The following is a 65,426-nucleotide window of genomic DNA, read 5'->3' as shown; positions in this document are numbered from 1 at the left end:
AAAAAAAAAAAAAATACACATGATTATTTATATATCACTTTTAAGGATTACAAAGTATAACACTAAACCAAAAAAACAAATAAATAAAAAAGAGTATTGTTGTACTCGCAAAACACGTATAATGAGTCTAATTGAAATATAAATATACATCTGTAATTTTAAATGTTACTGAGCTATTTTCTCAATAGGTTATCCGAATTTAAAAGCAGAAGATTAACCTGATGTAGTTACAAGGGTTTTTAATATGAAGCTCAATCAGTTATTAAATGATTTAAATCATTGATAGGAGGTATTCTAATTACTTTTTTTTCCCTATATAAATAAAATTTATCCATACTAATATAATGAAGCTGTTTTTTTTTTTTACTTCCAGACGTCTTCATTATTAAATATCAAAAGAGAAGACTACCCCATGTACATATATTTCTTTATCTACATCCTAATGACAAACATCCAACACCAGCATCAATATATGGATACTCTCAACATTGTAGAAGATTCATCTTACAAGAGAAACAAGAACTTACTACCAAGATATTTATGATATCTCAGAGTTTGTATAATATCATGTTAACGATTAGACTATAATTGAAAGTGGTAGAATAAAATAGTAGCAGTCAATGATTTTTTTTATTTAATAAACAACAGTGAAAATTGTATTATCTTATTAATAGAATTTATTTACAATTTATAGATATTATACTATGGAATAATAATTTTACATATTTTACGATGAATAATAAATAAAAGCATCTTAATATTAAAATAAATAAATAAATAAAACTTTACAACACATTGTGTTTTTTTTTTTTTTTTTTTTTTTTTTTTTTTTTTGAGAAACAACACATTGTGGGGTTATATGCTTAGTTTTGGTTATTTGTCTATTATTGACAATTACATAGGCAAATGCATTACATTATAATACTTAAATTTACATTGCTCAATGTTGATGCCCATTTTTGGCAAAAGGGCCCAATGGCAGAAGAAGCCCAACAATATAAAAGAGATCAAGAAAGAAAGCAACAAAGTAAAGACTATTGGGTCAGAATGGCAAGAATAATGGTCCACAAGCCTACAAAATAGTAAAAAGGCTCCAAAGAAAGTAAATGGGCCCAAGGGAACCCCAAAGAATGAAGCAGTAAGCCCATGAGTATCATAAGAAGTTGAAAGAAAGCAAAAAGGGGTTGGAGGAGTCCAAAGAAAGAAATTAGTAAATGAGATTGGTTCAAAGGCAATAAACCCAAAAGCAAAGGATGATAATTAGGCCGGGAAAGCCCATGGAAATGTAAGAAGTAGGAAAGAATAAAATGGGCCAAGGATGCCCCGAGGAATGAAATGGGCCAAGGATGCCCAAGGAATAAAATGGGCGAGAAGCCCAAGATATTATAGGAACTAACCTAGCTGGAATATTGGGCAATGTAGGAAGGGATAACACATAAAATTGGCATGGCGGGCACTTCAGCCTGCAAGCTCGAAAGTGGTACAGTAAACATAGGTAAACAACATCATAGTAGGAACAATGCAATGGCATGGCAGGAGCACTAGCTAGCCCATGGACCAAAAGTGAAAGGAGATATGGGTCGAATTAAAGAAGAGAAAGCCCTCACCCAAGCAATGCCTAGCCCAAAGAAAAAATGAGATGCAAAGAATGAAGACCCAATGACGCAGGATTATCCTGAAAGGTTACCCACATTGGAGAGTGGTTCCTCCTTAAAACGCTACTATAGGGCTCCATATATATATATATATATTTTTTTTTTTTTAAATCGATTTATAGAAAATCGAGTTACAAAAAAGGGACATTTTCCTAATTAGTTTGAGAAAGGGGGCAAAACGCCACTTTGTTTGCACAAAAAGGGCATTTGCCCATTTTGGCCATTTATTTAGATACATCTAGGTTGTGGGTCAATGAATTTGAAGAATGACCCATTATTTGCGGACAGAATTGCCCTTTGCCCTTTTTGGGCAAATTATATAGATTTATGCCCCATTTCCCAAACTAATTAGAGAAATGCTGCTCTTTTAAAACTCAATTTGTGATAAGGCTATATAATTTGCTTGAAAAGGGCAAAGGGCAATTTTGTCCCATTATTTGGAGAAAGAAAAGTACATTTGATAGCTTGGCTAATAACTAAACTAATTGAATTTGTAAAATCGACCCCTTGAATGATATACCCATAAGTGGCAAACTAGGCCCAAGAAAAGTAGTATAAGAATTGATGTTGTATATATCTTAGCGACTAGTTAAGCCAATTTAATTTGTAAACCAGAAGCACTATTGTTGACAAAGAGAGAAAAAGAATTGCAAGCACTACTCGCACGAAACCGAAGTTGGCGTTAAAGCATACATTGTACCCTTTACAAGGCCAAAATGGGCATTTGTCCATTTCTCACAAACTTTCCAGCATTTTGCCCTCTTTCTCAAATTAATTATGGAAATGCCCCTGTTTTGAAACTCGACATTACCATAATCAAGTTTTATGAAGAACTCGATCATTTTATAATTGAGTTTGGATGAGATTTGTACTGAATTTTTTTTTTCTTTTATTGGTTGAATGAGTGTTATGTGAGTACATTGGTGTGATTTTGGTTGTTTGTTGTAGTAAATTTTAATCACAAGAGAATGAGAATCTTTACCATAGCAAGAAGTAATCAACTATATAACTTATTTTTCTTAGATTGTTATAAGATGGTTAGTGAAATGAAGGATAACACATAATTATAAGAATATGATAAGTAGCATTTTTGGTCATGTTGATAACTCTAGAAGGCTTTTATTAACAAATTAGCAATGCAAAAGTAATAAAAGTGGTTATTATAGATGAAATTGTATGCTGGTCTCCCTATCTATTATTTGTTAATATGCATCCATAGGTGGTGGGACTCACATATCATTAATGTATTTCATACTTTAGTTGAATGTACATAATCATCATTGTTAGACATTAACAACAACACTACATCTTACACATGGTGTTTAGACATTAACAACAATGTCTAATTTTAGTAGGTATGAATTTTTGGAAATCATCATTGCTTGAATCTAAGAAGTCTGAAATATCTTTATCATCGTCTAAATTAGTAATTTCATTAATAGACTTGATGGCTCTTTCTTACGCCTTCCCTGATAGATATTTCCTAGCCTTTTGGATTTCATGAAAACGGTCTAGTCGCCTTTGCATTTGATTGTTCTCCCGTTTGAGACAAGCAAGTATATTGGTAAGTTTGTCTCTAGGTAACTCAGCTAACTATGCCTTAGGAACTTATAACCCATGCCATTGACAGTACATCTCCAACCTCTTCTCGTATAGTTCTGACCATGGTTGTTTTGCTGTGGTGAACTCTTTTGTGGTGGTTTGCTGATCGTGATGTGTTCGACACTTCCTAGACTCTCATACCTGTATATTGGAATATTAACGAGATCTCTTTTCTTTCCAACCCATTTCCCTCCATAGTGGTCTGTGTATGTCTATAGTTTTTGGTTTGGTGGAACTTGTGATGATGCATTTGTTGAAGTAGATCCAAACTTGTTTCGCAATGTAGGTTTTGAGATTGAGGTGTTGTGACTCATAGCTTAGTCAATCGAAGAAGTTAGTGGGATAGAAATAATCCATTCAGTATTGTAGTGCATTTATAAGCTTATCTCATGGTCCAAATATCATAAAAATTTTATATATGAGTATCAAGGCTTGTCATGTCAGTACAAGCTAGAAAAACGATACATGAACGGGAGTACCCATGCTCCCATTGTTACAGTGTATTTCCACATGTGTACAGTAGTATAAGTCAATTATATTTGCATAGTTGCAGTGTGCTTGCCCAGATCCTCATCTCTGATTCACACAGTGCCATGCATTATTCATCATTGTACGATTATTCTTTTGTTAATGTTACGGGCCACATGATAGATCTAACATGTAAAACTACATCAATTTAGAATTGTCTTAGTCGTGTACCATGTTATACAGCTATTCATTATTTACTAACAGTTGATGCAGTTGGTGTTATTGAAGTCATCGTCAATGGGTGACCCTTATTGCTATAGGCCACACGATGCGTTCACTGGGATGGGTCATTGTTGTCAACTATCCAATCAATCCCAACCTGTGAAATAGTGCACAGGTCCATAATACCATGAGGGCGGAGTGGGACTGGTTACTCCGTGAACAAGAGATGTTTTATGATGAGATGGTCGGTTATAAGCTGCTAGTGCCTCGGCGACACGCATTGTAGATGCCAAGAGACACTATAAACAAAGTTTGTAGAGCATTGTGCCACATAAGAGAAGAAAATAATCGAATGAAGATACGTCTCAATCGATATCGGACCCAGGTGGAGATTCGAGAATTAGTGGAATGTAAGTTGTATGAGCATGCACGATACATGCAATCACTTCTTGCAGCAGACATTTATCAGTCAGATGTGGAGATGTCAGATGAAAAGTAATCGTGTTGTGGTCCACTCGCACTCTGATGTATAACTGTTGTCCTTAATTATGTTTTAGATACATGTGTGTCACTGTTGTTGCATTCGTACTGTGTAGGGAATAGTGTTTATGGTTAGGGGTTTATGTAAACCTTATCACCTCCACAGCATCCACACTCTCGAGACCCACCACTTTGCCTACCATGACTTGGGGCTTGTATACCAATGTCGGATGCTTTCGCTAGCGCTTCCGCCAATTTCAGTCGGCCCAGCTCCTCCATAACCTCTGCATCAGCTGAAGGTCATTGTGCATGTCGGAACCTTCATCACACCTTTGTAGAGACCTAAGCATCGTCCAAACTTGCAAAACAAGGGCATCATAAACTCACATATCCCCTTTTATGTTTGAAAATGTGGATATTTTCATATCACTTATAAATGTGTGCCAAAAATAATGAATGTGAGTGAATGTGAAACAATATTTTTCAAAAAAATAAAATCTTACAGCTGCAACCTTTTGTAACATATGGCAAGTGTCTTTATTGTAAATGCTACTTAGACGCAACTTTAAGCTATTATGGGTACCACAGATGATGTTTCAAATAACAAAACTACTTGTTTGAGCCAAAATAAATTAGAAGGTCCAAAATGAAAAAATTTTAAACTTAAAATGTCAAAAGTGTACTATAGTGAATAATCTAGTTCTTTCCTTAGACCCCTAAATACATCAAACTGCAGGTGAGCATAAGCATCATAGTTAACAACTTTCGAAACATAAAAGTGGAGCAACAAAAATGCTGAACCTTACAATTCATATGCTTTCTCAAGAGTCAAGTAATTCCAAGCTCTTTCCAATGTATTCCTCAAATCCCAAGAAAGGATGTATCCTTACAAACTTTTAAAATAAGGCAAGAAAAATATTTGATAGGAATTGCATCCAAGTTACATTTACGATAACTTTTAGAAAATTATAGTACTTGACAGCTTTTTCCCATAATGTAATTTTTGGATATTACAGATATTAAGGTGATTTGGAATTTGGATACTACAAATTCACTTATTTATAAAGAACCTAAATCATAGTATTTGTTTACTTTAAAATATAATGAAAGATAAACTCATAGAGATTTAACAACAATAATTATTGTGAAGTTTTGCATTCATGATAAACCTGTTGAAGATATTTAATCAAACAATGGTTTCAACAAAGGGGAAGGAATTGTTGCCTCACCATGATTTCCCAATACATGAACTCTAGTGTTATGTACTGCCTTGTGCTGCGATTGTACCACCTCATGTAGTCAACGAGGTACATCGTATCACCATCCAGGAGAGCGGCAATTCGAAAAAGTTGCCCTCAGTTGGCCCATTGCTAAATATGGGCAACATGTTCTACCGCCTAGTCCCTGTCTCATTTACCCTAGAAGGATATCTTGTGAAGGTCGGTCAACATATCCACGACCCCTGGAACCGGTTGCTTCATCCCAAACTGACGGAAGACCCACTCGGGATGATGCAACTCCACTATCTAAAAGTATATCAATGGCACCTCGGCCTTCCAAATATGCTGCCTGGCAATGCAATACGTAGGCAGGGAGCCCAACACATGCGTGTACGGCTCTCATAGCATAAGCAGATTGTCAGTTTAGTGATTATGTGAAGATGGATGGTTGTCATTTGTCATGGAAGTTAAGAGTATTTAAACACAAGCAGGTTTATGACAACTCCAACCTTCCTCCCAAAGTGCACACTAGAAAAATGCTACCATGCAACTAGTTAACCGAGTCATGTACAAGTTGCATATAAATTTCACACTCAAAACAAGCTTTTCAAGCATAGCAAGTAGACATATCAGAGATGAAGTTGTGCAAAACCAATCACTGAGGAGACCTCAATATTAGGAAATTATAAATGTGATATATAAGATACAAAAACTAATTAGTAATCCTTTTTCTTAGAGACCATTGACAAAAGTATAGAATTATTAGAATAAAAAACTTGCTCCTCCTATCCCATAGAAAAAAAAAGGGTATAACGAACTTCCATAATCAAATCATTAAACAACCTAATTTTAATCAATCTGTAGGTTTTATGTTAAAAAAGGTGGGAATAGGAACCAAGTCTTTCTAGGTAAAGGTTATTTAGCAATCCTATTCCTTCTAGAAGTGCTATTGGCAAATAGCCTATATAAGAGTATTTTATGTGTTCAATAATAGACAGATAGCGAGATTAACTATAATAAAATTACAACGGCTTAAGAGTGTGATTGCCTTCTCTTGCCTAGGAATGATTTTGTTTAGAAAACCTAGATGTTATTTTTAGGGTTTATCTTGCTTTGTTTCTTATTCTATTCATGGCTTTAACTTTTAAAATCTAAAGGTTATGAAGCTCATTCAATAATCACCTTGAATCTCCATATTCAATTCTCTAACTTCAGTCAATTCCTTCCCCCCCCCCCCCCCCCCCCTTTTTTTTAATTGTTAATAGGTAATTTAGGGTGCAAGAGTAGAACTTAAAGGCAACATTCACCAATACAAAACTTGATGAAAACTAGCACCATGATTCAAATTAATCTAAGGAAGCATCAATACAAAGCTTAGATCCTAAATGAACCAAAAAGCTTCAATAAAAGCATAACCAACCTAGAAAGGAAGCTCTCGGTGAGGATTATATAGGAGCACCCACATTGGCTTCTTTTCAAATATATGCATTTTTGCATCACTAAAACAACATACCCCACATTTCATTCTTTTTTCTTTTCCTTTTTTTTTCCAATTCATCCCACTAAAATAATATATTTTAAAAACAAAAACAAAGGACGGAGGAAGAGAAAGAATATGCAAATTTAGTACTACATGCATGATACTACAATTAAGGCTCAAAATAGCATGTGCTGACAAAGGTCACAAGTATCTTGGCTTAAGCATGGGGATCATAATACCAAATTTTTTCACTCAAAAGCTTCCCAAAGGCGTCAAAGAAATTTTATACATGGTATCCAGAATCAACAGGGTGATTGGGTTAAGAACATTACTGATGTGGCAGAGGTGGCTGTGGATTATTTTCAGAATATATTTCACTCAGGTACATGTGAAAGGATGGAGGATTGTCTCAACATTCTTCCTCAGAGGATGACTGCAGATATGAGGGAAGAGTTGTCTAGACCATATACTGTGGAGGAAGTAATAGCTGCATTATTTCAAATAGGACCTACAAAATCTCCGGGACCCGATGGTATGAACGCTCTCTTTTATCAAAAGTTTTGGCATATTGTTAGTAATGATGTTAGCTTAGCTGTGTTGGAATTTCTGAATTCTGGAATCATGATACCCGAGATTAATTATACCCATCTTGTGCTTATTCCCAAAATTAAGTCTCCTAAGAAGATGACTGATTTCAAACCTATTAGCTTATGCAATGTTATTTACAAAATAATTTCTAAAGTCCTAGCTAATAGACTGAAAACTATACTGCCTCAGTTGATTTCTCCTACTCAGAGTGCCTTTGTGCCAGGCCGCCTCATTACTGATAATGTACTGATAGCCTATGAAACGCTACATGCCATGCACAAGAGGAAAAAGGGGAAAAAAAAGGAGCCCTAGCTTTGAAGTTAGATGTAAGTAAGGCTTATGATCGAGTAGAATGGGCCTTTTTGAGGGGTATGATGGTTAGGCTGGGGTTTCTTGAGGATTGGATAAATAGAGTGATGAGTTGTGTCACCACACCTTCCTTTTCTGTTCGAATTAATGGTAAAGCTTATGGAGATATTATTCCATTGAGAGGGCTTCGTCAAGGGGACCCTTTATCACCTTATTTGTTTTTGTTGTGTGCAGAATGGTTCACATCCTTGCTTTCCAAAGATGAAGATGAGGGGCGATTACATGGTGTTCAGATATGTAGAAGGACGCCTTCTATTTCTAACTTGATGTTTGCAGATGATTCATTAATTTTCTGCCGAGCAAATCGGGAGGAGGTGCAGGTGATTTCTAATACGTTGCAATTGTATGCTAAAGCTTCTGGACAATGTATTAATTTGGAGAAGTTGTCAATTTATTTTAGTGGAAATACACCTGGCAGTCAGAAGCAATGGATTAAAGAAGCTTTGGGAGTGGTGGAAGTGGATAGATTTGATACTTATTTGGGTTTACCGACTTTGGTTGGTAGAGCCAAGTACCAAACTTTTGCGTACTTGAAGGAGCGGGTTTGGAAAAAACTTCAGGGGTGGAAGGGTAGAATGCTCTCTCGTGCAGGTAAAGAGGTTCTGATTAAGGTTGTGGCCCAATCTATTCCAACATATACTATGGGAGTGTTTTTGTTGCCAGCAAAGCTTTGTGATGAACTAGATTCTCTTTGTGCAAGATTTTGGTGGGGGCAGACTGGGGATGAATGGGAAATTCATTGGAAGAGTTGGAGTTTTTTGACACAACAAAAGAAGGTGGGTGGAATGGGATTCCGAGATCTCAGGAGCTTCAATCTACCTTTGTTGGCCAAGCAAGGGTGGCGGATGATAAAAGACCAAAATTCCCTGTTATCTAGATGTTTTAAGGCCAAGTATTTTATGAGATGTGGTTTTTTGGAGGCGGAAGATTGTCCTAACAGCTCCTATGTTTGGAAGAGTGTGTTGGCTGCTCAACAAATTTTGAAAAAGGGGTGCTACTGGAGGGTGGGAACCGGTTCCTCAATCCGAGTGATGGAAGATAAGTGGATACCGAATCATTCGGGTAATAAAATTTTATTTCCCACTGAATATGATGAATGGGAATGGAGAGTATCAGATTTAATTGATTGGAGGGTGAACCAATGGGATAGGGACAGAATTTATATGATTTTTCATCACTTTGATGCGGAGGCAATTATTTGAATTCCTTTGAGTGGAAGGCAAGTGGAAGATAGGATGGTGTGGATGCATTGTTGTAATGGAAAATATGCAGTTAAATCTGGATATCGGGTTGCTTGCATGTTGGCTGAAGACACTATTGGTAGAGAAGAAAGTTCTGAGCAAAGAACAGAGAGCCGGGTTTGGTCTCAGCTTTGGAAGCTCAAGGTGCCTAACAAAATCAAGATATTTGGATGGAGAGCTTGCCTTAATATATTGCCATCAAAAGTGAATTTAGCCCAAAGGAAGATTTTGACAGATGCTACGTGTGGGGTGTGCCAAAGATTTCCAGAAACGGTATCGCATGCAATATGGTCATGTAGTGCTGCTCAGGATGTTTGGGCTGGAGCTAATGCTCGGATACAGAAGTGTGGTGGAGAGTTTGATGAATTTTTGCACCTGTTTCAGTTCATGATGTCCAAACTGTCATTGGAGGAACTTGCGAATTTTCTGGTCATTTGCTAGCTGATTTGGCACTGTCGTAATACTCTGTTACATGGTGGAGCAATGCAACTTCCTGGGCACTTGATTCGGAGAGCCACAGAATATGTAAGGGAGTACAGCGATGCTCAAGATTCACTTGCACCTGGTTCGGCACCATCTGCTATTCTGCAGAACTGGAAGCCTCCAACGGGTCAGCTGTACAAGTTAAATTTTGACGCAGCTGTGTTTGCAAATGGACCAGGTATTGGTGCTGTGATCCGTAATGCAGCTGGAGACGTAATGGCTGCGTTATCAATTAGAGGAGCAGCTGTAAATGACAGTGAGGAGGCGGAGGCTGTAGCTTGTCGGACTGCATTGGAATTTGTAATAGATGCAGGGTTCTCGGAGCTGATTATCGAAGGGGATAATGTGATGGTCATGAGCGCGGTGTCTTCCTTGTCTCCAAACTGGTCTCGCCTGGGGGTCATTTATGATGATGTTCGTTGCCTTGCAGCAGGCCTTCGCCAAGTAGTTTTCAGCAGTATTAGACGCAGTGCCAACTCTATGGCCCATTCCTTAGCATGTTATGCCAATGTACTAGATGAAGAAGTTGTGTGGTTGGAAGAATCGCCACCACCAGCTCATGAAGCCTTGTTATTTGACTCTTCTTTTATAAATGAATGAAGTTTGGTTGGCCTTTCAAAAAAAAAAAAAATAGCATGTGTTGATGGAAGAGTGTTTTATGAGTTTGGGTGACCAATAACATGCAATGTTCTTTCTCTCTGTCTCTCTGTCTCTCTGTCTCTTTTTTTAAATTTAAACAGTTTTATTAGATTTTACCCAATGAGATGCTATAAAAGATGGAGGAAGAGAAAGAATATGCAAATTTAGTACTACATGCATGATACTACAACTAAGGGTCAAAATAGCAATTTTGTTTATTGGGCTAGAAGAAAAGCAGGTCAATGGGTAGTTGAAACTTGAAAGCGTGTAAATTTACTTTTATTCACCTGCCTTCCCGATGCCAAAAAGGCTTTGTAGTTTTAGGTCACTAAAAACCATCACTTAATGCTATCCCAATAGATAGGAGGATAATAACGAAAACTACCATATTTGGAGTAAAGTCTTCTTATAGTTCTACTCAATGCAGTTTGTTACTAAGTCTCTCTCACCTGCTCTATCACTAACCCCTTTTTTTTTTACGAAATATGCGGGCATTTATGCTCTCTGTGGTTGAAAAGCAAGTCATCCAATCAAGTCCAGTTTAGCTAAAGGAGATATTATATATCACAAGGGACCCATCAATTTGGTGGTGTCATTTTGTAAAATTATTATACACAGAGAGAGCAAATGGATGGGACAGTAGAATTGTTAAAGCAATGCAGGCTTGTTGAATAGAGGTACTTTAAAATTACTCGCTGATATTAACTTCATTTTTCTATAATCAGAATTCCTCCAATTATCCATTTTTATGTCATTTTGGGGCCAGATTACCCTACCTTATCATGAGACATTATAGAATTTGCTATTATATATGGCAAAATCTATTTACTATTTGGATGTCACTTCTAATGAATCAATGCATTTCTAGTTAAGTTGTTGTCAATTCATTGAGGGGGTCCATATGCCTCCCCCATTTGAAAATATGCTAGAGAGAGAAGTAGCTCATGTCCTAGTGCACACAGAGTTGAGTGAGTCAACTCAAGTCAATGGGCTTGAACTCTCATCAATTTTAAAGGCCCAGTTGCTTGCTCCAACTTCTAGAAAGTTGGAAGTCATCAGTGAATGGTTTATTTTTGGTTAAATTGCATATTTAGTCATCAATCTTCCAATATTTTTATTTGTTTTGAAACTCTTTTTATAATTTAGAATGTTTTCAAATTGTTTTGAAAAAGTTCATTATCATTATCTAATAAAAGGAAAATGTTGACAAAATGAACGAAATTCATGCCACTTCATATTTTACACCATTAAAGTGGCTCCAATTTTATAAACTTCATTTCCTACATTAACCTTTTCTATTTATTACATTTGAAAGTAGGATAAAAGCTGGGTACGATTCTTAGATACTGTAACTTAGACAATTACGTGATTGAATTTAATTGGAGAACATAAGTTATTGCATGTAAGTTTTATCCTTTATAAGTATAGAAAGAATGTTGAAACAAGACAAAGATTGAGGATACAAAATATACAATTTCCCCTTCATTTTTAGGACGATGAACTACTAGCAACCATTTTTACTATCCTCTTAAAAGTGTGCATGGATAGACCTGATTCAAATGCATAAAACACCATGCCCCACCTCTAATATTAATGTGGACGGTAGATAAGACCATATGTAGAAAACAAATGAATGAGTGGATGAAGAAACACCAAAATCAAGCACTTCAATGACTAGTAAGATAATTGAAAAGAGAAACTAACAAACAACTAATGGTGGGGCTGTCCTCTTAGCACTTAGTTTTGCTACAAGGATGTCATGCAAAATCAAAACCAGAATAGCGGTTATGAAAAAAAAAATTACAAATAAAAAGGCTAGCTAGGCTATGATTCAAACTTACTACCAAGTCCACCACATGATGAAACTAAAAGACAAATTTTGAGAAGGTAGAGGGCATTCTTGCTGCTATCTTAAAAGAGATACAATATACTAATACTAGCAAAAACACTAGACAAACTGGTATAAGCTGCTGCTAAACCTTTTGTTTATAATTATTTCATCTATTGCTCTATGTTCAGAAATTCTAAACATATTTCAAATCTCTGAACACTGCATATAGTTTGGTCTTTTTCATCCACTAAAGACTATATTTACATCCTCTGCTAAAAATTTAAACCTCTTGCCTTCATTCCTACAACAATCCAAGAATTGAAACAAAAACAAAAATAAAAATGTGATCATGAAATTGAGGGAAACAAAAATAAAAAGCTCAAATTGTGATGAAATAAATGTGGTCATGCAATAGAATGTGGTCATGCAATTGAGGATGTAAATTAACCAAATACCTGCTCTTAGTGTAGATAGCGATGTCTGGTACGCAGCAAGGACATGTTTGGCGTGCTTAGCAATGCTCTTTAGCCCGCTCCACCTAGCAAACATGGGGTTTCGACAAATGCTCGTTAGTGAACTTTTATGTGATGAACTGTCAACAATGTTGTTAGTGAACTCTCTCTTTACAATTAACAAATTTTGCTTTTGTTAGGATATATGTGAATCAATGTTAGGAACATATGTCAATATAGAATTGGTTAATCATTTGACAAAGCGCACTTTACCTGTAATTGGGTAGATCTAGGATGTGTTTAATGTTTCAAGGAACAAACTTTCAAGTTTAAGTGTTAAAGCCATGAAAGTCTGTCCAAGAAACAAGTGGAGAAGTACTGAATTTTAAAACTTAACAGCTAGCTCGACAACTAGTATCTATCGAGGCTTAAAAATTTGTTTCAGCCTGATGCTTGACAGCTGCTCAACAGATAGGGTTTCTATTAAGGTTTATGAAATTCAGTTTTTCAGAGCTAATTTCACTCCAATCTGTGAATAGATGTTTAGGCTTTCTTTTCTCACAACCCTAAACATATATAAAGATTGTTTTAAGGGCTGTCATAGTAGATGCAACTCAATGCAAAAGTTTTTCACAAGCGTATTGTGAATTGGAGACATATGCCCTAGTTCATCTTTCTATTCAAGAAGCTACTATGTTTGTATACGATAGGGTTTTGTAGCCAAGGAACTTTGTAATCTTCATCATGTTAATGAATTGTAGACCTTCGCAGCCAACATCTTTTTCAAGTTAGTGAGTAAGCCGCATATTGGGATCCACTAATTGAATTGGTTAGTCATGTACTGGGAGCCGTGCATTAAAAGGAGAGATTGTCACTATAGAACAAGTCCAATTAGGTATTGGGGTAAAGGTTCAACTGTAGGTTGGTATAAGGATTTCTTTACTTGTAACCGCTTGTTATGATAATAGTGAATTTTTAGGAGTGGTGACCTTAAAATCACCTAGTGGGGTTTTTGCTATATAGGTTTTCCCTATTTGTAAACAAATCACCGTGTCAATTTATTTTCCTTTGCATTTTAACTTAGATGGTGATTTGTTTATGCTACCACGCTTATTGCATGCAAATTGAATTAATTAATTAATTTGGCTAATTAATTGGTTAATTCATTACAAGGGTCAATATATTCTTAGCCTATCAAGTGGTATCAGAGCAGGCACACTCTAATTAGGTTTTAATCTTTGTTGTGTGATCCATTGACCCTTGTTTGTCATGGATTGAGGACAGTCTCTTATTATACCTTATTTATTTGATGGCACTAATTATGCGTACTGGAAAGTACACATGAGAGCTTTCTTGTAGTCATTAGATGAAGCTAAAGGAAGTGCGCGACCGATTGGGAAGATGCTAAGATCAAGGTGGCTAACTTCAACAGTAGGGCATTGAATGCTCTTTTCAGTGCAGTCACAAATGAGGAGTTCAAGAAGATATCCTCTACTGAAACTGCGAAGGAAGCATGGACCATCCTCTAAACAACCTATGAAGGAACCAAGGCTGTCAAGGATTCAAAGCTTCAGAGGTTTACCAGAAGCTTAGAAGAGATTTAGATGGAGGAGGATGAGTCATTTGATAAGTTCTATGTCAAGCTTAAGGACATAGTGAACTTAGCCTTTAATCTTGGGAAAACCATTCTCGAACCCAAGATTTTTAGGAAGGTGCTTAGATATCTACCCGAGAGATTTCATGCCAAGATCACCGCAATTGAGGAATCAAAGGATGTTGACAAAATTCCTTTGACAAAGTTAGTTGGCAATCTAAAGACCTATGAGTTGGGTTTGACAAGGATAGGGAAATCTAGTAAGGAAAAGAGCATGGCATTGAAGGATAAGAGCAGTGACACATATGAGTCTTCAAACGATGAAGATTCTCAGATGAAATCCTATATCACGAGGCAGTTCAAAAAGTTTATGAAGAATGCCAATGCTAAAGGATTTGATACAGATCGCAAGTAGTCTAGCTCGTCTCAGTTCAAGAACTAGGACAAAGGAAAGAAGGATGTTAGGGACGGTGGTCTATACACTGTTCCCTTAGGACCAAAATGCTTTGGATGTCAAGGTTTCGAACACATGAAATAAGAGTGCCCTACATATCTCAAGACCATTGGAAAGCCCTACATATCTCAAGACCATTGGGAAGAGAAAGGCACTTGCTGCTATTTTGAGCAACACCGTGCCTGAAGATGACTCCGACAATGACGATGATGAAATCCTAAATGCCTTCACTGCCACTGTAAATCCTACTGAAAGGATTGTTGAAGATGTGGATGAAGAAGAAGACTTGGTAGAGTCTAAATTTGAGAAGATGGATGAACAAGATGACATTCACACAGCCTATGTAAAATTATGCAAGGACTCCGAAAAACATGAGAAGTTGTATAGGTTAGCCACCAAGAAGCTCAGTGAAGTGGAGCTTGAACGATAAGAAATTTTCACAAAATTTGATGAAGCCAATCAGACCATTAGAGCACTGAGATTTAAGAATAAACTCTTGGCTGAGAAGACCAAGAAGTTTAAGACAGAATTGTTCCAAGTTAGAGCTCAGTTGGAAAGGACTTCAAGTGCAAAGCTTGATGAGATGCTTGGTTTTCAGAAATCTGCTTCTGATCGAATTGGTCTAGGGTATGATTTCTCTTCTCCTAGTACTACTTCTACTAGTATTACTGTTTTTGTTTCTCCTACTAATAATGTTAAATCTGAAAAACAATGATGTGAAAAATGTGTTACCTAGTGAGAACATAGACAAGGGTAAATCTATCTTAGGAGCACATCCTAAGCAGGATAAGAAAGAGATCAAAAACCCTAGGGCTAAGAAGGGAAGCACTTAAAAGCCTAAACAGAGCAACATCTCTGTCATCACTGTGGAGCAGCTGGACATACTCGACCTAATTAGTATAAATGGTTAGCCACTCAACAGAGCAATAGTATGATCTCATCAGGAAACTAGAATCATTTTACATCCTCCTTTGCACCTCTTCGAGCCCTCATGTTTCTTTCGAACTTGAACGGTTTTAATTCTTCCCCCTCACCACTGGATCAAGGGTTTGCTAAACGGAAAGGTTCTTCCAAGGTGTAGAAGGAAGCAGGCTCCAAGTGATTTAGTCACTTTTTCTCTCTCTCCCTTTCTTGTTTTTGATTTTGCATTACTTGTGTGTTTTGCTTTCTTGTTTTGAGTCAGTCTAGCTTTATGCATTACCTTGTTTAACATGTTTTTTTTTTTGTTTATTTGTTAGTTTTATTTATTTATTTTGGTTTTCATAAAAATAAAAATAAAAATTGAAAAATTAGAAAAAAAAATACAAAAACAAAGTGTGTTTGTGTACATTGGTACTTGTGTACCTTGGATGGCCATTAAAACAAAGTTTTCTAAACTTTGTATCTTTTGTAACTTAGATGAGCATCTCTATGTACAACTAAGCAAGTGAGCTTTGTGCCTCATGTTTGTAATGAGTAAGCTTAAGTAATCTCTTGTACTTAACACTCATATCACTCTTTTTGATGAAAATGACTAAAAAATCCTAAGAGAAAGGCATAAATAACCATTTCACAACTGTTGCCCACCAATCATGAAATGACATTTGTAAGCTTTGGCATAGCAAAAGTGAAATGCCAAATGCTTAACATCATTGGGTATTTCTTGTCTATCTTTTATATGCCCATGCATGGTTTGCTAAAAAGTAAAATATGCAAAGAAAAATAAAAAGCAAAAAGAATCAAAATGCTTTATATATGATTACAAGCGTGTATTCTAGGAGATGTGGGAGTCATATGATGTACCTCAAAGGTAATAGTCCTTATCAAAGAGTTATGATTTTGTGTGAGTTAAAGTGATTTTCTCATATCTCAAATCGTCATAACATGTAGACACTTATGCAGTCTTGCAATGTTTTTCACACAGAAGACGCAATATTCTTTGCTACTTTTGATACATGTGCAGGTACAATGTGATTTGGGCATCACAAGGAATACACGTGTTAATGTATGCTTACTAAATTGTCTTAACTTGTTTTTGAAATATAAAATTGGTTAGACTGGTTTAGTGTGTGTGTATGTTTGGATCTATATGCTTGACATTTTTCTTGTTGAGAGATGATTTTGAGAGCTTAAAATGTTGTTTGGATTTTTGGCTGTGTAGCATACTTGATTGCATTCATATCTATGTTTTTCTCTTCTTAAAAAATTGTTTTAAAGCAATCTCGACAGTTGCTAGACACTTCTTGACAGCTAGGCTATCTATCGAGCCCTTTCAACTTCTTTTTATTACATTCTTGATAGCTTCTTGACATCTACTCGATCCAACAAGGAACTTTTTGGACGCTCGATAGATGTTTGATAGGTTCTCGATCCATCGAGCCCCTTTTGCTGTGGACACCTCTCGACAGATCCTCGATAGCTCTTCGACAGCTAATTCACGTGTTTTAAAGCTCGACACCTCTCGACACCTCTTGATCCATTGAGCTTTATGATTTTCTATATATAGGTCAGCGCGAATTTTCTCTCATTTCTCCTTAATCTCTCTCGACAGATCTTGTCTCTTCACCTCCCAAAACCTTTCTCTCTCACTCTAAACCTTAAACCTAGAAGTTTTTTGACCTAAAGATCTCTTTTCTTCTCTGGTATGATGCTTTCTCACTCTTTTATCATGCATTTCATATCTTTTGACCTAACTTTTGGGGTTTTTGAAAATCTTTGGGATTTTTTCAAAATTGTTGAGGTTTTTGAAAATTTTTTGGGATGGGTTTTGTTTAAATGATCCAAATTGTTCATGCATTGCATCATAACTATATTTTCATGCATTATAGATGTGTGCTGAAAGTTCAAATAGAATTGAAAACACTATGAATGTTTAGACCTCCAACCAACAAATTACCAATTCAAGCTTTATATCAAATAATGTATGTGCGGAAAATGATAACAAGCTTATAACAGAATTGATAAATAATCTAAATCATAAATAATCACAATCACAGTAGTAATTAAATGGTAAAGATAAAGGGAAAAGAGATGCAAACACAAAGACAACACACGATGTGTTATCGAAGAGGAAGCTGAAGCCCTTGGCGTAAAACCTCTTCGTCACCCTTCAAGCGATAAATAATCCACTAGAAAATGTAGTTGGGATACATGAACAGCAATAGACCCTCCAAGCCTAACCTACCCAGGTACCTAAACTCTCTAAGCTTCCTGCTCTAACGAGGTTACACTGAACCTTTTTTTTTTCTAGCTTACCGGATTCCACTATAAATCATAGCATCAACCAATAGTCATTGGTCCCTTCCAAAATACTTCCCTTAGCACCAAAAGAACCTTTTCGTAGACGTGGGTGTGGTTAGAAAAGAATTTGGTCAAGAACCTCTTAAGGATGTATTAATGGAGAAGAAAAGAGTAGAGGAATTTGAAGAGTCTCTTAGGTGAAGATTGTGGATGAGGCAATCTTGTTTTCTCTAGGGTTTCTCTCTTAAAATTCTCTCTAGAAGCTCTCTACATTTCGTGGGAATGAGGGGTATTTATACTAGGGTGAGAATGGAATGTGAAATGTCAGTTTTTGCCAAATAGGGCAAGTTGGGAACTTCGCCTCGCAACTTAGTTGAGTCGTGAGTTCAAGCTGTGAGGTAACGGCCTAGCCAGCCTGGGATTTTTGTCTTGTAGTGCGACAGCTGGCGTGACTCTTCAGCGTCTGGCATGCTTAGAATGTGTGCAACTTCTAGCGACTTCCAAGCCGCGAGCCACCCGTGACATCCAGTCGCGAGTCCTTGTTTTTTTGCACAATATTGAGCATTTCTTCACACTCTCTCACTCACTACCCATACAAGATTCCCACCTAAATACAGGGTTACTAAATGCTAAAATACAAGCAAATTTGGCACGAAATAAAGCCAACAAGATGGTTGATTACATTCAACCTTACAATCTCCCCCTTTGGCTATTCTGTGACAAAACCCTAAAACAAACTCTAGACTTAACGCGTGAGTTGGGAACAGTTGAAAAACTCACTCACACCTAACTCTAGAATCTCTATAGCTCTTGAACCATAAATCAAAACATCTCCTGAAACACAATAACACAATAATATCATTGTATGCAGAAAACTTGTAATGCATATGGGACAAGTACAATGCGATCAAGTAAAAATGGAATAAAGTAATAAACCATGGCTTGACCAAACAAGCAATCACTTGTAAGAAAGTGATCACAATGTTCATTCTCACTTGGAATGAACATCAGGACATTCAAGTTGATAAGCACAGAGCAAATCACTTGAATGACCAACACTCAACCAATGCACAATACATGAAGTATATGCATCTAGGAATACAATCCTACAAGGGCACAAAAGTGAGAGTACTTAAGGAAAATGCATAACATTTAGCTTAAACTACAAAGCAACAAAGCATACAGGCTGCATAAGCATGGTACAAACCATAAAAGCCAACAAGTATGCATAGAAACAAACCCTAAAAGCTTACAAAAGCAACATGGGTACAAATATAAACTAAAACCTTAAAAACCTACAAAGGTAGCAGGTACAAATACCAACAAAAAAAAAAAAAAAAAAAAAACACATCATTATATACTGAAAAACTTCCACCACAGTTTCAAAACTATCCAAGAAATATGAGTTTTAGCCAAACATTAAAAAAAGCCACAGTGCATCAAAACTATAATAACAGCAGTTATCCAAAACATAGTATCAACGCTATAAACATAACAACATATGATAATGAAAGCTCCCCTCAAGAGTTGCCCCAAAACTTCTCCCCTTTTTTGACCGGAATGGACAGAGGGTCACTGCTCTTGGTTGGTGTGTATGTTGTCAAACTTAGCTGAAAGTACATCAAGCTGATCCTGCATTGCTGTCATCCTTTCAGTATGCTGATTTTGAACCTCTTTGAGTGTATCAAGCCTCTCCAGGATGATCTGAAATGCATCAGAAGGTACAGCTGATGAAGTTAAGGCTCTACTTCGCTGACTTCTACTCCTGGGTGTGATTGATTGTTCTGTAGCTTCTGCTTCAGTCTCCATTGGACCGCCTTCTCCTTGGTCACCCTTCTCTTCATCACCTGGAATACGAACTTGTATCCTTGTGAGGGTAAACTTGTTTTTGGCTGATAGAGGAGCCATGGGACTGATATCTTGAGGGATTGCAATGCCCTTTGCTTTGAAAATCCTCATGAGAAGACTAGGAAATATTAGCTTGGGTCTTGAGGTGGGTCTAGTCTCATCCACTATAGTGTCAAAGATGTGAGAGCTGATTTAGTGAAGGTTTTCTCCTTAAGTTCCATGAGAAAGATAGCTCTGGCATTTGTCAGTGTAGTCATCTTCCTTATAGGATACATGTTGTACATCATTATGGTGGTTAGACACCTCATGTCTTTAGGAAAATCAGTAGTGTTGAGACATCTGTTTTTTTAACCCCACCAATCCTAGCTTGGACAGTGTCTAGAGAAAGCATTCTGTCCTTGTAATTAGTGAATTCATAATCCTCTAAACCCTTAAGCCTAGAACCTCATCAATGTTATGAGTATCTAAGGTGAATTCCTTTCTTCTCACCCAACAACTCAACTCCTCCTCCCTTATCATAGCATTTGCATAAAATTCTCTGATTAGAGACTCGCAGACAGGAGGTAGGTCACTCAGCAATTTTTCCCAACCTCTACCCCCAAAACAACTTGGAATGAAGGTGTCCTTCAAATCCCTTAAATTAACAAATCTTTTCTGAATGATGGTTTCTTTTGAAAAAGAATCCCTATATCTCTCAAAGTGTTGAACCGAACTAAATAGGTTAGGGTCCATTTTTAGTCTTTTGTCAGATTTCTTAGTAGTAGTCTTCTTCTTTGTAGAAGATGCAGCCATTTGTAAACAAGCAGAAAAGGCCACAAGAACAAGGCACAATAGATAGATACTCAACATTAGCAACAGTTAAGAAAGAGGTTGTTTGAAATCACCATTTAGACCAAGCACAGTTGATAACCACAAGATGGATAGAACAAATGACAATGAAACATGACATAAAGGCAACAGCACACACATGATATGGTGATATAAAATCAAAACAATGCTAGCCATACACTTCAAAAACTCATACATTCTGATAACCCAAAACCACATTCAAAGTGAAACATAGAAAACCCAAACCCATATGCCCAAAGAGTAAAGACTATCAAAAACAATGCTCAGAAAAAGGACACTAACTTGATGCAAAACAAGACACTAAATAAACTCAACATCAAGAAAAAAAAAAAAAAAAAAAACAAACCCAACATTTTAGGCAAACTCATGTTCTAACACATTATTTCGCAGAACACAGTTGCAACTCACAAATCAAGAAAATAAAGGTCAAACCAGTAAGAATGAAGTAAGGGAAGGAAAACCCATACCTTTTTCTTGATGTTTAAAGTAAACATGATGGAAAAATGGAAGCTTTTTGCAGGAGAGACACGGAGTATTTGAAAGAGAGATTTGGGGAAGACAATGAACAGTCACTTAAGTTCGAGGGAAAATTGAAAAAGTTTTGAAAAACTGTCCTTAAAACGCAAAATACGCGTTTTTCGCGACTGGGTCAAGTCGCCAGGTAAGCCGCGAAACACTTAAAAGATAAGAAACTTGAAAAAAATTTCTAAGTGTTTTTCGTGACTGGAAGGTCTACCCGCGAGACAGTCGCTAAGGGAGCCGCAAAAATCTCTGTGTACCCCTCGCGATTGGACCTTCCACCAGCGAACAAGTCACTACACTAAGCCGCGAAAATCACAACAACTCAAATTTTGAAGAATTTTCTAAGTATTTTTCGTGACTGAAATCTTGACTCGCCAGTGAGCCGCGAAAAATCTCGGAGTGAGCTCACGATTGGGGCATGTGACTGGACCAACCCGCGACTGAGTCGCCAAACAGGGCAACACTATTTTTGAAAATTTTGACATTTTTATAAAACAAAATACTTTCCAAAAATAAGCTAAAACACTCAAAAAAAATTTTGTGCTTGATCAACAAAGATTGAGCTTATGAAAACATATTTAAACAAGTACAATCACACAAATAAGTATGGCATTCATTGAACATAGACTTGTGTGTTGTGTGTGAATATCAAAGGTGAGATAGTCCTTAGTCTAATGTGACGCTTCAATGATCAATTCAATCAAGGCATACACAACTAGTACTAAATAATGTGATCTATCTCAATTATAGAAGTATGCATATATGACCTCCCACATAAACTTGAGTACATTTCTTTGAAGCTTTTCATTTGGCTCCATATACATCATAACATATGATCATTTTGAAACAATACATCTCATTGTGAGATAGATGCCTGAAATTTTTAATATTTCAATTTGATGAGTCAGCCTTTGGCTTTTTGAGCATCAAACATTTTCTTTTGGTCACTTTCCCTTTTTCCTAGTCAAATACTAGTATGTGCGACAGGGTTTTGCAGCTCAATATCTCTTTTCATTTGGAGATTTACATTTGGTGAGCTCATTAATTACAAGCAATAAAATAAAAGTGGGAAGATATATAGGCACAAGTCTATGCATGTCTCAAGATCAACAAAACCATTCACTAATTATTCATGACAAGATTGAAGATCTATTTACAACAATCACATAGATTTCAAGATTTTTCCCACAAAGGTATGAGTGCATATAAGACAAGCTAAACTCGTAGATGCACAAAGTCATTAGTATAAAGGTACAAGGCAAAATATACTTTGAGACAAAGCTCAGCAAAGTCAATCAAACTTTTTAGATTTTCTACTTTTTATGTGTTTTTGGATTTTTGACATAAAAGAAGAAAAGATTGATCAAAAACAATGTAAAAACATTTTAGAATGAAACAAATAAACAAGCAACAATTCAAAACAAAAAGAAGCATAAAGCATACAACTAAACATATTCATAAAGCATAGAAAGAATTGATGCATGGAGATGTTATGATGCTTATGCATGAGTACCCTTCGTCACCCACACGTCACGTGCATTTGGGGTGATATCCTTGACAGATTGGGTACGAAAGTTAGGACTGTCAAACCTCTTTGTGAAGCTTTCCAAACAGTTTGTGAAGGCACCAGTCATCTTCATCATGTCCATCATTTCGAGATCACGATTTTGAATTCTTGGTTGCTCACCACCCCAAGACCTCTTGTCATTTCTTTTTCCTCGTGGTCGAGGAGTGCTTGCATTGGTCAACGCTCTCAGCTTATGATAGTTGGGTCTGGTATGTCCTTGCAACCCACAATAGTGACAAATATGATTCGTTTTAGGACCCTGTGGTAATCTTGGAAGTGATCTTATACTAGCTTCATGTCTGGTTTCTGATGGATTATGGACTATATTGAACATTTGTTGATCAGTCACATTCTTCTTCTTTTCAGCCTTAATCTTATCAGGAATAGACTCTTCCATAATTAGCTCTTTGGCCTTTACAAACCTCACTTCTTTGGTGACATTGGCTAATAAGCTACTCCCTCCGGTATATTCTACTCCGGACTTATTTGAGACTAATTTTTGATGAGCAAGCATTTCATTGAGTTTCTTGGAGGAGACACGATCAACCTTAGCATTTGCTTGAAGCACTTCATGCCCAAGAAATCGAATCTTTGAATAAGCTTCCAGTAGCTATCCATTCATTTTCTCCACTTCATATTTGGCCTTCTTGTATTGCACTAGAAGAGTTTTGTAATCTTCCTCAGCCCTTTTCATCTTCTTAATGGTTGCATTAGCCACCTTAGCATATTCACTGGTCTTCTCAAGGAGTGAGTTGTAAGTCTCTTGCGGTCTTACTATTTCTCCAGCTTCCTCATCTTCAGGCTTCTTAACTATTCCAATAGACTCCAAATCAGAATGCTCACCAAGCTCCTTCACAAGTGTACCTAAATCATTTGAGGACTCCACATATGCAATGGTCATGAATGCGGAGTAGTTTCCTTCTCCGTCACAACTTTTCTTTGAATCAGAATTCGACGAATCTGAGTCACTTAGAGTAATGGCATAGACCTTGCCCTTTGACTTCAAATAGTTGGGGCATTCCTTTTTTAAGTGTCCATGTCCATTACACTCGAAATATGTGATTCCTTGAGAAGATTGGGAATCTCTACCATCTTTCCTTTGAAATTCTTTCTTCTCCTTCCCAGAACTCTGAAATTTTCCTTTGTCACAAAATTTCCCACCATTCTTGAGTTTCAAGAAATTTCGGAAGTTCTTTACAAGATACGCCACATCTTTATCTACTGCATCTTTTTCCGAAGATTCATGAGACACCACCCTCTCATATTTTCTTAAGAGCAAGAGATTTGCTCTTCTTCTTCGTAGGCAATAACAATTCAAATGTATGTAGAGAGCCAGCCAGCTCTTGAACTTTAATGTCGTTAAGATCTTTTCTTTCTTCAATAGCTGTTACTTTGGCATGAAAACTTTCCGGCAGTGACCAAAGGATCTTCTTTACAATTTTAGAATCCTCCATCTTTTCTCCCAAATTAATTTGCCGACAACCACCTCGTTCAACTTACTATAAAAAGAGTCAAATGACTCATCCTTAATCATCTTGAGCTACTTAAAGCGAGTGGTCAACATCTGTAGTTTTGTATCTTTCACCTTCTTTGTTCCTTCATAGGTAGTCTCTAGAATTTTCCATGCTTCCTTAGCAACGGTGATGTGTAAAATCTTGTGAAATTCTTCTAGAGAGATATCATAGAAAATAGCATTCAAGACTTTACTATTAGCATTAGCCGCCGCAAAAGCTGCCTTATTTCAAGTGGATTTGGTAGCCTCTAGCTTAGTCTAACCAATTTCAACTGCATCCCACACAGCATCACCAATAGAACACAAAAATGCCCTTATTCGGACTTTCCAAAATGCATAATTATTTCCATTGAAAAATGGTGGCACATTTAAAGATTGAGACCTATCCATCTCAATGTGGGGTCAAGAATCACACTAGGGTGTTTAAACCACAACAAGTGCACTCGCTCCGATACCAATTGAAGGTTCAAATAGCGTTGAAAACACTATTAACGTTTAGACCCCTAACCAAGAAATTACCAATTCAAACTTTATATCAAACAATGTATGTGCGGAAAATGATAACAAGCTTATAACAGAATTGATAAATAATCTAAATCATAAATAATCACAATCATAGTAGTAATTAAATGGTAAAGATAAAGGGAAGAGAGATGCAAACACAAGGACAACACACGATGTGTTATCGAAGAGGAAACCGAAGCCTTTAGCGTAAAACCTCTCCGCCACCCTCCAAGCGGTAAATAATCCACTAGAAAATGTAGTTGGGATACATGAACAACAATAGACCCTCCAAGCCTAGCCTACCCAGGTACCTAAGCCCTCCAAGCTTCTTGCTCCAACGAGGTTGCGCCAAACCTTTTTCTTTTCTAGTTTACCGGATTCTGCTATAAACCATAACATCAACCAATAGTCATTGGTCCCTTTCAAACTACTTCCCTTAGCACCAAAAGAACCTTCTCACAGACGTGGGTGTGGTGAGAATAGAATTTGGTCAAGAACCTCTCAAGGATGTATCAATGGAGAGGAAGAGAGTAGAGGAATTTGAAGAGTCTTTTAGGTGAAGATTGTGGATGAGGTAATCTTGTTTTTTCTAGGGTTTCTCTCTCAAAATTCTCTTTGGAAGCTCTCTACATTTCATGGGAATGAGGGGTATTTATACTCGGGTGAGAATGGAATGTGAAACGTCAGTTTTTGCCAAACTGGGCAAGTCAATGACTTGGCCTCGCGACTTGGTTGAGTCGCGAGTTCAAGACGCGAGGTAACGACCTGGCCAGTTTAGGACTTTTGTCTTGTAGTGCGATAGCTGGCGCGACTCTTCAACTTCTGGCATGCTTGGCACGTGTGCAACTTCTGGCGACTTGTAAGCCGCGAGCTACTCACGAGATCTAGTCGCGAGTCCCTGTTTCTTTGCATAGTCTTAAGCATTTCTTCACACTCTCTCACTTACTATACTTACGAGATTCTCACCTAAATACAAGGTTACTAAATTCTAAAATACAAGCAAATTTGGCACGGAATAAAGCCAACAAAATGGTTGATTACAATCAACCTTACATGTGCTATATATGTTGAATTGTTGTATGCTGTTAGGTTTGGATTGGGCTGAGCCCATGATGAATTTTATGTTGCATATCACATGCTCAGCATTTTCATCATATATTCTAATATTGATTTTTTTGGTGATTTTCTACGTTTCTCTCTCTCTCTCTCTTGCGTTAGTCTGATCTATGGCACCTAAACACAAATCTACTTCATCCTAGAACCCTCTTCGTTCTGGGGCATTTTCTTCTTCTCCCTCTGACCCCACTCCATCTCACGTCTAGTTCCGTGATGATAAAGCTTGTAAGGAATTTTTGGATAACTTCTCATGACAAGGCATTCATTCGGAACGCTAAGTCATTCTATCGAACGTTTCCGATACTGATCTTCCTACTGTCATCTACAGTCGGGGTTGGGAGTCACTGTGTGGCATCCTAGTTACCTGTCCCTCTATGAACAAACAGGAGTTTTACTCCAACATGCACGAATTTGATACTTCAATACCTTATTTTGTCACTCGCGTTTGAGGTACGTGCATTGTAGTTACTTTAGATCTTATATCTGAGGTACTACACGCACCAAGGGTAGCGCATCCTGACTACCCCAGTTGTGATCGTCTAAGGACTGTGTCCAAAGATGAACTCTTGTCTTTTTTTTGTGAGACATCATCTTGGGGTAACCGTCAAAGCACCCTTTGCTCGGGCTTTGCAAAAGGTTCAAGATTCCTTAACATGGTGATAACATTCATTCTTCATCCTTTGTCTCACTATAGCTCTATCACAGAGCCTCGTGCTCGATTTTTGTTATTCCTCTTAGAGGATATTTCTATTGACTTCCCTTCTTACTTTATTCTATCCCTTATAGATGTTTATAGGGATACGACGACCCTTGATAAGTTCATTTTTCCTTCAGCTATCACGCAGATACTTCACCATTTTTCTGTCTCCTATCCAGAGTCTACACACTGTTTCGTTATGTGTGCCATAGAGGCTGTTACCATTCGATGGAGCAAGGCCCAACTTCGATCGAGGCAGCCCTGGACCGAGACGGTGACTCCTCCAGCTTCTTCTGCTCCTTCCACCTCCATTCCTTCGTCTTCTACGGGTGGAGTGACTCTCGAGGCCATCATGGCATAGCTTGTGCACATGGATGCTTGCCTTAACACATTTAGTGATGAGTTGTGTCAAGTGAACACTTGTGTTGGTCATATTACATGACGATAGGCTGCCATAGGTGGTTTCACTACTTATACCTCTCCCTCTCCACCGGCTTTAGAGGATGAGAGTGAGGATGCTGATGAGGACGATGGTGCTAGCTTGCCTGGTGATGATGAGATGTTTACTTGATTTACTTACCCTTTTTCACTCAGTACAAAAAAGGGAAGTAGTTTTGATATGAGAGTAGTCATATACATAGAGGGAGAGTTAGCATAGGAGATTTTTGTGATAGGGGGAGTGTTTATACAATGAGGGATGTGGTGAGGTTTTTATGTATTTTCTTTTCTTTCTTTTACATTTACCTCATATATATTGGTCATTTGACATATATTGTACTTATATTGCTTATATTTATTGATGTATGCTATTCACCTATCTTTACACGTGTTGTTTCTTTTCTCTCTTTATGCACATACTTCTTATATATTGTATGCAATCTTATATTTCTATTTCACACTAAGATGCCGTGATGAGTTTTGCTTAAAGTGTTTCAAAAATACAGGTTGTCAAAGTCTTCTTGCCATAATCTCTCTTCTTGCAAAGTTTTTCAAGAGTTTGTGTTAGGATAGATTTTATTGTATTCAACAAATGAATATGAGTTGAGTGATCTATGACTTCTCTCATATGTTCATTTTTTTGTTGTGGTTTTGTCATAGATTGCCAAAGGGGGAGATTGTTAGGACATATGTGAATCAATGTTAGGAACATATGTCTATATAAAATTGGCTAATCCTTTGACAAAATGCACTTTACTTGTAATTGAGTAGATCTAGGATGTATTTAATGCTTCAAGGAACAAGGTTTCAAGTTCAAGTATTAAAGTCATGCAAGTTTATCCAAGAAACAAGTGGAGAAGTGCTAAATTTTAAAACTCGACATCTAGTATGTATTGAGGCTTAAAAAGCTGTTTCAGCCCAATGCTCAACAGTTGCTCGACAGATAAGGTATTTATTGAGGTTTATGAAATTCAGTTTTTTAGAGCTGATTTCACTCCAATCTGTGAATAGATGTCTGGGCTTTCTTTTCTCACAACCCTAAATATATATAAGGACTGTTTTAAGGGTCATCATAGCAGATGTAACTCAATTCAAAAGTTTTTCACAAGCATATTGCGAACCAGAGACATATGCCCTAGTTCATCTTTCTATTCATGAAGCTGTTGTGTTTGTACACCATACAGTTTTGTAATTAAGGAGCTTCGTGATCTTCATCATGTTGATGAACTGAAGAACTTTGCAGCCAACATCTTTCTCAAGTTGGTGAGTAAGCCGCATACTAGGATTCGCGCATCGAATTGGTTAGTCACATATTAGGACCCGTGCATTAAAAGGAGAGATTGTCACTACAGAACAAGTTCAATTGAATATTTAGGTAAGGGTTTAACTATAGGCTGGTATAAGGTATTAGGATTCTTTTACTTGTAACCGCTTGTTGTGATAATAATGAATTCTCGGGAGTAGTGACCTTAAAATCACCCAGTGGGGGTTTTTGCCGTGTAGGTTTTCTTCATTCATAAACAAATCACCGTGTCAATTTATTTTCCACTGCATTCTAACTTAGTTGGTGATTTATTTGTGCTACCATGCTTATTGCATGCAAATTAAATTAATTAATTAATTTGGCTAATTAATTGGTTAATTCAGAACAAGGGGTTAATACATTCTTGGCCTATTAACCTTATATTTCACATCCATATACTTGAGTATCTAAGCATTGATAAGTTTCTTTTGTTTGTTAGTTTGGCATATTTTAAATTATATCAAAGAGAAAAATATAATATAATATACTATTACACATAAATAATTATTCCTAACAGACACCTAGTTTGAATAACGAGAACTCAATGAACGTACCTAATGGCAAGGGGCCTTGAGTGCACTGGCGGTAAAGGCAACCTCACAATAGGGCATATTTGTTGAAACCTTGAATAGGCCCACAACTGCACCAACAACAGTGTTCCTCCAATCTGCATCGCATCCTTCTTCAATGCACTACAAAGGTGCCTGTAGAGCCAGGCCAATGCTGCACTACCCCAGCTATACTGTCTCACATTGCTAATTGGTTTGAGGAACTGTAAAGGCAAGAGTGAGACCTAGTTCGACGACTTGTCCATGAACAACAGGGCCCCCATCCAAACAAGTAGGTGGTAGTGGGCATATTGCTGCACTACTTCATCACTAGCATCCATAGCTGGGGGAGTGGAAAATCGTGCATCAAGCCACTTGTATTTTATCCTCTCCCAGCAAGGATAAACCTGTTTGAGTTCGGTATCGCGGGCAGAGGTTCATGGCCCAACAAATATCAGCACACCTCGCTCCATTTCATGTCTGTCTTCCCAGTGATAGGCAACCCATTCACTGGAATCCCTAGCATCACCTCAATATCTTGCAAGGTGATACCCATTTCTCCATGGGATAAGTGGAACATGTGCGTCTCCGAATGCTACCACTTGACCAAGGCCATGATCAAGGCATGGTCAACCTCCATATCAGGAACCTTAAATAACCTGGTCAAACCTGCTGCATCTATGTATTACATGATACGTGGGTCTAGCCCACCTCGCGGCAGTACACATTTACGACATTGAACCTTTAAGATACCAAGCACCTCTTGCACACGGACGAACATTGTGTTAGATAGTGTGTAAAGTTATTATTTACAACTATGTGTTTTTATTGGCTTATATTCCGTGCCAAATTTGATTGTAATTTTATTCAATCTTTTTTGTACCCTGTATTTATTGTGGGATTTCATTGTAAGGTTTGTGTGATAGAGAGAGTAGTGTGAAAACTCAAGCAATTGAAGACTAAAAAGTTTTCACGGGTAGCTCGTGACTTAGCATCTCGCGAAGTAACTCATGTGCCTTGCACATGCTAGAATGCAAAGAGTCAGGCCTGATGGAGACAGCTGTGTCTCGTGAGTATTTCGCGAGTAAGGCCTTCCCGCGAGACACCCACAAGACATTCTGTTCTGCCAACCTGTCCAGTTTGATACACACTTTCTGTGCCTATACTATTTATACCCACATTACCCATAAATGTTGAGTAGTGCTTCTGAGAGAAAATCCTAGCCAAACACCTTAAGAGTTAGAGATTGTTATACCCATAATTCTTTACACATTTGCTTGTGGAATTTCCTCAACTCCTACCTCTCCATTTCCATACCATTGAGAGGTTGATAGCCCAAACACTTACCACACCCTTTATGTCAAGTGAAGTTTTCGTGTTGCTGGGTAGCATTGGAAGAAGCCAAGGATGGCAGATGCAACATGGAGCTTGTTGCGGGATCTCGAGAACTAGACAAGACACGGTTCTTAGAACCCTTGTTGGAGTAGGAGCTTGGAAGGCTTAGGTACATCGGGTAGATTAGGCTTGGAGGGTCTCTTGCTAACCCATGTATTCCAACTAATTGTCTAGTGGATCGATTTCCGCTTGGAGGGTGGCGGAGAGATTTTTCGTCGAGTTCTTCGGTTTACTCTTCGATAACACATATTCGTGTTATCTTGTGTTTGCATCTTTCTTTCCTACTCTTTCATATTCCATTTTACTGCTGTGTTGCTTAGATTATGGATTAGAGTAGCCTGTTTGTTTGTCCGCTTGCATTTACACTATTCCGCATTTAGTATTAAGTTAGTGTAAAATTAATCGAGCCGTATCTTTTATGTGGGGTTCTAAACAGCTCTTGTGTTTTCAACACATTTTCGAGCTTTCATAGTGCACACATGGTAATTATAAAACAGAAATGTATTAAAAATACAATGACATACCTCGTCAGTGGCGTGCCTCCAAAGCGGAGTTGACCGATGATCTGGGTCCACTGGGTATCATCGTCGGGTCTAGGCTTCACTCTATTTAGTGCCTGCATATCTGACATGGCAGCAAAAAAATTGTTAGCAATTATTGAGGATTCACTCTATGACAAGTAAACCACATTTAATATAAAATAAAAGTATGGATACAGTAAGACATATTATGAGCCCAACAAGATTTTCAACATATCATCAAGTTAATGAACCAATTAACAAATCATATAACCTCTGGCTTCAACTTAAGTACTCAACTAGATAGTACAGTTGTCTCCAAAAAGATGTAGAGTTTCTATAGGCTACAAGTGCTCAATTGTAAGCCCTCATTACTAGTCATATTTGCTTAGTATAGTTCATCCAAAAAAGGTTTCTCAAAGTTCAATGAGAAAAGGTATAAAAGGTCTAGCCAAACAGGTCTAGTATGAATGTAGAAATGAAGTGGTATGATAAAGTCTTTAGACTTCTTTGTCTCTCTTGTACATGAAGTAGTCTCTTTGCAGTAAAATATATGTTTACTTACCCAAAAAATAAAAAAGGGTATGATAAAGAAGCTTTAACATTGAAAATGCTTGCTATCCTCCATCTATGTAAGGTAATGACCTAAGTAGCAAAGTCCTTATATTTAATATGCTCAATTTTTTTTCCCATTCAGACTAAACCACCTTAACATCTAATGACTTGTAGGTGTTGCTTTCAAAACCACCTCAAAGTTACTCTAGCTTCAAAGGTAGCTTAATTGCTTATTAGCACACATCATTACTACACAAAGGAATCCCATAGTATTGTATAATTACTCCATTAACACACATCCTTACTCCAGGGTAAATAAGAGGTAGACATTGAATTAAGAAATTGTTGTTCATCTTGAATTCATTGTTGATTCTATTCCTCATATCTTTGCAAGGCCACCACTGATAAATCCGTTCCAACAGCCCATCCTCGAATGGCTATAGTGCACAAAACTATTGATCTGAAGTTGGTAGAATCCTACTTTACTTTTGCTGGGAGGTTACTCCACCTAAAAATTTTAAATTTGTACATATCTGACTAGAAATGAACAAATACCTACAGTCCCCTAACCTATCCAAAATCCCTTTGAAATAGGAGAAAATATAATATAAAAACACAGTCCACTAGTGTTACCTATGGTGACATGTTGACAATAAGGACATTCTTTTGAGTCCTGCATAAAATCTCAAATCAGACTGTTCTTGTGTTATAGAATCCTACTTTACTTTTGCTAGGAGGTTACTTAATCTAAAAATTTTAAATTTGTACATATACATATCAATAAAGGAAATCAAATCCACCTATTGGAGAAACACAACCTTGCATCCTCTTTTAAGAGGGGAATCTGGCTAGAAAATGAACAAATAGCTGTAGTCCCCTAACCATGCCCAAAATATAACTTATCCAAAATCCCTTTGAAAAACGAGAAAATATAATATAAAAACATAGTCCACTAGTGTTACCAAAGGTGACATGTTGACAATAAGGACATTCTTTTGAGTCCTGCATAAAATCCCAAATCAGACTGTTCTTGTGTCATAAGACCATGCTAATATTATCAGGTTGAGTTCCCTATAAGAAAAAACTCTTAACACCCCAGTAACTTCTTCACTCTACTAATGAGGTAATGAGACTTACAAAGGAGATAGTAAGTCGAGAACTCATTAATCATCAACCAAAGTTTCCTAGTACAAGTAATCTTGACATCAAATTTGGAATCGTACTATATAAATTATCTTAAACAAAACAAATCTAAATCCTAATTCGAACATGAACTTCCAACTCATTCAAAAGAAAGAGGCACAAAACAAGCAACTCAATTGAGAGTAAAATGTTTCAACATCAAACATGCCAAGCAAATTATAATTGCACATCACTAAAAACATCCACAATACAAAAGGCCAATTAATTTAACATGAACCCTCATGCAAGATTCCACAGTAACAGAGGCTCTGCACTAGGTATTAGAAGGCGGCAAAAACGTCATCAATATAAACCTATTGCAATAAGATAGTTATCACATCACTTCTTACCCCTACTTAACATGCAACCCAAAAGCAATCAAATTAAAGCTTAAATAAATAAGAACTTGCCAGAATTTTAATAAAAACACTTTTTTTTTTCCCCAAAAACCATCAGGATAGCATAGACCAAGTCACAGTCAAAACATATAGAGACAAATTTTATATAATAATAAAAACATGGCAAACACAATTTGGAGGCCCAATTTGGTAAGCAAATGAATCAAGGATTGCAACTATGCCAGTCATTGAAAAACAGAGTTCAATCTCACATCCAAATAATCCATCACAACTTAGATACACAATAGCGGGGCTATTTCGCAAAAACGATATAACATTGAGAATCAAAAACACCTAGTCCTAATAACTCAAAAACATAAAATTCACATAGTTTGATTAAATTCTCATCATTATAATTACTAATGATAGCTCAAAAGTAGCAAGAATTAGCCACATTTACTTGCCATGAATGATAAGAAATAATTTTGGAGAAAAGAACAACGCATTGTGACAGAAATAATTAAGGGGGGTTGCATGCATATAACTGTTGGGATTAGTGCCCTTAAATCCTATTGTATGAGGGTATGTATGATATTAAGTTTGACATTGTGTATGACATTATGTATGACTTAATATTGTGTTTAATGAATTTGTTTTATTATTATCTAAAATAATGGTAACATGAATATTAGGACATTATCATTTGGTTCATGAGATGCATAGTATGTGATTTATGTGAAAAATCACAGAAGATATAAATCACAAGTTTTTTGTAAACTCAGAATTATAGTTCGTAGTCAGTGATAAAATTGGGTATTTCATCTGCGAAGACTATAACATATCAATCACGATGATTTGTCTTGATCATGGAAGTGGAGACTTCTGGTTGATGTGTTAATATGTTTTAAGAGTTAAGACATATTGAACTGGACCGTTGTGAGATTTATTATTTTCCTAATGACTGTCATATGAATAATAAATCTCACGACTTGTATTTACATGAACTCTTAATCCTGAGAGAATAATAGACCTGATCATAAGGTGTAGGTTGTTTTGATATATCAGAAGTGAGATCTATAGTTATGGTCAAAACCTCAGTATGTTGGGCAGCCACATTTAGTGTTGATGGAACATGTATTCTCTCAAGATGGAATTCATAGTCTCTTAACGGAGATATAAAGTATTCCCTTGAGATAAGTTTAATGAGTTTGTTATTTAGAGAGTTAGGCCTAACCACTTTAGTAAGACTAAAGTATATATTTATGGAATTGGATTTCATAAATATATAATGAATAACATTAAAGGATTAAACCGGGTACTCAAGGATTAAGATGTAGTAATTTACAAAATGGTAGTCTACATTAATGACTTTGTATTACTATGAATATTTTATGAAGGGGTTACATGTATAATAAAGTCATGGGATATAATTATAGGTAAGGCCTAGAGTGCAACTATATTTATATAGTGGTATTAAATATAGTTAATGGTAACTTTCAACTTGTCAAGAGTTGACAGAAAAGCCCAAAACCCATTAGAGCTAGTGTCTTATTGGTCCCTTTTGGTCCCACTCCAAGCCACACACTTAAGCCCAATTGGAAAGACCCAAGAGGCCAGCCTAATTAGATTATTGGTTAGATACAAAAGGGAAAAATGTACAGAATTTTGTGTGTGTGAAAAAACAACATTGTAATGGTGGAAGTGAGTGTATGTCACTCTCCAAGCATCCTTTTGTAACCAATTGAGAGACCACACTTCTTGGGCGTTAGTGGAATTGGAGTGAAGATCAAAAGTATTCCTAAGTGCTTCAATCTTCAGTTTTTGAAATTCACCGCTTTAAGGTACGCTCACTTGTTCTCTAATTCTGAAATTTACTTTGTGCATGTTATCAATATCGAATGATGTAGATCCATTTTAAACTTATTTTTCCACTGCGTTCACATCTATTTCCATCAATAACCAAATTAGATTGCCATGATATTATGTAAAATTATAATTCACTGTGACAAGTTGAAGAGAGCACCAAAAGAAATGGTCGACATGAATTCTAAAATGCCACACCAAAAGAAAAACGGTGTATCTATTTAAATTCAAACGTAATTAGTTCGACACCATTTATAACAACTATAAAAAAATCATGCCTACAATCAAATAAGACACATTTTACACAAACCCAGAGATATCACCACAACACCACCAATCGATTTGCCAAAAACCTCCCATCAAAACCCCAAGCACATTTAAACTCATTAGTGAGAAAATAATCACCGCAACATGTAAAAGACAACAAAGTTCTCATTAATGAGAAAATAACACAAACATAACCATATAGCAAGAAATACTTTAGATCATCATTATTGTAGCATATAAAAGACAACAAAATTCTTATCTTGATTAGTAAATTTACTACTTTTAAGTAAGTTTCAACAAAATAATCAAAATCCCACATAAAACACAACCTAGTATTATCCAAAATCAGAAAAGATATCAGAAGAGAGCAACGTACCTATAATCAATGGCGGCGGGTACAGTGAGGGATCAACGGAAGCATCGACGACTGATCGAAGAGGGTGAGGGAGACTGGATAGGGAGAGTGAGGCTGATGGAGAGTGGGGGAGAGCGGGGAAGACTGATCGTAGAGCAGAGAGCAAGGGAGAGTGTATAGGGAGAGAGTGAAAGCGTTGTGAGATGTTACGGATTCAAATCATTAAGGCAAACTCAATTTTGTACTTACCAAGCTATACATGTTCACATGAGAATTTTTTTTATTGGAAAAAGCCATGTTTGCTTCACCAATGTAGCACAACGGTCAGAAAAACTCGACCATACGAATATCGAGTTCTTTATTAAAACTCAAGTCTCACATTATCATGTTTCAAAACAGGGGCATTTCCCTAAATAGTTTCTAACAAGGGGCAAAATGCTGGAAAGTTTATGAGAAAGAGGCAAATGCCAATTTTGGCCCTCTTTACAATATCCAAACATATGTCAAACAAGATAAACCACGAAGAAATCACACCCACTCAGGCTATTTCACCTGCTCGTTTAAGTAATGTGGAGTGGGTTTTATAAACTTAATTAAGTCTTTTGTCACCGAAAGAGAGATTTGAGATTTGAATCTTGCATGTACTAAGATCTTATTGGTGTTTTAGTCTGCTAATAAACAACAAATATAATGGAGTAACTTTATAATCTAAAATTCTATCCTATCTTAAAAAAAATAAAATAAAATAAAATAAAAAATAAAAAATAAAAAAAACCTAAACTAATGTTTGGACTGGAGGCCCTACATAAAATTGCAAGCACAACTTTGTCTTTCTCATTACTCTCACCGACAGTAGGCTCCACTAACATACTCATCATTAATATTATTTTTCCAACATATCACTTCAATAATTATAAATATTTGTAATACAATTGACCCTCACTCGATTTATTGCCACAAAAAATTTCAAACACTATAGCTTCTAGCAAGTCTCACTTAATCCTGACCCACTTAGAAAAAAATCCATTTTTCCAACAAAATTCCATACAATAATTCTTTATCACCAATTTTGAAAGTTGGGTATAGCTTGGCTGCTTGGGCATGAGTTAGCTAACACACATTTTAACTACCTTTCTACCAGTTTTGGGGAAAAATGAAAGAATGTTTGGTTCCTAAAATTTGGATTAAGTTTTATTTTAGTTCTTGAATTGTAAATTTTATTTTCTTCAATTCTTATTTTGAATTTTTTTTAGCATTGTTTTTTTTGGGCTTAAAATTGATGATACAAATGTTCATAGTGTTAGAAGTGATAAACCAAAAGGCATCTCTTAATGTTCCATAACAGTTTGTGTCTCTTGTTTTTCCATAATTGTTTGTGTCTATTATTATTTTATAACATTTGTGTTTTTTGAGTATTCCACATTCTAGAATTTTTTGTTATAAAATAAAGACTCATCACAATAATGATAGCCCTTGTAATTAACTTCACCCTATAAAATGTGGTAGAGGTGTGTGAGAGAAAAAGTTATAAAAGTTCTCAAGGGAACATCTTGATTTCTTTGTTTGAGTTTGAAGTTGCGTCTAATAAAATATTCATTCGACCTCTTTCTTGTCAGTGATTATTTTGTTATACTTCCTGTCAAGGCTTTGCAAAGCCAACAAATTGGTCCAACTCAACGAGAATACTTGCAATATATGAAGAGAGTGACCCTTAGGTACCGGTGTGATGTTGTGCCATTGACTATTCGACGCTAGAGTTAGATCTCTCTTTCAAGTGAAATGATAAGTTTTGCAAGGAGTACATGGCTCTTTGATGTAGGACATATTCTATTATTTAATTCTAGTAATTTATTAATTTTAGTATTTTTATGTAATTTTTATTATTTTAGATTTAGGGTATTTATTTCCTTGTTTTTAATTCTTTTTAGGTTAAATTTAGTTTTTATTATGGTTAGGTATTAATTAGAGCTTATTTTATAATATATTTTCTTACTTTGTATACACTTAGTGAATATGCCTTATGTTGGTAGGAAAAAATACAGTCTTACAGAATCCAAGTGGTAAAGACAAAATCAGTACATGGTCAAGGATGAAAAAGATGCTACCCATCAAATTTTATCCTTTGGATTCTGATGAACATTATAATATAGGAAATAAGATTATTATTGGCCAAGAAGTTCATACTTGAATTATTTTGAAGGGTCATATGTTCTACCATTAATAGATGAATTGCATGTTGAAAAAAATACTTTTCTTGAAAAATATATAAAAGCCAAAGAAGAAAATATGCAAGTTTATGAGAAACTTAATAAAGTCCTTATTATAGAAGAATCTGAGGTCAAGATTGTGAAGAATATTAATGAATACCTTATTATAAAACAAGATCTTGAAGTCAAGAGAGTAGAGACCATTGAGGAAGAAATTAAGAGGAAATTTTTGAGGCTTTCAATGAAATCAAATCATATGATTGTCAATCTTAAGATCTTTTTATTTTGGTGGTAAGCAATACAACAAAGTTTATTGATTTTATTGGGGTTGATAGATTTAATTCAATTGCCAGTTTTTATTTGGTAAATCTCTGCAATTGCATGAAGACCAAGGAAAAAGAAATTCAAGTTGATTTGTTTTTTCCATTGATGAGTTGCAAGTATGGAAAGAAGATTAGGGGCTCAAGTATTCCAAATATTTGTTTGCTTGGTATGGAAGATTTCTAATTTCAAAAATAAACTTGAGGATGAGTTTGTATGAAGTGGAGGGGTCTAATGTAGGACATATTCTATAATTTAAATCTTGTAATTTATTAATTTTGGTATTTTTATGTATTTTTAGTTATTTTAGATTTAAGGTATTTATTTCCTTGTTTTTAGGTGTTTTTAATGCTTTTTAGGTCAAATTTCTTATTATTGCTAGGTATTAATTAGGATTTATTTTAGAATATACTTTCTTGCTTGTCGAGTTTTATGGAGCCTTTGAATAGGCCTCCAAGTCTCTAATTTTTTTTTTTTTTTTTTTTTTTTTTTTTCTCTAGTAGATTCCAGAAAATTATCACCTTGTAGATTCGAGGTTTTTTACCAGAAACTAATAGTTTAATTTTTGTTTCATCAAAGCGAGCATTTTGTATACTTTCTTTAGGCTTCCCTGACATCACTCTTAAATCAAGTTTCTTTACTTTTAAAGATGTTATGCTCATTGTTCCTAAGTTTCCATTTTCAAAGGTGAAGCATAAATAGAAATTAGTGATTCATAATTGTTGGTGCCTAGTAGGGTGTTATGCATTATTGGCTTTCAACACATGGGCGTTGGAAAAATTTGCCAGGTAGCATGATTTTAGAAAAAAATTTAGGAAAGCAACACATCGATGAAATTATTTTGTAAGTTAGACTGTTTTTGGAATTCGAGTTTGGCAAACTCGAGTTTGAGCTGGAACTCGAGTTTGACAAACTCAAATTCCATTCAACATTGTTGCACACTACTTGGAACTTGAGTTTGTCAAACTCGAGTTCCAACCCAAAATTGAGTTTACCTAACTCGAGTTCCAAAAACAGTCTAACTTACAAAATAGTTTCAAATGCATGTTATGCGCCAAAATTTTTTCTTAAAAGCTACTATTTTGCAAATTTTGCCCATGGGCATTTATCCCTTTATTTGGCTCGCTAAGTTCATGCATTCCTACTCCCCTCCTCTACCTCAGCCTCCAAACCATACAATGACTCCACATTTTGATCTTTCTTCATCTTCTTGCTCTATAAGCACACACTTCATATTGAACCTTGAAGTATGGTATAGAATATCCAACCCATACTTTATATTCCAAAGGACTTAGATTGAACCTCACTGTCTTTTAGAGCCTAGTCTATACAAAAATATATCACAAAATTGAGTATGTAGCAAACACATACGACTATCCAATAAATGTCATGTTGGGGGGGGGTGGGGGGGGGGGTTGGGTGGGGGGGCCCGGAATTCTAACCTAATGTGCATTAAAAAACACCAAATCACTCTTAACACTATGACAACCGTAAGCAGCAACGGCTATTGCAATAGTACAACAAAATTTTATTGGGAAATTTGAAATGAATACATTAATCTCAAATAGTAGAGCTAGCCACGATAGAGAATGGAAAGTGGTTTGTCAATCACAAATATGATTGGTACTTCTCCAAATGAACAAGAAAAACCCTCCTCATTGTCTTGAGTGCGGTAATTAGCAATCACTCATATTTTGTTACTGCCCCCATGTTTTAAATACTCAACAAAGTGACCAATGTAGTTTACTTGATGCAGATTCTCGTCTCCAAATATTGCAGCAGCCTCTCTTGCACTAGTTCTTAAATTATCTCCTTCTTCTAACACCATGGCCAGCTTCACAGCCTTGGCTATGCCATCCCTGCTAAAAGATCCGTCCTCTCCTCTCTCTACTTCTACAGCCACACCCTTATCCACCAAAAGCCTTGCATTCAAAGGCTGATCAAAGATAAATGGCAACACGACGAGACAATGCCCAAATTGTAACATCTCAATTGCAGACCCCCACCCTGAGTGGAACAATGATCCCCCAATTGATGGGTGCGCTAGAATTTCCTTCTGAGGTGCCCAGCCCATACACACCATGCCTTTGCCAGACGTGGTGTCAATAAAACCCGATGGCAAAGAGTCTTCATCATCAATAGCCCAAAAAGGTTTCCTCAATACCCACAAAAATGGCACTTGAGAAAGCTGTAGTCCATAAGCAATCTCGTAAAGCTGTTCTTTGTTCAGCTGACACTCACTGCCAAACCCTACAAACAAAACTGACTTGGGTTCTTGTTTATCAAGCCATTCAAAGATCTTTTTCCATGAGCTATCATTCCCTTCGGTCTCTTCATGTCTTTTTGGAGGAAGTAAACCTATGGGAATCACCGGCTTTCCCATCAATTTCTCTTGTAAACTCAAGAACTCACCTTCAAACTCCCTGCAACTACGAATAGCCAATGCTTTACATGCACGGACAACCTTCGTAAACCTCGCAGCATCACTTATCCCCGAAGCATCCTCTGTATATGCACCCGCATGTGCCCAAACCGCTTCATACCCTCGGAATGCAACAGAGGACGGAAAACTAAGCCACTCTGGCGGTGATGTCAAACTCTCTGGTGATGGCCAAGCTTGCTTTTGGTCACCAACAAAAAAATAATTTGGTGGCTTCCCAAAGAAAACAACGGTAGCAGCAGAGAAGACAACGAAGTAAATAAACCCCACATTATAATTTTGGGCAATTTCAACAGCCCAATGTGCGGAAAAATCAGCTATAATCCAGTCCGGTAATTGCTCAGCCACGAACTGGTTGATAGGATATTGGAGACGATCATATGCAAGCTTTAAGTACTCAAGTTTGTCAGCTGGAACGTCTACACTGGCCTCAGCGCCTTCAGGCAGGATATCATTATTGTCTAGTGTGGGTAATGGGAACTCCACAAACTTGATGAAAGTTGCTAAACTTGGAGGAAGTTTGGGGAGTCTTTGGATGTTTCTTGGGGTTGATACAAAGGAAACGTGAATTCCAGATTTAGCTAAGGCAATGGAGAGCTGAAAAAACGGTATAAGATGGCCAAAGGCTGACCAAGGCAGCATAACTACATGGAGATGATCTCTGGCCATTTTTTTTTTTTTCCTTCAGTTAGGACCTATGGTATGGAGGAATTCGCACACAAACATATATAGAGGCCACGGGAAAAGGTTACATATAATGGAGTCCAGTTAACTGTAAGAACAGTCGCCATTTGTTTGCTACCTTGCATCATTCATTATGACAAAGCATCTTATGATTGTTTGTTGGGAAATAGAACGCATCTCTTGCCAGATGTTGATATCCACATCTTTTGGGCATATAAGGCCCGTTTGATATATATGTTTAAACATATGTTTTTAGTTTTTAAATAACATTACACGTATTTTTATACATTTTTTTACTCATACGCATTTTCAAAAAATACAAATAACGTTATTAGAATAACATTATTAAACGGACCCTAACTTTTTCATTTTTTAGAGGGATCATACATGCGCAATGAATGATACCTTGCAGTAAAATTCATCAAATATACTTATTAATTCTTTCATCCGTCCTTGGCCCTACCCACCATAGTAAAAACTTGGGATAATCAATACCCCTGAAGTGCTTCATAGAGTGAATAAATAGGTTGGTGGTGAGCAGAATTGTACATTAAATATGGGCATTATTGGTCTTCTTTGGCGGGGCCACATTAATTTCCTACTGTAGCATTGTCTGTCCTTGACATTAACTAATTTCAATGGCACAAATTATTAGTTGAACAAAGTTTCTCTCCAAATGGTGATGAGCAGAATTGTACATTAAATATGGGCATTATTGGTCTTCTTTGGCGGGGCCACATTAATTTCCTACTGTAGCATTGTCTATCCTTGACATTAACTAATTTCAATGGCACAAATTATTAGTTGAACAAAGTTTCTCTCCAAAATAATTTGGAGTGAAACTCTTCAAACTTCTCATATATTTCTTTTTTGATTGTGAATTTTGAAAATCTAACTGTTGAATTTCATGTTCCTTATATTCTTAACATACATATCAAATTTCGTTCAAATTAGATGTTATTTACTATTTGATCAATTAACTTATTTTTTATATATAACTTTAGATCATAAAAACTTGAAATTATAACATTTATTTGATGACATAGCAATGATCTTTGATCTTCTTGAAATTTTGTAAGTATTAATAATGTAATAAGAACATGAAATCTAACGGTTAGATTTTCAAAATTCACACTTAATATAAAGATATATGATGAGTTTGCAGGGTTTCTCTCCAAATTAGTTTGGAGAGAAACTTTGTTGTTATTAGTTTAGGTGACGGGGTCCTCCAAAGTGCTACCAACCGACAGAAAAATGTCACATGTTTAAAAAAAAATTAACTCAGTTCTTACAACCACCCCATTTTAGTCCACAATGGCACTATTGATATAATGATCATTTTACAAGTATAAGTGTTTGTGAGGTATGATAAGGCAAGCATCAAATAAAATAAAATAAAATTTCTATATTGTATATAAAAAAAAAATTAAAAACTTTAGTCCTAATTGGATCATATCAATCCTTTATGCAATCAACACTCAATTGACTAATCTTTTGATAAAACGCACTTGTAATTGTATAGATTTATGATGTGTTTAATACTTCATGGGACAAGAGTTCAAGTCTAGTATTGAAGCCATGCAAGTTTGTCTAAGAAACAAGTGAAGAAATGCTGTTCATTAATGCTCGATAGATAGCTCGACAGATGTATCTATCGAGATTTAATATGTGATTCTTGATAGCTCTCAACAGAAACTGTATCTATCGAGAATTATGAAATTCAGATTTCCAGATGTGTTTTTCACGCATATCCAAGCTATTTGTGTAGGGTTTCTTTTTCTCATAACCCTAGACATATATAAGAATTATTTTAAGGGTCGTCAAAGGTGATGCAACTTGATAAAAAGTGATTATTAACTCAAATTGTGATCGGAGACAATTTGCCCTAATTCATCTTTCTCTTGAAGAAGTTGTTGCATTTGTGCGCTAAGGTTTTTGTAACCAAAGAGCTTCTTGATCTTCATCATGTGGATGAACTAAAGAATTTTGCAGCAAACATCTTTCTCAAGTTGGTATATTAGTCACGTATTGAGATCCGCACATCAACTGGTTAGTCATGTACTTGGAGCCATGCATTGAAAGGACAGATTGTCACTACATTACAAGTCCAATTGTGTATTGGGGTAAGGGTTCAACTGCAGGTTGTATAAGGTACTAGGATTCTTTTACTTGTAACTGCTTGTTTTGATAATAATGGATTCTCGGGAGTAGTGACCTTAAATTCACACGATGGGGTTTTGCCTTGGTGGTTTTCCCCATTCGTAAACAAATCACCTATGTCAACTTTATTTTTTGTTGCATTTAACTTAGTTGTTGATTTGTTTGAGCTACCACACTCATTGCATGTAATTGAATCTAATTAATTTCACTTGGCTAAATTAATTGATTAAGTTCCCAAAGAGGTCAAAACATTCTTGACCTATCAATAAATATTAATCAAAGTGAGTTATTGAGTACAAAAACCAAAGAGTTTAAAATAAATAAATAATAAAAATAAAATAACAAAGTGCTTCACAATAAAAAAAATTAAGAAGTAATAAATAAATAAATAACTATGGGCAGTTTACATTTTATATTTAATAATATTCTTACATGACTTTTTAAAGAGTCAACAAAATATAAGAATGGTTATCAATGACATTTAAATTATATATGTAGGAATTATACTATACATCTTATTGTAATTTTTAAGTATATCCATGCATATGCATGGGGTTCAATCTACTTTAAAGAAAACATAAAACTTTTAGCCACGTTAGAATTTAGAAGCTTAAACATACATCCACACAAATACCCACCACAACATAAAACCATATCGATTGCGAATACTAATAAGCTAAAAACGTATTGACCCTTTGTGATAAATTAATTGATTAATTAACCAAGTTTATTAATTAATCAAATTAACATGCAAATGCGTGGTAGCACAAACAAATCACCAATTAAACTAAGTATACAGCAGAAAATAAATTGACACGGTGATTTGTTTACGAATGAGAAAAACCTACACGGCAAAAACCCCACTAGTGATTTTAAGGTCACCACTCCTGAGAATTTACTATTATCACGACAAGTGATTACAAGTAAAGAAATTCTAATACCTTATACCAACCTACACTTGAACCCTTACCCCAATAGCCAATTGGACTTATTTTGTAGTAACAATCTCTCCTTTTGATGCACGGCTTCCAGTACATGACTAACTAATTGCGCAGATCCCAGTACGCGACTTCAATCACCAACTAGAGAAGGTTGTTGGTTGCGAAATTCTTCAATTCATCAACATGATGAAGATCTAGAAGATGCTTGGTTACAAAACCCTACAGCGTACAAACATAGCAACTTCTTCACAAGAATGATGAATTAGGGAAAATTTTGTCTCCGATCATAATTTGCTTGAACAAACTTTGCTCAACACTTGTACAACTTGTGTCCACTTTGACGGCCCTTAAAATAATCCTTTTATATGTCTAAGGTTGTGAGAAAAGAAATCCTAAACACATAATCACGGATTAGAGTCAAAACAGAACTAAAAATCTGTTTTTCTTAAACCTCGACAAATGCCTAGCTATTGAGATGCTGTCGAGCCACGGGGCTGATCAGCTCTTTAAACCTCGACAGATGGCTAGCTGTCAAGCTTTAATGACAGGCACTTTCTTAGCTTGAAACTTGGATAGACTTTGCATGGCTTCAATACCTGATCTTGAAACAAAATTTTTTGAAGTATTAAACACATCCTAGGTCTACCCAAATACAAGTAAAGTGCGTTTTGTCAAAAGATTAGCCAATTACATAAAATAGTGACATATGTTCCTAACAAATGAATCACATATGTCCTAACAAGCGAATCACATATGTCATAACAAGTGAATTACATATGTCCTAACAATCTTCTCCTTTGGAAATCCGTTACAAAACCACAACAAACAAATAATTATATGAGAGAAGTCACAAATCACTTAACTCATATTCACTTGTTGAATACAATAAAATCTATCCTAACACAAATTCTTGAAAAACTTTGCAAGAAGAGAGTTTATGACAAGTAGACTTTGACAACCTGTATTTCTAAAACACTTTAAACAAAACTCATTAAGGCATCTTTGTGTGAAACAAAAATAAGAGATTGCATACTTGTAATAAGAAGCATGTGCATAAAGAAAGAAAAGAAACAACACATGTAAGGGTAGGTGAAAGAAACATACATCAACATATAAAAAAGATAAGTACAATGTATGTCAATAATGGTCACAAGACCTAAGGTACCAGAATAAATGTATCTAAAATAGAGAAAAGAAAAAAATAAATATAATCCTCACTACACTCCCCCTATCAAAATGGTCCTATACTAACTCTCCCCCTAAGTATGACTACTCTCATATACAAAACTACTCTTTCTTTTTTTGTTACAAGTGATAAAGGTAAAAGTGTCAAGTAAACATCTCATCTATACCAAAAGAGCTAACATCTCCATCACCATCATCCTTAAAAGCAGTAGCATTATCATCATCATCCTCAGCATCAGAAGCCTCTGGAGTACGTGGAGGAGAATTAACGAAGCCACCCATGACCACCTGCCGTCGAGCAATACGGCAAACACGAATGTTCACCTAATACAGCTTAGTGGAGAGTGTATCAAGGCGGGCATCCATGCACTGAAGCTGCGTCATGATGTCTCCAAGAGTCACATTGCTTATAGAAGAGGAGGGAGCAGATGCGGATGGAGCAGATTGTGATGGAGCCGAACAGGAGGGAGGAGCTGCTGACCCAAAATGAATGCCTCGTTGAGAAAAGTTCTCTAAGAAGGCCTTACGAGCATCCTCATCACGGAACCGAATATGTGATGGAATAGGATCAGAGGAAGACGATGCCCCGAAATGAAGAGGGCTCCGGGACGGAGCAGACTTACATTTGGGTGCCATAGACATAGCTAACGTAAATGAAAAAGAAAGGGAGAGAGAGAGACAATCAGAAAAGTCCCAACACAGTTCAAATATTGAAAAGGGAGTACGTATGCATGGTAAATGCATGAACATGTGACATGCAATATAAAAAACATCATGGTCTCAGCCTAATAGAACCCTACTATCACACAATCAATTTGCACACATCTAAATGCATGATAATACTGTTATAATGCTTATGTGATGCAATGCATGAGATTTTAAACTCATTTAAGCAAAAACCCATCCCAAAATTTCAACAAAAACTCAACAATTTTGACAAACCCCAAAATTTTTCAAAAACCTCAAACCCTAGGTTTCAAAACATGAAATGCATGAAAATGAGAGATTAGAAACTCACCAAATAAAGAAAAACTTGGAAAAACCTTGAAGAAACCTTGAGGAAGAAGTTTGGAGTGAGTGAGAGAGGTTTGAGAGGTGAAAAGACGAGTCTGTCAAGAGAGAGATTGAGAAAAGTGAGAAATGGATTGCGCCGAACCTTTATATAGAAGGTTAGTAAATCTCGACATATAGAGGTGTCGAGAGGAGTTGAGCCAGGTGTTAAGAAAAATAGACGTCGATAGATGCAACTATTGAGGATCTATCGAAGAACAATTCAACAGAAAAGATAAAAGAAGCTCGATCGATCCATCTGCTGTTGAAAAGCTATCAAGGAGATAGGAGCTTTCTCGATCAATCCACCAGCTGTCAAGAAGCTATCGAGATTGCGATAAGAAGAATTTAAAAAGCTCGATAGATAGTCAGGTGTCAAGAAGCTGTCAAGATTGCTTAAAAACAGTTTTTCAAGAAGAAAAAAACATAAATATGAATGCAATCAAGCATGCAACTCAACCAATTATCCAGTTAACATTTTAAGCTTTCAAAATCATCTCTCAACAATAATTTTAAGCACATAGATCCCAAATACACACACACACACACACACACACACAAAAAACAAGTCTAACTAATTTTATATTTCAAAAACAAGTTAAGACAGTTTAGTGAGCATACATCAACACATGTAAACCTTGTGATGGCCAAATCACATTGTACATGCACATGTATCAAGACTAGCAAAGAATATTGCATGTTGTGTGTGAAAAATATCGCAAGATTGCATAAGTGTTAACTAGTTATGACAATTTGGGATATGAGAAAATCACTTTAACTCACACACAATCATAATTGTTTGATGGGGACTATTACCTTCAAGGTACATCCTATAACTCCCACATCTCCTAGAATACATGCTTGCAATCATATGTAAAGCATTTTTATTCTTTTTGCTTTTTATTTTTCATTGCATATTTATATTTTTAAGCAAATCATGCATGGACATATAAGAAAAAGAAAAGAAATATCCAATGATGTTAAGCATTTGACATTCCAATTTTGTTGTGTTGAAGCATACAAATGTCATTGACATTCCAATTTTGCTATGTTGAAGCATACAAATATCATTGACATTACACTTTTGCTATGCCGAAGCATACAGATGTCATTTCATGATTGGCGGGCAACAGTGGTGAGATGGTTATTTATGCATTTCTCTTAGAATTTTCTAGTCTTTCCCGTCAAAAAGAGTGATACAAGTGTTAAGTACAAGAGATTACTTAATCTTACTTATCACAAACACAAGCCACAAAGCTCACTTGCTTAGTTGCGCATAGAGATGCTCATCTAAGTTACAAAAGATACAAAGTTTAGAAAACTTTGTTTCAATGGTCATTCAAGGTACACAAGTACCAATATACAAAAACACACACTGTTTTTGTATTTTTCTGATTTTTCAAATTTTTTTTTATTTCAAAAAAAAAAAAAACCAAAACTGAAAACAAATAAACAGAAACATGTTAAACAAAGTAAAGCATAAAACTATATGCAAATGCATGAGGAAGAAGGAGGAGAGAAAGAGATTAATCCATGGAGAAAACACCAATGTTTTGACGAAGGAATTCAAATCATTTGTTGTCAAGAGGTTTGGTAAACAAGTCAGCATTCTGATCATTGGTGTGAATAAACTCAAGAGTGAGAATACTATCTTCGACAAGCTCCCTAATGAAGTGATTTTGAATCTTTATGTGTTTGGTTTGAGAATGTTGAACTGGATTCTTAGAGACGTTGATGGCATTGGTGTTGTCACAATAGATGGTGAGATACTCTTGACAAATACTATAATCTTGGAGGAGTTTTTGCATCCATAGGAGTTGGGTGCAACAGCTACCGACAACGATGTACTCAGCTTCTATAGTGGATAAAGAGATGGATTTCTGCTTTTTGCTCATCCAAGAGACAAGATTGTTACCCACATAAAAACAACTCCCCAATGTACTCTTTCTATCATCAACATTCCCAGACCAATCAACATCAAAATACCCAGCTATGACATCATTTGTGTCCTTACTATACCACACACCAAACTCAGCAGTGGTTTTAAAATACTTTATAACTCTTTTTAAAGTAGTCATATGAGATTCTTTAGGATTAGCCTGATATCTAGCACACACTTCAACACTATAACTAATGTCAGGTCTACTAGTAGTAAGGTAAAGAAGACTACCTATCATGCTTCTATATAGAGATGAATCTACACTTTTGCCTAATAAGTCCACAGTAAGTTTAACATTTGGGCTCATGGGGGTTCTGACAGAACTAGCAGATTCCAAACCAAACTTTTTCACAAGATTCTTAGCATATTTAGATTGAGATAGGAATATACCTGAATCTTGTTGATGAATCTGCAATCCAAGGAAGTGAGTCAGCTCTCCAATCATGCTCATCTCGAACTCGGCTTGCATGAGTTTTGAGAAGTCATGAGCAAGTTTATCCTTAGTTGACCAGAAGATGATATCTTCAACATATACTTGAGCAACTATCAACTCTCCATCTTCCTTTTTGATGAAGAGAGTTTGATCAGCCTTTCCTCTTGTGAACCCATGTAATACCAGATATTGTGTGAGCCTATCATACTAAGCTTTAGGGGCTTGTTTCAACCCATAAAGTGCCTTTTTAAGGTACAACACATGATTTGGAAAGTGTGGATCAATGAATCCTTTTGGTTGAGCCACATAGACATCTTATTTAAGTAGCCCATTTAAGAAAGCAGTCTTTACATCCATCTAATAAAGTTTGAACTTCAGATGACATGCTAGGGTAAGAAGAATTCTGATGGACTCCATATGAGCAACTAGGGCAAATGTTTCATCATAGTCTATTCCTTCCATTTGTGAGTATCCTTGAGCTATAAGTTGAGCCTTGTTGCGGATCACATTGCCCTCATCATCAGTCTTATTGCAGAATATCCACTTTGTGCTGATGATGTTCTCAGCCTCCGGTCTAGGTACTAAAGTCCTGACATCATTCCTTTGAAACTGAAACAGTTCATCATGCATTGCTTTGACCCAACTTTCATCCTGAAGAGCTTCTTCAACTTTTGTGGGTTCAACCTGTGACAAATAACAAGAATAAGACACAAAATTAGCAACACATTTATCAACTGTACGTTTCCTTAATGTGAGTTCATTCATGTTTCCCACAAAAACTTTTGGAGGATGATTTAATTTAATCCTGGTAGAAGGTCTCTTCTCTTTATGAGATTTAGAATCTGGTGAAATGGGTATATCTATAGAATTTTCTACAATACTGGGAGTATCTGGAGTACTTGGAGATGCAGGTTCTTGTTCAACAATTTCTTGAACTCCCTTAGGTTCAGGAGGAAGAATTTCTTTGGGGAATTCCTCAATACCTTTTTCATGACTAGAATCTAAAGACTCATCAATAACAACATTCACTGTCTCCATTACCTTCATAGTTCTTTTGTTGTATACCCGATAAGCCTTGCTTGTGGAGGAGTAACCCAGAAATATACCTGCATCGCTTCGGAAGTCAAATTTTTCCACATTCTCTCTATCCTTAAGGATGAAACAAGTACTTTCAAATATTTTGAAATACTTCACATTCGGCTTCCTTCCTTTCCATAACTTATATGGAGTTTTGGTACCGAGTTTGAAGTACACCCTATTAACCGTATGATATGTAGTGTTGACGGCTTCTCTCCACAAGTTTCTAGCCACTTCATTGTTAAGCAACATGGCTTTAGCCATCTCCTGAATAACCCTGTTCTTTCTTTTTACTGCACCATTCTACTGAGGAGTAATAGGAGCAGAGAATTCTTGAGACATACCTGATCTTGTGCAAAAAGACTCCATATATGAATTCTCGAATTCTTTACCATGGTCACTTCAAATTCGATCAATCTTCAGGCTCTTTTCATTCTGCAATCTCGTGCACAAAGCTTTAATGTGCTCAAGAGCATCAAACTTGGATCATAGGAGAATAACCCAAGTGTACCTAGTAAAGTCATCTACCACAACCATGATGCATCTCTTGCCACCAAGAGACTCGGTTCTAGTTGGACTCATAAGATCCAGATGTAGTTGATGTCTGAATGCTCAGATGCTTAGCTTTCATTTGTTTCCTAAGCTGACATGGTCCACACACCACATTGCTCATTCTACTAAGTGTTGGTATCCCCAAGACTGATTCATGCTTAGATACAATAGAAAGATGTTTGTAGCTAGCATATCCCATCCGTTGATGCCATAGATCTTCATTTGGCAAAAGAATGCTATTGCACACAATATCAGAGTCAAGAACTAATCCATAACAGTTGTCTAAAGTGTGAACACCACTTATGAGTTTCTTTCCAGGCTCATCCATGACAAGACACTTTCCTTTTGAGAATAGTATCATAAAGTCTTGATCACATATCTGACTTATCCTCAATAGGTTCACCCTCAGACCTTCTACATATAGAACATTTGCAATGTCCAGCAATCCAGGTAGAGAGATGATTCATTTTCCTTTAATCTGTGATTTACTCCCATCACCAAAAGTGACATTGCCACCTTTCTTATACTCGAAAACCTTGAAGAGAGATCGGTCTCCAGTCATGTGTCTTGAGCAACCACTATCAAGGTACCACAAACATATGTCCATAACTTTAAATACAGACTTCATCATGAAACACACTTCATGCTTAAATGACAGATCAATGGGAATGGTATTTTCTCTCATCTGCTTTTTACAAGCTAAGCCTTTAATTTTTACTCTTCTCAAACGAACTCTTTTGTACATTTTCATTCTGAGACAGTCTAGTTTCTTCTCTGTCAAACTAGGATCTTTTCCAATAGTCATCATAAGAGAATTCAAACAACTTTTAGACTTGTATTTTCTAATACACAACAAATAGAGATTAGAAAAACAAGATGTATTTGAAAACAAAGATCTCTTCAAGCTAGTTACAACCATGACAACAGGGGTCAATGGATCGTATAGCAAAGATTAATCCTAATCAGAGTATGTCTGCTCTAATACCACTTGATAGGCCAAAAATGTATTGACCTATTGTGATGAATTAATTGATTAATTAGCCAAGTTTATTAATTAATCAAATTAACATGCGTGGTAGCATAAACAAATCACTAATTAAACTAAGTATGCAGCAGAAAATAAATTGACATAGTGATTTGTTTACGAATGAGGAAAACCTACACGGCAAAAACCCCACCGGGTGATTTTAAGGTCACCACTCCCGAGAATCCACTATTATCACAACAAGAGGTTATAAGTAAAGAAATCTCAATACCTTATACCAACCTACAGTTAAACCTTTATCCCAATACCCAGTTGGACTTGCCCTGTAGTGACAATCTCTCCTTTTGATACATGGCTCCCAGTACGTGACTAACCAATTGTGCAGATCTTAGTATGCGACTTCAATCACCAACTAGAGAAGGTTATTGGCTGCAAATTTCTTCAATTCATCCACATGATGAAGATCCAGAAGATGCTTGGTTACAAAACCCTACGATGTACAAACACAACAACTTCTTCACAATAAAATTTGATTGTAATTTTATTCAATCTTATGTACAGGGTACATAAGATTGAATAAAATTACAATCAAATTTGGCACACAATTAAAGCCAACACAAAATAGTTGTAAATCACAACTTTACATGGCAGAACAACTGATACATCAAATATAATAAAAGATGCCATGACAAAACAACTAATATAGCAAATATAATAAAGGATGCCATGGTAGAACAACTGATACAACAAATATAATAAAAGATGCCACAACAAAACAAATGATACAGCAAATATAATAAAAGATACTATGGCAGAACAACTAACGCAGCAAATATAATTTCTAACAAGTGTGGTTATATGTATTCACAACCAAAGTCATGGGTCTGGTCTTTTAGCAGTAGGCGAACCAAGAAGGGACTCGAACCCCAACTTGAACAACCTTGTCATAGGTTTTTGCCATCAAAGTTATGCATTTTGCAGAATGGACCAAAATGGCTATTCATTACTACTTATAGGATTCTAGAGAGTGGGTTTGCCAAGAGGGAGGAAAAAGATAGTATATTAATGCATGCCTTTTCTACCGTGTTTTCTCTCTCTCTCTCTCTCTCTCTCTCTGCCTTTTCTTTCTTTCTTTCTTTCTATTCCATAGTCTTTTTCTTTCCTAGTCTCTTTTTACTATTGTCTCGCAGTCCCTCCTTTCCATCTATGGCTACTACCTTTTGTGGGTGCAATAGGAAGGGAGTACACCTTGGCCAAGTGGACCGGGGCAAAGAAAAGAATTGAAGTTGCTACCTAGATTAGGTCTAGGAATTGTATATATAACGCCCTTTGTGGAAGGACTGATCTTACTACCAAAGTATGGGTTTAGAGTTTAGGTACGACTTGAGAAGGTGTTAGGCACCCAAGACCGCCCGACCTGTGGGTCAGCTTCCACTCATTGTGCCTTATGTCCTAATCTTGTTAAAGACATATTCAACATTATCATTCTAGACTCATACACATGCTAACATACATCTAGCTAACAAACATGGCATTTTATCCCAGCCCTAACATACATCTATCATGGCATCTTATATCATATCTTAGCATATTATAGACGTCTCATTTTGTACTCCTTATGACTCGGGCCCCCGTTCCTTAATGATGCTGAAATTCTATGACCTAAGGTTGGTTTAGGGCCCAATCATATTCTAAATTGACTTGAGAAATGTTAAAATGGAAAATATAACTTTTATGAGCAAATAAATTTATTTTTGGAAAAAAAAGGCAAAAGAAACCCTCGGCTTGCGTATGCATACATGCATATGCGTATGCAGGCCTGATGCATGCTTACATAGGCATAAACCTACGTATGCTACTAGGGTTCCAGAGAGCTATGAAAGGCAAGTTTTTTACATTAAAGCTAAGGTTTGGAATGAATCCCACATCGTCTAGGAGCCTTCCAAACCCCATTTTTAAACTATATAAAGCAATACATGATACCTTTTCAAAACACATAGAAAATCCCCAAGTGAAAATGCAAGATTCACCAAAAATAGTGAATCAAAGATGGAGTTTTTCACAAAATATGCACAAGTCAATATTTTGTGAGTGGGGCATTTTCTAGCCTTGATCTTTGAGTTTTAAGATTGTGAATAGATTTGATAGAAGGGAATGGTTAAAATCAAGCCTAAGAGCTTTTGTTTTGAGGTATTGAGTTCTAAACTCTTTTTCTTTCATTTCTACTATAATCTTGTTTTTAATGTTGTTTTCTTGCTTTGTTTATGTTCTAATATGCTTGTTTAGTTTAGTTTTACGTAGTTTTCATGTTTTATGGCATGCTAGGTTGTTAGATATATTGTTTTAAATCCTACTCTATTTTATGTGTTTCTAAGTTTCTAGGTTAGGGTTTTGGGGCATGTATGCATTCGCGTGCTTACTGCATGTGCACGAGTACATGAAGTATGCATACTTATACAACTGGGCTACGTACACAAGCCTTATTTATGCATACGCGTACTCACACCCAGACACCTTAATCTGAGTTTTTTCCTTCTGTTTCTTTGTTTCTCTTATATAATATGCCTCTATTTTGCCCTGTTTTTATGTTCTTGAGCCTTTGTTCCTCTGTTTAATTACTTGTTTCCCTTTAACATGCTAGATTATGGTTTCTTTTTATTTCTTTTTTTAATGCCATGAACATGCATTCAGATGGTCATCCATTGATGCATAGATGCTGAGATGCAGCAAGGTAAGTGAGGTAAGTCATGCATTTACAAGAACATGTTTGCTTGGATGATTTATTCTTGATACAATCACATGTTTATTTGGATCTTGCCATGTTTGTGTTTCTGCCATGTATACTTGTTGCCATGATTTTTTGCTACCTTGGATGTAATAGGAACATACTAGGGTTTATGATGATAGATGTATGTTAGGATTTTGGGATGATTGATGCCATGTTGTATGCTTAGATGTATGCTAGTGCGTGTGTGTGTGACTATAGAATGCAAAGTTGAATGTACTTTTAGTAGGATTAAGACGTAAGACACAATGACTAGAAGCTGACCCACGGGTTGGGCAGTTTTGGGTGCCTAACACTTTCCAAAAACCAAACCTAAACTCCAAACCCATACTCTGGTAGTAAGACTAAGTCCTTTCACGTAAGGGTGCTATTAAATAGTTCCTAGACCTAATCTAGGTGGCAACTCCAATCTTTTCTCCACCTCGGTTAACTCAACCGAAGCGTACTCTCCTCTCTTCCTCCAAAGAGGAAGGCTTCGTGTTGTTCCCACAGTGGCAACTCCACTTGGGATAGAGAGTTTGATTCCAATGTGTCCTATTTCTTAACCTTAATAAAGGCTTGTTCAATACTTGTTTGCACACACTTTACTTGGTTCTTTTGTCCCTTTATCTCGGTTGGTGATGAGTGGGAGGGTGAGTACACTTCATTTGAGCCAAAGTTTTTCAAATTTTGTCCCACCAACTTACAATCTATGTCCTTACCTATGACGGGCTTTGAGTACGTCAATGGTTTTCCACCAATCTATAAAGGTCCACTTAGGCCCTCGGTTGAAATCATGGCTCATCTAGTTGTGAATGACCTATTTATCTGTCCCTTTAGCTTTAATGAGTCTACCCACACTTTGAGAGATACTAGAACCTATCAAAAAGAGGGTACCCTTTATATCTCTTGTTTGTTTAACCATATATCTTGTGTTCACCTACTTGTAAAGGACAAATAAAGATAAAAGATGTAAAATTGAAGGATGGCCCAAAAGTTATGACATACCTTAAGATGTTTGGGATAGAAGAAAATAAGCTCTCACATATAAGAGGCTTATCCCAAAGTCGAAAGGTATATCTTAACTTGAAAGGTTCATAAGACCATAGCCTAATTGTTATCATAAGCCCAAATCAAAAGGCCTTTTGAAAAAGAGAACCTTAGGCTTAAGGTAACAAGTATGCTATGGACTTAGTATCCAACATTCTACAAGTCAAAATGAAATTCCCTAATCTTAGGCCTCTTTGTTGTATGCCTAGGTCCAAAATGATGAGAATTTCATGGACTTTGAAGGGAAATGCTACAATGTATTCTAGCTAGAGGGCTACTTCAAAAAAAATGATGATAATGAAATGAAAAAAGAGTCCAAAGATGATGAATACATTGTAAGCTCATATTTGAGACAAAGGGTTGAAAATCTCTAAGTACATTCTAATGAAAGCCAACAAAATTTAGATGAGAGCATTATTGTAAATGGACCAAGGCCCAATGAAATAAGGGGCAAGATCCATGAGAGGAAATGGAATGATTTTGTAATTGGGCCTTCACTAAAATGGACTTAAAGACTTTCTAAGAGCATCTAAGGTTAATAAGAACCTTTCAATTGGGACATGAACTTAATAAAGATTCTTTTTAGGCACCATTGCACCACCAAGATCAAGAAAGCATGTCCCCACTCCTATTTGGGTCATAGAGAGACATAGAAGGCACTTGGTCAAGATTGAGGACATACATCAAGAAGAAGTATTTCAAGAAGGCGAATCATCTCAAGTAACAATGGTTGCTCCAATTAATGATAAGACTACACAAAAGATATTCAAGGCAATGGAAGAGCAAAGCGATGTTTTCAAGAAAATGGGAGGGCATCTTACTAGGCTAGAGGTGGCTAGGCTCAAAAAGACCGCACATGTGGAGATTCAAGATGATGAAGAAGGGGAAGGTTGGGAAGAAAGAGATAAGGCCGATTATGAAAGGAATGAGCAATTTGAGAAGCTCATCGTAGATACCGCAACTATGAAAGAAAAGATAGAGAAAATGCAACTTGCCTTTCGCAAGGCCCAAGGGATGGATGATTGTCTCTATAGCATAGGAGCATAAATTCAAAAACTCTCATTACATTACCTCCAAAGTTCAAGATTTTTTATGCGGAAAAGTTTGATGGGACTAGAGACCCAAAGCAACATGTTAGGAGGTACTTAAGCGTTGTTGAAATGAAAGGATTGGATGGGAAACAAACTTTGCTTGCATTTCCTCCCTCACTCATGGGAGGTGCATCATGGTGGTACTATAGCTTAGATCCAAACACGACCAAGGTGTGGAATGAGTTAGTGGAGTTATTCATAGATCAATTCATCTTCAGCACCATGGTTGATGTGACTCTAAGGGACTTGGAGACCACTAAGCAAGGAGTGAGGGAGACATTCTCTGAATATATGACAAGGTGGAAGGGAAGGCATCTAGGATGGTTAATAGGCCAAATGAGAAAGATCAAATTAACATGATTATCAAGAATTTGCTTCTAGCATATAATAGTAGGTGCCTGTCATCGCCTATTAGTTCTTTTGGGAAATTGTGTGATTGTGGAATTAGGATAGAAGATGCTGTCAATAATGGGCAATTGGAGAAAGGTGAGAGCAAACGTCCAATCAAGAAGACATATGGGGGAGGAGTAACTACTTCTAAAGCACCCAATCTCGTAAATGTAAGTGCCATTATACCTCAACAAACCTTAGCCTACCCAAGCTTCAAAAAGAAAGGCCACCGAGAATTTTCCGACGTAGGAATGACCCTCGCCCAAGCATATGAGAACCTAACTTCCAAAGGATTTATCAAACCTCTAGACCCCACACCCATGCCCAATCCTGTACCTTCGACTTGGAACCTCAATGAATATTGCCAATTTTATAAAAAATTTGGCCATAAAACCAACAATTGTTTCTGCCTCAAACACAAAATACAAGACCTCATAGAAAATATAACTCTCCTAAATCCCAACATCATTACTAAGCCTAACATTAGGAAGAACCCCTTGCCTGATTATCATCGAGCTACTCCTCCGTATCAGAATTGGGTGCAAATAGATGAGATTGAATGGGATTTTTCAAAGTTAATAGAAATCATAATGGTTAATGCGGTAGAAGCCCAAGGGATATAGGATGAAGTGGATGAGATTTTAAAGAATGCGATGGCTGTGTAGGGGATACTCCCTAAAGGAATAACCAAATTAAAGAAAAGAGTTACGAAGGACAATGTGGCAAAAATTACTAGGAGTGGCAAGCACAACAAGCCATCTTTTTTGGAGAGGGATCATCTTGTTAGGGACACAGGAAAAGGGTCCAAGCCTGTAGAACCTAAAGGGAAGGAAGAGAAAGAGGAAGAAGATAGAGTTTTGTCCCAATTAAAGAAAACTCAAGCTTATGTATCTATATGGGGCTTGCTAATGGCTTCTCATAAGCATCATAGTGCTCTCTTTGATGCTTTGAGTGGAAAGGAAATACTCATAGAAACTATTTCATAAGAAATGCCATCTCTCATAGGAGTTGAAGCCCCATCTCATCACCTCCTTGCCTTTTCCAATGAAAAACTTTAAGGAGCCACTTACACTAGGTCATTGCAAATCACCATTGAATGCATAGGCTTCGAGGTTCTAATGGTGCTTATTGATAATGGGTTCGCATTGAATGTATGCCCTTTTAGGATTGCTCTCACCACTGGGCTAGATGTGGAGACAATTATCACCTCTCCTTTGATTGTTAGAGCATATGACAATACTTTAAGGAAGGTTATGGGAACTTTCAAGGCTCCTTGCAAGATTGGCCCATTGGAGATGATTGTGGAATTCCATGTGATGGACATCATTCTTAACTACAACCTTTTCTTAGGAAGAGCATGGCTTCATCCTATTGGAGCTATTCTTTCTTCTCTACATGAAAAGATGAAAATCCCATGGAAGGGAGGTATCACTGGAGTAATTGGTGACGGTGAAATCCTAGCTCCCTTCTATGGACTTGAAGAGGGAGGAAGTGAGTCTTAAATGAGTGGCTTTGAGTTTGTGAACATGGCTGACTATAGATCGAGGGAGGAAAGGTATACCGCTGATTTGCTCCAGTATTGTAGCCATAAGGTAATTGCAAGGATGAAACACATGGGGTATATGCCTTGTGTGGGTCTTAAAAAGGAAGAAAAAGGGGTGGCTGAATTCCCTAATTTCAAGACTCAACTGGCGAAGGAGGGTTTAGGATTCTTTAAAGGCTGTGACAGAATCAAAAAGAACCTTGGTACCCTTAATGGAAACTTTTTAAAGGAGGGGGGAGACTTTCCTTTTTATGGTTTTCCCAAGCTTTAGGTGGACAAGGACGAAAAAGTGAATCCCGACTAGGAGATATTCTTCAATTAAAAGCTCACTTTCAAGGAAAAGCCTATTGTGGTGATCCATGAAGTTCAAGAGAAGGTCGACTGGGTGGACTACATGGACGTTGAAGCAACTGAGACTATGCTGAACATGGAGGGGGATGTGCTTCCCATCACCATAGAAGAACCAAGTGATCCTTCTGCCTTCATCGTGCCTACTGTGGGGCATCCTAATAATTGGACTTGGTTTGGATTTTCTAACAATGTGGGAATGAAATTTTATAATGCAAGTTCTGATGTACTTTTCAACATTTTCAATAAGATGAATTCTAATTTGGCTTATTTTGATGTGTCCCATAATATTGAAAATTTGCACTTAAATGATTCTAATGAATTTGAAAATAAAATTAATAAACAATTAGAAAAGAAAATTAAACCTATGGAACCAACTTTTGAAACTCTTAATTTGGGCAATAATGAGAATTCACGCACAATTAAAATTGGCTCAACCCTAGATGAAAAAGAAAGGAAAGATCTCAAAGAGCTTCTCACAGAATTTCAAGAAGTGTTTGCATGGTCCTATGAAGGTATGTCTGGTATTGATCCTGAGATAGCTCAACACCACATTGATACCCATGCTCACATGGTACCTATTAAGCAAAATTTGAGGCGTATAAGAATTGGATGTCTTCTAAAGATTAAAGAAGAGGTCATAAAGCAATTGAAAGTGGGGTTTATCAAACCCGTGCACCAAGCTGAGTGGATAGCCAATGTTGTGCCCGTACCAAAGAAGGATGGGAAAGTAAGAATTTGCGTGGATTTTAGGGATTTAAACAAAGCTTGCCGTAAGGATAATTATCCTTTTCCCAACATGGATGTCCTAGTGGATAATACAGCCGGTAGTGCTTTGATATCTTTCATGGATGGTTTCTCAAGATATAACCAAATCAAGGTGGCTCTTAGGGATATGACTAAAACTACCTTCACCATAGAACGGGGAATCTCTTGTTATACTGTGATGTTGTTTGGACTCAAGAATGCGGGCGCAACCTATCAAAGGATGGCCATAACTTTGATACACGACATGATGCACAATGAGGTAGAGGTATATATTGATGACATGGTTGTAAAATCCAAGGATAAAGAAGGTCACATCTTTAAATTGAGGAAGTTCTTCAAGAGGATCAAAGAGAATAGACTAAGACTGAATCTGCAAAAATGCACCTTTGAGGTAACTGTAGGGAAATTGTTAGGCTTATTAGTAAGCAATAGGGCAATCAAGGTTGACCCATCAAAGATTGAAGCCATATTGGAAATGCCTCCACCCAAGAGCGAAAAGGAGATAAAGGGATTCTTAGGTCGATTATAATACATCAACCAATTTATTGCCAAACTCACCTCCACTTATGAGCCCATCTTCAAGCTTCAAAGAAAGAATGAACCCCATGCATGGAACGATGAATGCCAAACTGCCTTTGAACTTATCAAGGAATACCTTCTCCATCCACCCATCCTAGTGCTCCTGAGACATGGAAAGTCACTACTTCTATACCTCTCTATCATAGGAGATGTGGTCAGAAGCAAGATGGCACAAGAAGACGATTATAAGAATGAGAGAGCTGTGTACTACCTAAGAAAGAGATTCCATGATTATAAGACTAGATACACACCTATAGAAAAGTCATATTTTACACACGTGTGGGTTGTGTAGAAACTAAGACACATCATCCTACCATTCCAAATATGGATAGTAGCTAGAATGGACCCGTTGAAGTATTTGTTTGAGAAGCCTGCCTTAATTGGAAGGTTATCAAGATGGTTGATCCTGCTGGTAGAATTCGATTTGAAGTATGTGGCTGGAAAAACCATCAAAGGAAGTGCCGTGTTAGATTTTTATGCCAAGACATAGAAAGATGGACAGTAGAAAGGATTTTCCAGTTGAGTTTATTTTGGACATTAAACTAAAGGCATAAAAAATGTACTTCGATGGAGCCGTGAACCAATATGGGAATGGGATAGGAGTACTTTTGATCACCCCTCATGGATCTCATGTGCCTTTGGCAATTAAGTTGAACTTTGGGGCCACTAATAACATGGCGGAATATGAAGCTTGTATCGCAGAAACAGAAGCTCTTCAAGAGTTAGGGTTAAAAGAAGTAAAGGTCTTTGGGGATTCAACTTTAGTCGGAGCCGAAACACAGAAATTATGGAAAGCAAAGGAAGAACATTTGAAGCCTTATTAGCAGTATTTAGAGGATTTAACCATAACCTTTGACAAGATTGAATACACTATCATCCCTAGAGCTCAGAATTAGTTTGCAGATGCCTTGGCTACCATAGCCTCCATGGTTGAAATACCTTAGAGATTGAATAGAGTTATGAATTAATACACAAGCAGATGGGTGAGTCTTCAGTCTTGGCTATAGAAGAAGAAGGGGTTCCTTAGTATTATGACATCATAAAATTCATGGAATTTGCAGTGTATCCGGACGGTGCCGATAAGAGAGAATGTCGTTCAATTAAGATGATGGCTATGCAATATATCCTATATGGAGGACATCTCTATTAGAGATCTTATGATGATATACATCTCCATTGCTTGAAGAAAGAAGAAGCCAAAAAAGTCATGGAAGAAGTTCATCAAGGAATTTGTGGTCCTTACATGAATGGGAGAATATTAGCCAAAAAGATCCTAAGGATAGGCTATTATTGGAATACGATGGAGACTGATTATGTAGACTTTGTGAAGAGTTTCCATGACTTCAAACACATGCAAATTTGAATCATCTACCACCTAGTGAGCCATACAGCATGACCTCCTGATGGCCTTTCTTAGTCTGAGGCATAGATGTAATTGGAAGAAGAGCCCCTAAGGTTACGAATGGACACGAGTACATCCTAGTGGTGATTGACTACTTCACCAAGTAGGTAGAAACGGCCTCCTACTCCATATTAAAAGCCAAACATGTGGCTCGGTTCATAAAGAATAACATCATTTGCCAATACGGGGTACCACAAGAGATCATCTTAGATAATGGCTTCCACTTTGAGGGAGAGGTTCAAAGGATCATGGAGTTGTACAACATTGAGCATCACATGTCTTCACCATACCAACCATAGACTAATGGGGCTGTAGAAGTTGCTATTAAGAACATCAAGAATATCCTAGCCAAGATAGTGGTGACATACAATGATTGGGGTGAAAAGGTTTTGTTTGCCTTGTGGTGTTACAAAACTTCTATCTATGCATCGACTGGGGCAATCCCTTACTTTTTGGCCTACGAAAGCAAGGCGGTCCTTCCCATTGAGGTGAGGTAGAGATACAATCTTTGAGAGTGCTAGTGGAAACCAAGGTCCTAGAGGAAGGTTGGATGAAAGAAAGATATGAGCAATTGGCTTTGATAGATAAGAAGAGAATTAGGCACAATACCATATGCAAGGGTACCAAAAGAAGATTGCTAGAGCATTTAACAAAAAAATGAAAACTGGAAATCTTAAAGAAGGGGAATTGGTCCTAAAAGTGCTTAGAGATGAAACTTTTGATCCAAGAGGGAAGATGAAGCCAAGATAGTCCGGGCCTTTTATTATCAAGAAAAATCATATCAAGAGGTGCTACAAGAATTACAAATTTGGATGGAGAAGAGATGATTCGCCCAATTAACATGGATAGGCTCCAAATATATAACATTTGAAAGAAAAAAGCTTGCTAGATTGAAAACCCGAAAGGGTGGCCTAGGCAAAAATTAAGGCAAAAGAACCCCGCTAGATTTAAAACTCGAAAGGACGGTCTAGGCAAAAGATAGAGAAAAAGACCATAGGCATGGCAAAAATTCCTATAAGGACATCATGTGCCAAAATTACATGGCATTGAAAAAAATTAAAAACAAATTAAAAAAAAAAATAGGAAAGAAAAATAATGACAATAAGCAAAGATAATAAATGGATGATTCTCTTATTGCTCAAATTAAAGATAATAAACTATTTCCATATGGGATTTGGAACATTCCAATCTGTTATTAAATTCAAAAAGAAAAGACTTGAGAATCATATAGTGTAGAAAAGTAAAATTTAGGACATATCAAGGTGATTAGTTAGCCTTCTTTCTTTTGTTAGACCTATTGTAAGCTTTCTCATCTATATGAATCCACTTCATGTCAACCTCTAGCCATTTCTTGTACCCTAAAGTTGGATGAAGGAATTGAGGAAAGCGGATGCCTTTGGTTACCATCCTTTGCTACCAAGTCTTATAGATTCTACCCAAGAACCTCTATGTAAATGCCAAGGTGTGGAAGGAACCATCATCACTAGGAGCTCTTTGACGGTCACCAAATTGCCTTGCAATATAGCAAATAGAGTAGTAAGAGCAACGGTGGAACCCAACTAAAGGAACACAGTTACCCTTAAAGCTGTAGTTGACCATTCCTGAAGTACACCACCAATCCACTACCCATTGGATATCTGAGACTTCAATATGCTTCATGAATTCAGTGAACTCATCAAGATTCATCTTAGTGGACTTAGGCCTGTGGTCACAATAATGCTTGGGAGGTATTGACTAGGAGGAACGGTGGGAGGATAAAGCCATTGAAGTTCTCATATAGCCATATTTGAAAAAGAAAAGAGAGAAGAAGAGAAAAAGAAAGCATGAGTGAAAAGAAAAAAAAAAAAAAAAAAAAAGAAAGAAAGAAATATTTATGAATGCAAAGACGATATAAAGAGCCTCGATGGGTTGAAAACCGAAAGGCAATCCATGCAAAAAAAATAGGAATCCTACTAGGTTGAGAATTTAGGCAAAAATTAGGGATTATACCTGAAGAAGGAGAGGGCTCTTTGTGAAGAATTTTGCTTCCTTCTTATGAATTGCATCCAATCCATTAAGAGTTTCAGCAAAAATCATGCCCACTAACCACCCAGTACATCCTTCAATCTATACGAATTGTCTCATGCTCCAAGAAGTATCTCGTAGGAAGACACAAACTAAAATCATTGAGATGATAAGAACATAACCTACCAGCCACAGGAACAGTCAATTGAGAGAAGTACGTAAAAACCGAGTAGATGTTCAACTTGTTAAACACATACCAGTGTTGCACTGTGTCAAGAGAAACCCCCAAAAGAGCTTGAACTAAGGAAATAAGATCAACGCCAATATTAGGGAGAATGAGAGTGTTAACCTCAAGTTCACCCATGATTGCATTGAACTATCCAATGGTGGGGCATATTTCTACACCATTGAAGTGAAAAACATTTCGAGTAGGAATCCAAAAGTTGGCAGTTGCACAAAGAAGAGGTTCATCCACCTTGATTTAATGATATGGGAAGATGCAAGAGAAATTAAAAGGAATGAGGGCCTTTTTGAAACTAGGACCAAGCTTCTTGATCCATGCTGAGACCTCTAAAGGGGAGAATTCTGTCATTGGAAAGACTTAAAGAGTGTTTTCTAAGCTTAGAATACATTTAGTGAGGGGTTGGAGACCTCTAACGACTATTTTATACTTAAATAAGGTGGCTAGGGTTTTTATGGCCCACATCATGTGTACACAAGGTCAAAGCTGTGCAAGCAAGGTCAAAACCTGTGCATGCAGATGTGCCTATGCGTATGCATGAAGGAAGGAAAAGTTGAATTCCTTTCCCTATTTGAAGTGTGATTCCTCCACCAAGACTACTTCTATGATTCCTACAGCCTAAGGGACTACTTAAAGCACACTCAAGCTCAGATTTTTAAGCATCAAAGACCAAGGAAAGTAAAATTGCATGAGAGCAAGAACATTTATCCCCATGAGATGTAAATTAAGTACATGTCTTAAATAAAAGCAAAAGTGTAAAAGATGTTCTTAAAATACAATCCAATGTCTCAAATAAGAAATAAGTGTAGAAATACATGCTAAGTAAATAAAATAAAATAGGTGACGCCTCTTCCTCGACTGTTAGATAGGAGTGGCCTCTGGATCACCATCATTATCATCATCATCACTTGGGTAGGAAAACCCTCCAAGACTATAGATCTACCTGGAATGCTCAGTCAACTCCAGCTTAAGGTTCCCTGCAAGCCAAACCAACTCCTCATGCTCTGGTATAGTGGGCTAAATTTGGAAAAAAAAAAAGGTGTTAGAACAAGTGTTGGGAGATGCAAGAAAAGAAGAGAAAGGAAAAGAATGAAGGAGAACTCACTACTTGTGTACCCTTAGGAAAAGTGTAACCCATGTCGCTTGTGTCACGTCCCACCGTATGCTCCCAAGAGAAGCCCTCAGGACCGTAGGCATAGACCATCCAAGGTAAGTGAGGAGGGTCAATAGGAGCACTAGTAGCATGGCGAGCTTGATATAAGTATCCCATTTGAACATCATCATGTGATGCAATGCAAAGGAAAAAAGGAAATGAATGAGAAGAGAAAGTACACATACCATAAGGGCGAGAGAGGGTATGAGGCAAGTATCGTTGAACTCCTCATAATCCTACTTATCTATAACCCGCTGGGCATAAGGAATGCCATTCCTCCACGACTAGTACTCAGTGTCTGTCATGGAAAGCGGGGCAAGCTTAAACACTAGAGGGTCCATCAGAATTTGTGGGGCATTCTTACCCACCAACTGGTAGCGTACCCTCTTTGCCAAGTATAACGGCCTTAAGCTAGCACCCTCGAAAGGATGGGTGATCCTAGAAGTGATAATGGCAGCCACTTCCAAGTTTGGATCTGCAATAGCAAGGGCACTCACCTAAGGACTCCAAATGACCTATAACAGCACATAAGGTTAAAAGAAGAATCCTAAGAGAATGCAAGAAAACGTAATAAGGAAAAGTGAATGTCTAACTCACCTCCTCAGAAGAAAGGCTGTTAAAGTGAGTCCTAACCAAGGAGAAGCTCCTCAGATCCACCTCCACTCCATGAGTGATAAAACCATACTTTATGGCCCAGTGCTGAAAAGGGAGAACACAGTTTACAAAATGACAGTTTATAGGACA

The 65,426-nt window shown here is 36.7% G+C and overlaps 2 protein-coding genes and 1 long non-coding RNA gene across 3 annotated transcripts; 1 reads left to right on the top strand and 2 right to left on the bottom strand.

Annotated features, from left to right (window-relative positions):
- The first annotated feature begins 9,808 nt into the window (after nt 1–9,808).
- On the top strand, nt 9,809–10,408 carry LOC112037770 (uncharacterized). Its single transcript, XM_024070623.1, has one exon. It carries the CDS (start codon nt 9,809–9,811, stop codon nt 10,406–10,408), a length of 600 nt encoding a protein of 199 aa, XP_023926391.1.
- Nucleotides 10,409–12,415: 2,007 nt separating this feature from the next.
- Nucleotides 12,416–35,611, bottom strand: LOC136070777 (uncharacterized). Its single transcript, XR_010632020.1, has 4 exons — nt 35,397–35,611; nt 30,822–30,921; nt 12,734–12,816; nt 12,416–12,579 (listed from the first exon to the last, which is right to left on the bottom strand). It is a non-coding gene; the product is annotated as an uncharacterized LOC136070777 (long non-coding RNA).
- A 3,797-nt stretch (nt 35,612–39,408) lies between these two features.
- LOC112036482 (putative UDP-rhamnose:rhamnosyltransferase 1) lies at nt 39,409–41,171 on the bottom strand. Its single transcript, XM_024069349.2, has one exon. The coding sequence runs from the start codon at nt 41,010–41,012 to the stop codon at nt 39,591–39,593; it is 1,422 nt and encodes a 473-aa protein (XP_023925117.1). The 5' UTR covers nt 41,013–41,171; the 3' UTR covers nt 39,409–39,590.
- Nucleotides 41,172–65,426: the final 24,255 nt, after the last annotated feature.

Source organism: Quercus suber, unplaced genomic scaffold (genome assembly GCF_002906115.3).
Source record: "Quercus suber isolate HL8 unplaced genomic scaffold, Cork oak 2.0 scaffold_259, whole genome shotgun sequence".
Taxonomy (NCBI): domain Eukaryota; kingdom Viridiplantae; phylum Streptophyta; class Magnoliopsida; order Fagales; family Fagaceae; genus Quercus; species Quercus suber.
This window is presented reverse-complemented; position numbering and strand designations above follow the sequence as displayed.

Excerpts from the sequence above, each read along its gene's own strand:
- LOC112036482 (XM_024069349.2), bottom strand. The coding sequence starts at position 41,012 with ATGGCCAGAGATCATCTCCATGTAGTTATGCTGCCTTGGTCAGCCTTT.
- LOC112037770 (XM_024070623.1), top strand. The coding sequence starts at position 9,809 with ATGCAACTTCCTGGGCACTTGATTCGGAGAGCCACAGAATATGTAAGG.